This window comes from Lolium rigidum, chromosome 4 (assembly GCF_022539505.1).
Source record: "Lolium rigidum isolate FL_2022 chromosome 4, APGP_CSIRO_Lrig_0.1, whole genome shotgun sequence".
NCBI lineage: Eukaryota > Viridiplantae > Streptophyta > Magnoliopsida > Poales > Poaceae > Lolium > Lolium rigidum.
The window spans coordinates 246,965,361-247,026,308 of NC_061511.1; the positions used below are offsets into that span (position 1 = coordinate 246,965,361).

The 60,948-nt window shown below is 43.2% G+C and overlaps 3 protein-coding genes across 3 annotated transcripts; 2 read left to right on the forward strand and 1 right to left on the reverse strand.

Annotated features, from left to right (window-relative positions):
* Positions 1-33,900: 33,900 nt before the first annotated feature.
* Positions 33,901-37,538, forward strand: LOC124648547. The gene is made up of 5 exons (XM_047188290.1): positions 33,901-34,308; positions 35,335-35,793; positions 35,907-36,284; positions 36,368-36,435; positions 36,841-37,538. Exons 1-5 carry the CDS (start codon positions 33,901-33,903, stop codon positions 37,052-37,054), a joined length of 1,527 nt encoding a protein of 508 aa, XP_047044246.1. The 3' UTR covers positions 37,055-37,538.
* Positions 37,539-42,435: 4,897 nt separating this feature from the next.
* Positions 42,436-49,188, forward strand: LOC124707447 (protein PSK SIMULATOR 1-like). Its single transcript, XM_047239102.1, has 12 exons — positions 42,436-42,801; positions 43,841-44,163; positions 44,564-44,656; positions 44,737-44,830; positions 45,439-45,526; positions 46,314-46,411; positions 46,548-46,617; positions 47,381-47,481; positions 48,002-48,118; positions 48,273-48,349; positions 48,435-48,479; positions 48,564-49,188. Exons 1-12 carry the CDS (start codon positions 42,499-42,501, stop codon positions 49,081-49,083), a joined length of 1,929 nt encoding a protein of 642 aa, XP_047095058.1. The 5' UTR covers positions 42,436-42,498; the 3' UTR covers positions 49,084-49,188.
* A 285-nt stretch (positions 49,189-49,473) lies between these two features.
* Positions 49,474-52,246, reverse strand: LOC124707448 (DAR GTPase 3, chloroplastic). The gene is made up of 9 exons (XM_047239103.1): positions 52,020-52,246; positions 51,702-51,845; positions 51,452-51,568; positions 51,226-51,369; positions 51,049-51,135; positions 50,586-50,701; positions 50,292-50,473; positions 50,051-50,108; positions 49,474-49,959 (listed from the first exon to the last, which is right to left on the reverse strand). The coding sequence occupies exons 1-9, from the start codon at positions 52,164-52,166 to the stop codon at positions 49,836-49,838; spliced, it is 1,119 nt and encodes a 372-aa protein (XP_047095059.1). The 5' UTR covers positions 52,167-52,246; the 3' UTR covers positions 49,474-49,835.
* Between the last annotated feature and the right edge of the window lie 8,702 nt (positions 52,247-60,948).

Genomic DNA, 60,948 nt, shown 5'->3' on the forward strand with positions numbered 1-60,948 from the left:
CCCGTGGACCGCGCATGCCAAACCTCGCCCGTGTAAAGCGATCTAGCAGTAGTCAAGTTGGAGGGAGGGGAGCTGCCGAGCTGAACATGACACCTCGTGACTCGTGTTTTCTCTAGCAAGCTAGTACGTACTGTAGATAACTGGATACCATGGGCGACCTAGGCGAGACATGGACGGGGTTTTTAAAAACAAAAACCACCAAAATATTCATAATCCTCAACAAGAGTACAAGAAAATCCAAAAGTCATAAAAAGGTCTTTGGACCAATTAGCGACAACTAAGCACTTGAATGACCCAAAGGCGCCCTTTGTCCTCACCCCTCTCGCCTTGGCGTCGTGCAAAGCTTATGGCAGTAGAGTGTGTTGTAGTACACGGGCGGGAATTCGTTGTGCTAACCTCTCAAAGGACCAGCGCACGAGAGCAGCAGACGAAAAGAAACGTAGATCAAAAGGAACACAACGAGTCCGGTGAGATTCGCCGGACACAAACCTCCGCACGCCCTCCAACTGTTGTGAAGTGTATATGTGGATTGCCTAGCCCTTTCCATCAGTTCGGAATTTTGGTTCAAGTGGCTAGTGCGTACGGCTTAACATTGTATCGAGCCCGCGTGTCTCGAGTTCAAATCCTAGTTTTCGCAATTAAGCCTAAAAATTGTTGTTGCCCTCTCTTTAGCCACCGCTGTTTCGGTGTGCTCTTCTTCTTTCACGTGTTGACTTTCTCTTCTCCCGTCACACGCGAGTGCGGGTGTTGTGAAGTGTATATGTGGATTGCCTAGCCCTTTCCATCAGTTCGGACTTTTGGTTGAAGTGGCTACTGCATGAAGCTTAACATGACGCATCACCGAAACAGAGGCTGGAAGGGAAGGGCTTTATTCCTTCTTCAGGAAGTCGACACCGTCACGCCTTACTAAATAAGACACGAACCCAAAACAAACTGAGAAAACAAGAAAAAATAGGACCCTTTTACAAACAAGTGCAGTGATCCACCGCGCTTTCACGGCTCCGAAGCAGATCGGTGGCAACACCCACGGGAGAGGAAAACCCTTAGTCGCATCTCGTCTTTATTCGTGGCTTTTTTCTTCTCCGCCGTTCCTTCATCAACCGATGATTGGTTGAAACTCATCCAAACTTAGTTCCGAGTGTACTCAGTCAGCGACACGGAGTGTACCGATGCGCTCGAGCATGGAGGAATCGGTCGTGTCCAACCGTCCAAGTCGTTGTTGCCTGCGGATCGAGCATGCCAAAAGTGCTCGGGGTAAAGCGATCTTAGTCAAGTTGGAGGAAGGGGAGCTGAACACCGCGTTTTTTCTATCGCAAGCTATACACGCCGCTAGTAGATATCATGGGCGATCTTGGCGAGACATGGACGGGTCGGAAGCCGGTGCTTTCTTGGGAGGCCTTGGCGAATGGCGATTCGAGTGGATGGACTGAATCCGACAGCAACGAAATGGATCGGTGTAAAGGGAGTCAGCGGTACGTTGGGAGCACGAGCAGAGGGGAGAAAACGAAATCGGGAGCATGGTGGGCGAAAGCAATGGCGGGCGGGGCAGAGAGTCTTGCGGCTCCAAGTCGCTCCACGCGCGCGCGGTAGGGTGCAGATGCATATGCATGCACGCGCGAGAGGCCTCCCAAGTCGTTGCTTATCTGATCGATCGGCGGCAGCAATCAGAGGGCCAGGATGCTGCTCGTGTGTGTAGCTAACAAAGAAAGGAAGTGCAGAGTTTTCCATGCCATCGAGCTGCAACTTGGCATCTCGATCAGCTCATGGTGCAAGAGACTCATCGACGTGTGGAGAGAACTCCAACGCGATCAGCTTATCCTACGGAGTAGTTTTCTGTCACCCAATGACCCAAAGGCCTCCATCGAGAACTAACTGAACTACTGAAGCACGTGCGCGTAGTAGCAAGCGCAACAAAAACTCATTCCAGGCAGCCGAGTTCAGAGCAACTCTGGCATATACGCTAAAACAAGCTTAAAAAATACTGTAAAAGTTTGGAGGGTTTACAGCTTTGCCTCCATTTGACCCGCCGATAAGATCCTGTATCCACGAATCGGCCCATAAATAGTTTACAGTGCCTCGATAACTCACACTCACCCACGCTATATATAGCGGTCTATGCGGCAGAAACATGCTAAATTCTTATTTCCGCACCGCCGCATCCACTGCTTCGCTGCCACCCTAGGATTCCTTCGGTGAGCAATTCCCGCGCATCCACCGCTCCGCGATGTTTAGGCGCAGAGTATTCGGACAGGTGGGCGACCGGATATTGGAGCCAACAGCGCATCCCCGCGACGCGGCGGAAGCTCCCGCGGCAACCCCACTGAAGAGCACGCATGAAGAAGTGTGTTGTGAAGAAATGGACGAACCGCGGGCTCACACCGCCTCTCCGCGTGTACCCCCACAATGCGTAGGAGGGAACATATTCTTCCTCGTGTCGCCGTCATCGCTCCCCCATCCCCTCCGAAGATGATTGTGACACAATGGTGGAGGACAAAGAAGCACCAGCGCCTATGAAGAATGTCAACGAGGCGGACTACGTCGACAACGACAAAGCCGAGCGCGCGGCATTGGAGAAGCAGCGGCGCCACTCGGAGCGGAGAGGCTGCGACGACACGGCAGCGCAAGGAGGACGAGGAGCACCGGGACATCATCGCCTAGGTGCAGGTGTACGAAGCATTCCAGAAGGAGCTCGCCATTCACCGCGTGAAGAAGGAGGTCATTGACCTCGACTCAGAGTAGCTCACCGCCCCGGTGAGGTATCCCAAGGCCGAATTTTCGTAAATTAGTGTTGCGGTAGGTTTTAATTTGCGTCCGTGCTGATTTTGCGTTTGTATAAAGTATCTCATGAACTTGAATCGCGAAGAATGTAGGGACGAACTGGAATAGTTGGTGTTTAAAACCTCCCGGGAACAATGTTTTTCGAATTCTTCAGTTCCGAGTATGGTGGTCTGGTCTGCGCTTCGTCGGTTTCGGCATGTATATATTCGCGTTGTCGATATTTTAGAGTTCGGAATTTAGCGCCCGTGTTAGAGCAACTCTAATTCTAACACGGGCAGGTGCGACGTGACTTGGTCATGAACTACTGACGTGCCACAGCTTGGAGCAGCACCAAACTAATCGGTTGGCAGTAGGCAGTACTCATCGGCCATCCTCCAATACGCGCCGAATAAATGGCCTCTCTGAACTATCACACATGTGCAAACTGCATCACAGACAGCGAGCCAGACAAGACAGCCGCGAACACACATCCATGGATACATCAGATCGCGTCCGCTGCAAATGTAGGAGGAGAGGAGGTAGGCACACGGGTGGTTTGCGATCATTCTCTACCACCTGTTCAGTTGGTGCCGAGTCAAATGAGAACTCATTAACCGGCCGGCTTAATTAGCCAACGCGAACTGTCTTGGCCGCGATCGGACCAGTATCTAGTAGCTGCATCTAGAGCTAGCTACCCTCCTTGCCCGATGGGTTGGAGCAACGCAAATGCGAGACGTGGCGATGGTGAACCAACCAGGCAGACACTGATCGCCTGATCGGTCGATCGTGGGAGTTAAGGGCACGGTCCAGGACGTGCGTGCGGCAAGTACATCTGTAATCTGTACATGCAGCGTTGATCATCTGGCCAGATCGAATCGGAGGGATGTGCAGGGCTACCAAACCTGCGGTGGTTCACGGTTGCTAGCTAACTAGCCCGACCTCGATTAATGCATGGGCGCTTACCACAAAACAGTATCCCATCAGTCCATCGCTTACCGACCTGCCTCGCCGGGTAGCTGCGTAGCTATCCCGTCATCATAAACTCGATCGATCCGTTATGACACGGGCGCCATCCGCTCCGAATAGAGCCCTCACATCTTGATCTTGCTCGTTTGTTTCGCGAAGCCCCGAGGGAGAATCATCTCTCTGGGCGTGAGGTGTCCCGCTGACCAAATCATGGCACGCAGAGCAGGATAATGTTGTCTATTGCTGTGCAGCATAACCGATTGATCATGGATGGATGAGTGCAGTGGGTTAGCTCCTCGGTTATACACGCTTCCTGACAATTATTCTCCCTGTTTCGAAAATACTAGAGCTGTTTGCTAGTGCTGGTGGTGGTGCTTGTTCCATTCTTTAGCTGCAAGTCTGTCGTTAATTAATCTACTAGTACAACTCCTCAATACGTATGATGATGTCCTTGGTAAGTGCTTCAGGAACCTGAAGAATCAAAAGCGAATGATACGCCTCTCCATCCGGAATGTTTGTTCCAATGAGTGCCCGGTTGTTGCAACAGAATATGTTTAGTTTGCTTGTTCTGGTTGAGCAACCCTGATCAATTCCTCCAATTTGTAGTTCCTAATCATATATTGGACAAAGAAAACGGCGCTTACCTGACGGTTCCATCCACGGTCTCCGTAGGTGGTACTCATGAGATGGATAAACAAAATAACGGCTTCCTCCTTAGGGCATGTACCCGTCGTGGTTATCAGCATATAACCTTCTCCTCTCGAAACTGTAGTGACGATGCCGGTGAAATTAGAAAACTATGTCAGCTGAGTTTTGTAGTATACGCATGTTGAGTACTGTAGTACTTCCTCCGTCCATAAATAGATGCCAAAGATTTATTTAAATTTGGATGTATCTATACACTAAATTGTGTCCAGATACATTTAAATTTAGATAAACTTTTAGCATCTATTTATGGACAGAGGTAGTACTTTTGTTTCTGAACTCATAAATTTGGAGTAAGAGCTCAGGCATAGGAAATTAGGAATGTAAACATTTTCTCCATTGCGCAAAGCCGTTGACAACCGGAATTAATATTACTATCGGATGATAATATCAGTTGATCATGATATCCAGTCCGTTTGATCCAGGTATGAATCATATATTTAAAACCCTTTAATGATTATAAGAATCAGTCCAGATCATCTACGAGGATGTTTGGTTCAAAATTCGTAGTGTATTTCCAATAGTCTTGGAAAATTGAGTACATAGTTACATTGAACCTCTCTCATGCTGTACATTTTCTATGAGAAATTCAACGCACAACTTATATGAAACAAAGTGGCAAACATGTTATGAAAGTAGTTTACCTAAATTGGGCTTTAAAATTCTTTAAAATCGGCCCATTTAGATGGCCACACAAAAATTTGTTATCTTCACGTCGCTTACCATGGGAGTAGGCGAGTAGCTACTTAATATGGGCCTATTATTGGGTTTAGCCCAACCGAAAAAATCATGAATTCTAGTGATGCATATGTTTTTTTCAAAAAAGAAGACATGGATCCCCATGTCGCCGCCTCGCGCCAACAACTGTGCTGGGCCGCCACCCCGACATCCACCAGCCATGACTCATGCCGAGTGCAACGAGATGCCCACAAACTAGCTCTCCAAGATGATGCCCCCATGAGGGAAGCAATAAAGACGCCGTCGTCGCCCACTCTAGGCAACCAGAGTATGAGTTTTCACCCGAAGTGCCCAAGCCAATCACTTTGAGAGGAAGATGAGCTCCCCGATGACGGCTTCAAATGAGACGATGCCGAACGAGCGATTTAGTTGCCGACACCAACCCTAAGTCGAAAATAGGTTTTTGTCCGGCTCATATCCTCAACCATGGGAAAAACTTGAAGATCTGGAGTGCACAACATCCAAACTATATCGTTGTGCACGTCGCGTCACACTCAGCAATTGTAAATAACTAGCACACCAAGGGTCGGGCTTCACACTAGCCGCCATTGTCGCCACCGCACCTCTGCTTCATCCGCACACCAAGGACGGCCAGAAGCAAACAACGGTGAGACCTGGCTAAGGAGCACCAGATGTGCCGCATCCCACCCCTTGCCGACGTCCTACGACCACTGTCGCAATACCGAAAAGGAGGGGTGTCATTGGCTAGAGCCACCACCCTTCCCCTTCATGTCGGCGAGCTACCACTTCAGGCGACCACTGTTCTAGCCGCAACAGATATGCGCGGAAGCTCCTAACACCGAAGCCACCCCACCCTGAGCACGACCTTCGCCCTTATCATCGTGGCGTAGACGCCACGCGAGCTGCCTCCACCATCACCTCGCCCCGACGAGACATCCTTCCACAACGAGAAGCCCCCCTCCTTGGTCACCTTTGGCAGCAGGGCAGCCATCGTACGGAGGAGGGCAGCGGCGGCAGTGGCATGGGAGGTCTAGGCGGGATGAAATCATAGAATTATTACTTAGAAAATATATTTTTAATGTGAAGTTGCCAAATGTATGAATATGTTTGTTTCACCTTAAGACAGACAAACATTGTGCTAAAAGAAAGGAAAGTAATCCGGTGATTTTTTTAATAAGACATTTTTTTTATTTCTAGAGATAATATTCGCTTTTGAGAAAAAAAAAGTCACAAATCATACACTGTCGGGGCGCCGTTTCCCGAGAGGAAGAAATCAAGCTAATGTTTCCCGAGTGGAAGTAATCGGGCTAGTGTTTCCCGAGAGGTCAAGATTCTGTGATCCCGCTGCTGCGTGGAGCAGGCTTAGCTGTAATCGTGGCAGTCCTCCCCGAGTGCAGCCTGTCGGGGAGAGCTATCCCGATTAGTGTCCATCGGGCTATGGGCACCCGATTCTTGTGGTCGGGCTACATGTACCCAAGAATACTTGAAAACCTTAACAGCGGAGTTGTCAATTCAGCTGCACCTGGAAACAGACTTGCTCGCAAGAGTTTATCAGTAGTAACAGTTTTATAGCAGTAGCAGTAGTGAAATAACAAAGCAGCAGTAACAAGAGACAGCGAGTAGTAATTATAGTAAACAACAGGATTAAAATACCGTAGGCACGGGGACGGATAACGGCGTTGCATGGATGAGAGAAACTCATGTAACAATCAAAGCATGGCATTTGCGGATAATAATAAAACGGTGTCCAAGTACAAAGCAATCAATAGGCATGTGTTCCATATATAGTCGTACGTGCTCGCAATGAGAAACTTGCACAACATCTTTTGTCCTACCAGGCCCGGTGGCAGCCGGGCCTCAAGGGAATCTCATCGGATATTAAGGTACTCCTTTTAATAGAGTACCGGAGCAAAGCATTAACACTCCGTGAACACATGTGATCCTCACATCACTACCATCCCCTCCGGTTGTCCCGATTTCTGTCACTTCGGGGCCATTGGTTCCGGACAGTGACATGTGTATACAACTTGCAGGTAAGATCATAAAACAATGAATATCATGATGAAACAATAACATGTTCAGATCTGAGATCATGGCACTCGGGCCCTAGTGACAAGTGATGGCGTGTAACTCACACGTTCGTTGGGAACCCCAAGAGGAAGGTATGATGCGCACAGCATCAAGTTTTCCCTCAGAAAGAAACCAAGGTTTATCGAACCAGGAGGAGCCAAGAAGCACGTTGAAGGTTGATGGCGGCGGGATGTAGTGCGGCGCAACACCAGGGATTCCGCGCCAACGTGGAACCCGCACAACACAACCAAAGTACTTTGCCCCAACGAAACAAAGGAGGTTGTCAATCTCACCGGCTTGCTCGTAACAAAGGATTAACCGTATTGTGTGGAAGATGATTGTTTGCGTAGAAACAAGAAAACAAGTATTGCAAGAGATTGTATGCGATGTAAAGAATAGGACCGGGGTCCACAGCTCACTAGAGGTGTCTCTCCCATAAGATAAAAGCATGTTGGGTGAACAAATTACAGTCGGGCAATTGACAAATAGAGAGGGCATAACAATGCACATACATGTCATGATAAATATAGTGAGATTTAATTGGGCATTACGACAAAGTACATAGACCGCTATCCAACATGCATCTATGCCTAAAAAGTCCACCTTCGAGTTATCATCCGAACCCCTTCCAAGTATTAAGTTGCAAAACAACGGACAATTGCATTAAGTATGGTGCGTAATGTAATCAATAACTACATCCTTAGACATAGCATCAATGTTTTATCCCTAGTAGCAACAAGACATCCACAACCTTAGAACTTTCTCGTCACCGTCCTGCATTCAATGGAGGCATGAACCCACTATCGAGCATAAATACTCCCTCTTGGAGTTAAGAGCAAAAACTTGGCCTGAGCCTCTACTAATAACGGAGAGCATGCAAGATCATAAACAACACATAGGTAATAACTTGATAATTAACATAACATAGTATTCTCTATCCATCGGATCCCGACAAACACAACATATAGTATTACGTATAGATGATCTTGATCATGTTAGGCAGCTCACAAGATCCAACAATGAAGCACAATGAGGAGAAGACAACCATCTAGCTACCGCTATGGACCCATAGTCCAGGGGTGAACTACTCACTCATCACTCCGGAGGCGACCATGGCGGTGAAGAGTCCTCCGGGAGATGAATCCCCTCTCCGGCAGGGTGCCGGAGGAGATCTCCGGAATCCCCCGAGATGGGATTGGCGGCGGCGGCGTCTCAGTAAGGTTTTCCGTATCGTGGCTCTCGGTACTGGGGGTTTCGCGACGAAGGCTATTTGTAGGCGGAAGGGCAGGTCAGGGGGCCACACGAGGGGCCCACACTATAGGTCGGCGCGGCCAAGACTTGGGCCGCGCCGCCCTATAGTCTGGCCACCTCGTGGCCCCACTTCGTCTCCTCTTCGGTCTTCTGGAAGCTTCGTGGCAAAATAGGACCCTGGGCGTTGATTTCGTCCAATTCCGAGAATATTTCGTTACTAGGATTTCTGAAACCAAAAACAGCAGAAAACAACAACTGGCACTTCGGCATCTTGTTAATAGGTTAGTTCCAGAAAATGCACGAATATGACATAAAGTGTGCATAAAACATGTAGATATTATCAATAATGTGGCATGGAACACAAGAAATTATCGATACGTCAGAGACGTATCAGCATCCCCAAGCTTAGTTCTGCTCGTCCCGAGCAGGTAAAACAATAACAAAGATAATTTCTGGAGTGACATGCCATCATAACCTTGATCATACTATTTGTAAACATATGTAATGAATGCAGCGATCAAAACAATGGTAATGACATGAGTAAACAAATGAATCATAAAGCAAAGACTTTTCATGAATAGCACTTCAAGACAAGCATCAATAAGTCTTGCATAAGATTTAACTCATAAAGCAATAATTCATAGTAGAAGCATTGAAGCAACATAAAGGAAGATTAAGTTTCAGCGGTTGCTTTCAACTTATAACATGTATATCTCATGGATATTGTCAACATAGAGTAATATAATAAGTGCAATATGCAAGTATGTAGGAATCAATGCACAGTTCACACAAGTGTTTGCTTCTTGGGGTGGAGAGAAATAGGTGAACTGACTCAACATTAAAAGTAAAAGAAAGTCCCTTCAAAGAGGAAAGCATCGATTGCTATATTTGTGCTAGAGCTTTTATTTTGAAAACATGAAACAATTTTGTCAACGGTAGTAATAAAGCATATGAGTTATGTAAATTATATCTTACAAGTTGCAAGCCTCATGCATAGTATACTAATAATGCCTCGCACCTTGTCCTAATTAGCTTGGACTACCGGATCATCGCAATACACATGTTTTAACCAAGTGTCACAATGGGGTACCTCCATGCCGCTCGTACAAAGGTATAAGGAGAAAGCTCGCATTTTGGATTTCTCGCTTTTGATTATTCTCAACTTAGACATCCATACCGGGACAACATGGACAACAGATAATGGACTCCTCTTTAATGCATAAGCATGTGGCAACAATTATTGTTCTCATATGAGATTGAGGATATATGTCCAAAACTGAAACTTCCACCATGAATCATGGCTTTAGTTAGCGGCCCAATGTTCTTCTCTAACAATATGTATGCTCCAACCATTAAGGTGGTAGATCTCTCTTACTTCGGACAAGACGGACATGCATAGCAACTCACATGATATTCAACAAAGAATAGTTGATGGCGTCCCTGAAACATGGTTATCGCACAACAAGCAACTTAATAAGAGATAAAGTGCATAAGCACATATTCAATACCACAATAGTTTTTAAGCTATTTGTCCCATGAGCTATATATTGCAAAGGTGAAGAGTGGAAATTTAAAGGTAGCACTCAAGCAATTTACTTTGGAATGGCGGAGAAATACCATGTAGTAGGTAGGTATGGTGGACACAAATGGCATAGTGGTTGGCTCAAGGATTTTGGATGCATGAGAAGTATTCCCTCTCGATACAAGGTTTAGGCTAGCAAGGTTATTTGAAACAAACACAAGGATGAAGCGGTGCAGCAAAACTCACATAAAAGACATATTGAAAACATTATAAGACTCTACACCGTCTTCCTTGTTGTTCAAAACTCAATACTAGATATTATCTAGACTTTAGAGAGACCAAATATGCAAACCAAATTAAGCAAGCTCTAGGTGTTTCTTCATTAATGGGTGCAAAGTATATGATGCAAGAGCTTAAACATGAGCACAACAATTGCCAAGTATCACATTATCCAAGACATTTTAGTAATTACTACATGTATCATTTTCCAATTCCAACCATATAACAATTTAACGAAGAAGAAACTTCGCCATGAATACTATGAGTAAAGCCTAACGACATACTTGTCCATATGCAACAGCGGAGCGTGTCTCTCTCCCATACAGTGAATGCTAGGATCCATTTATTCAAACAAAAACAAAAACAAAAACAAACCGACGCTCCAAGCAAAGCACATAAGATGTGACGGAATAAAAATATAGTTTCAGGGGAGGAACCTGATAATGTTGTCGATGAAGAAGGGGATGCCTTGGGCATCCCCAAGCTTAGACGCTTGAGTCTTCTTAGAATATGCAGGGGTGAACCACCGGGGCATCCCCAAGCTTAGAGCTTTCACTCTCCTTGATCATATTGCATCATACTCCTCTCTTGATCCTTGAAAACTTCCTCCACACCAAACTCGAAACAACTCATAAGAGGGTTAGTACACAATAAAAATTAACATGTTCAGAGGTGACACAATCATTCTTAACACTTCTGGACATTGCATAAAGCTACTCGGACATTAATGGATCAAAGAAATTCATCCAACATAGCAAAAGAGGCAATGCGAAATAAAAGGCAGAATCTGTCAAAACAGAACAGTTCGTAAAGACGAATTTTAAAATGGCACCAGACTTGCTCAAATTAAAATGCCCAAATTGAATGAAAGTTGCGTACATATCTGAGGATCACGCACGTAAATTGTCATAATTTTCTGAGTTACCTACAGACAATTAGGCCCAGATTCGTGACAGCAAGAAATCTGTTTCTGCGCAGTAATCCAAATCTAGTATGAACCTTACTATCAAAGACTTTACTTGGCACAACAATGCAACAAAACTAAGATAAGGAGAGGTTGCTACAGTAGTAAACAACTTCCAAGACTCAACAAAACAAAAATTGCTGTCGCAAAATAAACACATGGGTTATCTCCCAAGAAGTTCTTTCTTTATAGCCATTAAGATGGGCTCAGAAATTTTAATGATGCACTCGCAAGAAATAAGAGTTGAAGCAAAAGAGAGCATCAAGAGGCAAATTCAAAACACATTTAAGTCTAACATGCTTCCTATGCATAGGAATCTTGTAAATAAACAAGTTCATGAAGAGCAAAGTAACAAGCATAAGAAGATAAAACAAGTGTAGCTTCAAAAATTTCAGCACATAGAGAGGTGTTTTAGTAACATGAAAATTTCTACAACCATATTTTCCTCTCTCATAATAACTTTCAGTAGCATCATGAGAAAACTCAACAATATAACTATCACATAAAGCATTCTTATCATGAGTCTCATGCATAAAATTATTACTCTCCACATAAGCATAATCAATTTTATTAGTTGTTATGGGAGCAAATTCAACAAATTAGCTATCATTATTATTCTCATCATCAAATATAGGAGGCATATTGTAATCATAATCAAATTTATCCTCCATAACAGGTGGCAACAAAAGACTACTATCATTATAATCATCATAAATAGGAGGCAAAGTATCATCAAAGTAAATTTCCTCCTCAATGCTTGGGGGACTAAAAAGATCATGCTCATCAAAACCAGCTTCCCCAAGCTTAGAATTTTCCATAGCATTAGCAACAATAGTGTTCAAAGCATTCATAGTAATAACATTCCCATTAGCATGCATATAAAGTTCAATGGGTTTTTTAATTCTCTCTTCAAACACATCATGTCCTAATTCAAGATAAAGTTCATAAAGATCTCTCATATTTTTGTTGTTTTCCATTATGCCTAACTAGTGTAAACAAGAAACAAAAAGATGCAATTGCAGGATCTAAAGGAAATAGCTTCGAGCACAAACACAACGGCGCCGTAAAAGTACTTTACCCGGAACCGGAGTATGAGTGCCTTTTACCTTTCCTCCCCGACAACGGCGCCGGAAAAAGAGCTTGATGGCGTGTAACTCACACGTTCGTTGGGAACCCCAAGAGGAAGGTATGATGCGCACAAGCAGCAAGTTTTCCCTCGGAAAGAAACCAAGGTTTATCGAACCAGGAGGAGCCAAGAAGCACGTTGAAGGTTGATGGCGGCGGGATGTAGTGCGGCGCAACACCGTGGATTCCGGCGCCAACGTGGAACCCGCACAACACAACCAAAGTACTTTGCCCCAACGAAACAAAGTGAGGTTGTCAATCTCACCGGCTTGCCGTAACAAAGGATTAACCGTATTGTGTGGAAGATGATTGTTTGCGAGAAAACAAGTAAAACAAGTATTGCGATAGATTGTATGCGATGTAAAGAATAGGACCGGGGTCCACAGCTCACTAGAGGTGTCTCTCCCATAAGATAAAAGCATGTTGGGTGAACAAATTACAGTCGGGCAATTGACAAATAGAGAGGGCATAACAATGCACATACATGTCATGATAAATATAGTGAGATTTAATTGGGCATTACGACAAAGTACATAGACCGCTATCCAAGCATGCATCTATGCCTAAAAAGTCCACCTTCAGGTTATCATCCGAACCCCTTCCAAGCATTAAGTTGCAAAACAACGGACAATTGCATTAAGTATGGTGCGTAATGTAATCAATAACTACATCCTTAGAAATAGCATCAATGTTTTATCCCTAGTAGCAACAAGACATCCACAACCTTAGAACTTTCCGTCACTCGTCCTGCATTCAATGGAGGCATGAACCCACTATCGAGCATAAATACTCCCTCTTGGAGTTAAGAGCAAAAACTTGGCCAGAGCCTCTACTAATAACGGAAAGCATGCAAGATCATAAACAACACATAGGTAATAACTTGATAACTAACATAACATAGTATTCTCTATCCATCGGATCCCGACAAACACAACATATAGTATTACAGATAGATGATCTTGATCATGTTAGGCAGCTCACAAGATCCAACAATGAAGCACAATGAGGAGAAGACAACCATCTAGCTACCGCTATGGACCCATAGTCCAGGGGTGAACTACTCACTCATCACTCCGGAGGCGACCATGGCGGTGAAGAGTCCTCCGGGAGATGAATCCCCTCTCCGGCAGGGTGCCGGAGGAGATCTCCCGTAATCCCCCGAGATGGGATTGGTGGCGGCGGCGTCTCGGTAAGGTTTTCCGTATCGTGGCTCTCGATGCGGGGGTTTCGCGACGAAGGCTATTTGTAGGCGGAAGGGCAGGTCGTGGGGCCACACGAGGGGCCCACACTATAGGTCGGCGCGGCCAAGACTTGGGCCGCGCCGCCCTATAGTCTGGCCACCTCGTGGCCCCACTTCGTCTCCTCTTCGGTCTTCTGGAAGCTTCGTGCCAAAATAGGACCCTGGGCGTTGATTTCGTCCAATTCCGAGAATATTTCGTTACTAGGATTTCTGAAACCAAAAACAGCAGAAAACGAAGAATCGGCACTTCGGCATCTTGTTAATAGGTTAGTTCCAGAAAATGCACGAATATGACATAAAGTGTGCATAAAACATGTAGATATTATCAATAATGTGGCATGGAACACAAGAAATTATCGATACGTCGGAGACGTATCAACAAGCATTAAGCATAACAAGTTGCAACAATATCATCAAAGTACCAATTACGGACACTAGGCACTATGCCCTAACAATCTTATGCTATTACATGACCAATCTCATCCAATCCCTACCATCCCCTTCGGCCTACAGCGGGGGAGTTACTCACACATGGATGGGGGAAACATGGCTGGTCGATGGAGAGGCGTCGGTGGTGATGATGGCGATGATCTCCTCCAATTCCCCGTCCCGGCGGAGTGCCAGAACGGAGTTTCGTGATGTGGCGGCGTTCTGGAGGGTTTCTGGCAACTTCGACTTCTTGGTCGCGATTTTTAGATCGAACCTCTTAAGTAGTCTAGAGGAGGGCGTCGGAGGCCGGCCGAGGGGGCCACACGCTAGGGCCGCGCACCCCCCTCCTGGGCCACGCCGCCCTAGGGTGTGGGGCCCTCGGGCCTCCACCTGACTTGCCCTTCTGGCTCCGTGAGTCTTCTGGAAAAATAGGACCTTTCGCATAAATTCCGAGGATTTTCCCCGAAAGTTGGATTTCTGCACAAAAACGAGACACCGGAATAGTTCCCGCTCGAAAACAGCGTTAGTCCGTGTTAGTTGCATCCAGAATACACAAATTAGAGGCAAAACAATAGCAAAAGTGTTCGGGAAAGTAGATACGTTTTGGATGTATCAACTCCCCCCAAGCTTAGCTTATTGCTTGTCCTCAAGCAATTCAGTTAACAACTGATGCGATAAAAGAACTTTCACGAACACATTTGTTCATATGATGTATATATTCTCATGATATGGCTAACACTTAGGCAGTTCATAATAAGATACATGCAAATAAGATCATCTAACAGCAATGTCAATCATGGAAAGGTACCAACAATTAATAATAAGCATCATGAATCATGTCTATAAGCAGGATTGCAATGTTCATAAAAGAGTATGATAAAGTGGTATCTCGCTTGCCCATATTTGATCAGCAAAACATAAATGCCCAGGCACCTCTGAAGTTCATAGAAAGACTAGTAATAGTGATTGTCAAAGATAAAAGCATCAAAGTTATACCGCAATCAATCATATTTTGGGACAAGCATATTATACTAAGAATGACAAGCTTGTGCTCTCAAGATAGTGCTCAAAGAAAGGAGGGAGACACAACATAAAAGTAAAAGATTGACCCTTCGCAGAGGGAAGCAGGGATTAACATGCGCTAGAGCTTTTCATTTTTAAAACAGGAGTAAAATTATTTTGAGAGATGTTTGTTGTTGTCAACGAATGGTAATGGGTACACCAACTACCTCGCCAACCGGACTTTCAAGAGCGACTCCCATGAAAGACGTTATTTCTACCAGCAAGGTAGATCATCCCTCTTCTCTTTTGTTTACACACGTATTTTAGTTTTTATTATGAGTGACACTCCCCCCAACCTTTGCTTACACAAGCCATGGCTAACCGAATCCTCGGGTGCCTTCCATCAATCTCATACCATGGAGGAGTGTCTATTTGCAAAATTAAGTTGCTTACTGATGAATCGGAGCAAAACATGTGAAGAGAATTATTAATGAAGTTTGATTAATCGGGACTGGGAACCCCATTGCCAGCTCTTTTTGCAAAATTATTGGATAAACGGATGTGCCACTAGTCCATAATGAAAGTCCGTCAAGAGTAAATGATAAGGTTGAAAGTTAAACACCACATACTTCCTCATGAGCTATGAAACATTAACACAAATTGAGAAGCATTTTGAAGGTTTTAAAGGTAGCGCATGAGAATTTACTTGGAATGGTTTGAAATGCCATGCATAGGTATTTATGGTGGACACTTTGGAACAACTTGGTTTTTAGGTGTTTGGAAGCACGAGCAGCGTTCCCGCTCGGTACAAGTGAAGGCTAGCAATAGGCCGGGAGCGACAAATCAAGAGAGCAAGAGCTCGTCATAATCATGCTTGCGGCAAAATAAATTAACGGAGGCATAAAAGTGATACAAGAACTCTGAAGCAATGTAAATCATCGAGGCTTAATTGACTTTTGTTCAGTCATATGCATGCGTGAGCATGTGCCAAGTCGATATAAATGAATTATTCAGAGGAGGATACCACAATGTAATACCTACTTATGAATAAAACAATGCAAGCAAACATCCATGACATGCTACTCATATTAATAAATTGGAGCTAAACATGAGAGATCATGAACTACTAAACTTTCTTAAATGACATATACCTCACATGAACCAACTAAGCATGCTCACATGGATGAGTATATGTACAAAAATGAAAACAAATAGAGTTCATACCAGCCTCTCACCACAATCCAATTGTCGTAGATCGTCATTATTGTTTTTCACTTGTGTAGCTTGGATAATATGAAATGAAAACCACGCTCCAGCCACCGAAGACCATTGAACTCAAAATGAACTTTACAAAACCAAAGAAGAACAGAAAATATTTTTGGTGTTTTCGAATTGGAAACAAGAACAAAAGGAAACAAGCAAACAAAGCAAAATCTTTTTGGATTTTCTTATAGCAAACCAACAATAGCAAATAAAGCAAAATAAATGCAAAAACCAAAACAAACAAATGGTGAAGAGAAACAACAGAAATATTTTTGGTCTTTTTGTGTTTTAGGAAAGAAACAAAGCAAAAACAAGAAATGGCAAACTAGAAAAGACACATAAACACAAAGCAGCAGGAATTCGTCAAACTTGACAGCAGTATAGTACTCGATTTTTAAGAAATTCTTCCACTGCTCAAATCAAAAAGTTTTCAACTAATGAAAGTTAGATAACAGCCTGGGGAACATGCACAAAAATTGGATTCGCAAAATATCGTTCTGGCTATTTTTGGGAATTTTTTTGGTAACAGTCCAGAATCTGTTTTCAGGCAGCACTTCCCCAAATATCATCTCCCTCTCATTAGAAAACCACTCAAAGAAACTAAACAAGTATACACAAGTATCCAGCAACCATAATATGCAAAGAATGAGTGATGCCGGTATACCTCCCCCCAAGCTTAGGCTTTTGGCCTAAGTGAAGTTCAATCCCATGGTGTCGAGGAAGTAGCATCTCCGTAGTACGACGAAGATGGATCATATTCCGGGTATGTGCTAGAGAAAGCACCCGGATACGTGACGGTGTAGTCGTAGGAGGGCTCGGCGTCCTCGGAGTCATGCTGCTGGTGGAATCCTTGTATCTTCAGTTTCTCCTTGATACGTCTCCGACGTATCGATAATTTCTTATGTTCCATGCCACATTATTGATGATATCTACATGTTTTATGCATACTTTACATCATATTCATGCATTTTCTGGAACTAACCTATTAATAAGATGTCGAAGAGTCAGTTGTTGTTTTCTGCTGTTTTTGGTTTCAGAAATCCTAGTAAGGAAATATTCTCGGAATTGGACGAAATCAATGCCCAGGGGCCTATTTTCACACGAAGCTTCCAGAAGACCGAAGAGTCAACGAAGTGGGGCCACGAGGTGGCCAGGAGGTAGGGCGGCGCGGCCCAAGCCCTGGCCGCGCCGGCCTGTCTCCTGGGCCCCTCGCGACGCCCCTTGACCTGCCCTTCCGCCTACAAATAGCCTTCGTCGCGAAACCCCCAGTACCGAGAGCCACGATACGGAAAACCTTCCGGAGACGCCACCGCCGCCAATCCCATCTCGGGGATTCGGGAGATCGCCTCCGGCACCCCGCCGGAGAGGGGATTCATCTACCGGAGGACTCTACGCCGCCATGGTCGCCTCCGGAGTGATGAGTGAGTAGTTCACCCCTGGACTATGGGTCCATAGCGGTAGCTAGATGGTTGTCTTCTCCTCATTGTGCTTAATTGTCGGATCTTGTGAGCTGCCTAACATGATCAAGATCATCTATCCGTAATGCTATATGTTGTGTTTGTTGGGATCCGATGAATAGAGAATACTATGTTATGTTGATTATCAATTTATATCTATGTGTTGTTTATGATCTTGCATGCTCTCCGTTATTAGTAGAGGCTCTGGCCAAGTTTTTGCTAGTAACTCCAAGAGGGGGTATTTATGCTCATGTCTCCGTGAATGCGGGGAGTGACAGAAACCTCTAAGGTTATGGATGTGCTGTTGCCACTAGCGATAAAACATTGATGCTATGTCCGAGGATGCAGTTATTGATTACATTACGCGCAATACTTAATGCAATTGTCTGTTGTTAGCAACTTAATACTGGAAGGGGTTCGGATGATAACCTGAAGGTGGACTTTTTAGGCATAGATGCATGCTTGGATAGCGGTCTATGTACTTTGTCGTAATGCCCAATTAAATCTCACAATACTCATCATAATATGTATGTGCATGGTCATGCCCTCTCTCGTCAATTGCCCAACCGTAATTTGTTCACCCAACATGCTATTTATCTTATGGGAGAGACACCTCTAGTGAACTGTGGACCCCGGTCCAATTCTCTATACTCGAAATACAATCTACTGCAATTGTTCTACTCGTTTTCTCGCAAACAATCATCTTCCACACTATACATCTAATCCTTTGTTACAGCAAGCCGGTGAGATTGACAACCTCGCTGTTTCGTTGGGGCAAAGTACTTGGTTTGTGTTGTGCAGGTTCCACGTTGGCGCCGGAATCCCTGGTGTTGCGCCGCACTACATCTCGCCGCCATCAACCTTCACGTGCTTCTTGACTCCTACTGGTTCGATAAACCTTGGTTTCTTACTGAGAGAAACTTGCCGCTGTGCGCATCACACCTTCCTCTTGGGGTTCCCAACGAACGCGTGTCGAACGGAAAGACAACACGTCAACCACACGCATCAAGCAAATTTCTGGCGCCGTTGCCGGGGAGATCAAGACACGCTACAAGGGGAGTCTCCACATCGCAATCTCTTTACTTTGTTTTTGTCTTGCTTTACTTTATTTACTAGTTTGTTTGCTGCACTAAATCAAAATACAAAAAAATTAGTTGCTAGTTTTACTTTATTTACTGTCTTGCACTCTATATCAAAAACACACAAAAAAATTAGTTACTTGCATTTATTTTATCTAGTTTGCTTTATTTACTACTGCTAAAATGGGTACTCCTGAAAATACTAAGTCGTTGACTTCACAACCACAAATAATAATGATTTCTTATGCACACCTATTGCTCCACCTGCTACTACAGCAAAATTCTTTGAAATTAAACCTGCTTTACTGAATCTTGTTATGCGAGAGCAATTTTCCGGTGTTAGTTCCGATGATGCTGCTGCCCATCTCAATAACTTTGTTAAATTATGTGAAATGCAAAAGTATAAAGATGTAGATGGTGACATTATAAAATTAAAATTGTTCCCTTTCTCATTAAGAGGAAGAGCTAAAGATTGGTTGCTATCTCTGCCTAAGAATAGTATTGATTCATGGACTAAATTCAAGGATGCTTTTATTGGTAGATATTATCCCCCTGCTAAAATTATATCTTTGAGGAGTAGCATAATGAATTTTAAACAATTGGATATTGAGCATGTTGCACAAGCATGGGAAAGAATGAAATCTTTGGTTAACAATTGCCCAACCCATGGACTGACTACTTCGATGATCATCCAAACCTTTTATGCAGGACTGAATTTTTCTTCGCGGAACCTATTGGATTCAGCTGCTGGAGGTACCTTTATGTCCATCACTCTTGGTGAAGCAACAAAGCTTCTTGATAATATGATGATTAATTACTCTGAATGGCACACGGATAGAGCTCCACAAGGTAAGAAGGTAAATTCTGTCGAAGAAACCTCTTCCTTGAGTGATAAGATTGATACTATTATGTCTATGCTTGTGAATGATAGGACTAATGTTGATCCTAATAATGTTCCGTTAGCTTCATTGGTTGCCCAAGAAGAACATGTTGATGTAAACTTCATTAAAAATAATAATTTCAACAACAATGCTTACCGGAACAATTCTAGTAACAACTATAGGCCATATCCTTATAATAATGGCAACGGCTATGGTAATTCTTATGGGAATTCTTACAACAATAATAGGAACACACCCCCTGGACTTGAATCTATGCTTAAAGAATTTATTAGTACACAAACTGCTTTTAACAAATCTGTTGAAGAAAAGCTTGGGAAAATTGATATACTTGCTTCTAAAGTCGATAGTCTTGCTGCTGATGTTGATCTTTTGAAATCGAAAGTTATGCCTCGTGAGAATCATAATAATAAAATTGTTACTACAGCAAATGCCATCCAAGTTAGAATTAATGAGAATATAAGATTGATGGCCGAATTGCGTGCTAGGTGGGAAAGAGAAGAAAATGAAAAAGAAGATAATATAGCTAAAGTTTGGACTATTACCACCACTAGTAATGCTAATGCTATATATGTTGCTGCACCTCCTACTATTAATAATAAAATAATTGGTGTTGGCAATGTTTTACTTCAAATGCAAAGCGCGAAAAACTGCCTGAAACTGCTAAAACTGCTGAAACTGCCTGTGATAAAACTGCTGAAATTTTTTCCAACATTGGGGATGATGATCCCATTGCTTTAGATTATAATGGTTTGGATTTTGATGATTGCCACATCTCTGAAGTTATAAAGTTCTTACAAAAACTTGCTAAGAGTCCTAATGCTAGTGCTATAAATTTGGCTTTCACGAAACATATTACAAATGCTCTCATAAAAGCTAGAGAAGAGAAACTAGAACGCGAAACTTCTATTCCTAGGAAGCTAGAGGATGGTTGGGAGCCCATCATTAAGATGAAGGTCAATGACTTTGATTGTAATGCTTTATGTGATCTTGGTGCAAGTATTCCGTTATGCCTAAGAAAATCTATAATATGCTTAACTTGCCACCATTGAAAAATTGTTATTTGGATGTTAATCTTGCTGATCATTCTACAAAGAAACCTTTGGGGAAAGTTGATAATGTTCGCATTACCGTTAACAATAACCTTGTCCCCGTTGATTTTGTTGTCTTGGATATTGAATGCAATGCATCTTGTCCCATCATATTGGGAAGACCTTTTCTTCGAACTGTTGGTGCTATCATTGATATGAAGGAAGGTAATATTAAATATCAATTTCCTCTCAAGAAAGGTATGGAACACTTCCCTAGAAAGAGAATGAAGTTACCTTTTGATTGTATTATTAGAACAAATTATGATGTTGACACTTTGTCTCTTGATAATACTTGATATACACTTTCTGCGCCTAGCTGAAAGGCGTTAAAGAAAAGCGCTTATGGGAGACAACCCATGTTTTTACTACAGTACTTTGTTTTTATTTTGTGTCTTGGAAGTTGTTTACTACTGTAGCAACCTCTCCTTATCTTAGTTTTGTGCATTGTTGTGCCAAGTAAAGTCGTTGATAGTAAGGTTCATACTAGATTTGGATTACTGCACGTAAACAGATTTCTTTGCTGTCACGAATCTGGGCAAAATTCTCTGTAGGTAACTCAGAAAATTATGCCAATTTACGTGAGTGATCCTCAGATATGTACGCAACTTTCATTCTATTTGAGCATTTTCATTTGAGCAAGTGTGGTGCCTTAATAAAATTCGTCTTTATGAACTGTTCTGTTTTGACAGATTCTGCCTTTTATTTCGCATTGCCTGTTTTGATATGTTCGATGGATTTTTCGATTCCATTGACTTTCAGTAGCTTTGTGCAATGTCCAGAAGTGTTAAGAATGATTATGTCACCTCTGAACATGAATATTTTGATTGTGCACTAACCCTCTAATGAGTTGTTTTGAGTTTGGTGTGGAGGAAGTTTTCAAGGATCAAGAGAGGGAGATGATACAACATGATCAAGGAGAGTGAAAGCTCTAAGCTTGGGGATGCCCCGGTGGTTCACCCCTGCATATATCAAGAAGACTCAAGCGTCTAAGCTTGGGGATGCCCAAGGCATCCCCTTCTTCATCGACAACATTATCGAGTTCCTCCCCGAAACTATATTTTTATTCCATCACATCTTATGTGCTTTGCTTGGAGCGCCGGTTTGTTTTTGTTTTTGTTTTGTTTGAATAAAATGGATCCTAGCATTCTTTGTGTGGGAGAGAGACACGCTCCGCTGTTGCATATGGACAAGTATGTCCTTAGGCTTTACTCATAGTATTCATGGCGAAGTTTCTTCTTCGTTAAATTGTTATATGGTTGGAATTGGAAAATGATACATGTAGTAATTGCTAAAATGTCTTGGATAATGTGATACTTGGCAATTGTTGTGCTCATGTTTAAGCTCTTGCATCATATACTTTGCACCTATTAATGAAGAAATACATAGAGCATGCTAAAATTTGGTTTGCATAATTGATCTCTCTAAGGTCTAGATAATTTCTAGTATTGAGTTTGAACAACAAGGAAGACGGTGTAGAGTCTTATAATGTTTACAATATGTCTTTTATGTGAGTTTTGCTGCACCGCTTCATCCTTGTGTTTGTTTCAAATAGCCTTGCTAGCCTAAGCCTTGTATCGAGAGGGAATACTTCTCATGCATCCAAAATACTTGAGCCAACCACTATGCCATTTGTGTCCACCATACCTACCTACTACATGGTATTTCTCCGCCATTCCAAAGTAAATTGCTTGAGTGCTACCTTTAAAATTTCTATCCTTTACCTTTGCAATATATAGCTCATGGGACAAATAGCCTAAAAACTATTGTGGTATTGAATATGTACTTATGCACTTTATCTCTTATTAAGTTGCTTGTTGTGCGATAACCATGTTCCCGGGGACGCCATCAACTACTCTTTGTTGAATATCATGTGAGTTGCTATGCATGTTCGTCTTGTCTCGAAGTAAGGGAGATTTACCACCAAAATGGTTAGAGCATTGCATAATGTTAGAGAAGAACATTGGGCCGCTAACTAAAGCCATGATCCATGGTGGAAGTTTCAGTTTTGGAAAAATATCCTCAATCTCATATGAGAAAATTAATTGTTGCTACATGCTTATGCATTAAAGAGGAGTCCATTATCTGTTGTCTATGTTGTCCCGGTATGGATGTCTAAGTTGAGAATAATCAATAGCGAGAAATCCGATGCGAGCTTTCTCCTTAGACCTTTGTACAGAGCGGCATAGAGGTACCCCTTTGTGACACTTGGTTAAAACATATGCATTGCGATGATAATTCGAGTAATCCGAGCTAATTAGGACAAGGTGCGGGCACTATTAGTATACTATGCATGAGGCTTGCAACTTGTAGGATATAATTTACATAACACATATGCTTTATTACTACCGTTGACAAAATTGTTTCTTGTTTTCAAAACCAAAGCTCTAGCACAAATATAGCAATCGATGCTTTCCTCTTTGAAGGACCTTTCTTTTACTTTTATTGTTGAGTCAGTTCACCTATCTCTCTCCATCTCAAGAAGCAAACACTTGTGTGAACTGTGCATTGATTCCTACATACTTGCATATTGCACTTGTTATATTACTTTACATTGACAATATCCATGAGATATACATGTTATGAGTTGAAAGCAACCGCTGAAACTTCATCTTCCTTTGTGTTGCTTCAATACCTCTACTTTGAATTATTGCTTTATGAGTTAACTCTTATGCAAGACTTATTGATGCTTGTCTTGAAGTACTATTCATGAAAAGTCTTTGCTATATGATTCAGTTGTTTACTCATGTCATTTACATTGTTTGGATCGCTGCATTCATTACATATGCTTACAATAGTATGATCAAGATTATGATGGCATGTCACTACAGAAATTATCTTTGTTATCGTTTACCTGCTCGGGACGAGCGAAACTAAGCTTGGGGATGCCGATACGTCTCCGACGTATCGATAATTTCTTATGTTCCATGCCACATTATTGATGATATCTACATGTTTTATGCATACTTTACATCATATTTATGCATTTTCTCGGAACTAACCTATTAACAAGATGCCGAAGAGCCGCTTGCTTTTTCTGCTCGTTTTTGGTTTCGGAAATCCTAGTAAGGAAATATTCTCGGAATTGGACGAAATCAACGCCCGGGGGCCTATTTTCACACGAAGCTTCCGGAAGACCGAAGAGTCAACGAAGTGGGGCCACGAGGTGGCCGAGGAGGTAGGGCGGCGCGGCCCAAGCCCTGGCCGCGCCGGCCCGTCTCCGGGCCCCTCGCGACGCCCCTTGACCTGCCCTTCCGCCTACAAATAGCCTTCGTCGCGAAACCCCCGCACCGAGAGCCACGATATGGAAAACCTTCCGGAGACGCCGTCGCCGCCAATCCCATCTCGGGGGATTCGGGAGATCGCCTCCGGCACCCTCGCCGGAGAGGGGATTCATCTCCCGGAGGACTCTACGCCGCCATGGTCGCCTCCGGAGTGATGAGTGAGTAGTTCACCCCTGGACTATGGGTCCATAGCGAGTAGCTAGATGGTTGTCTTCTCCTCATTGTGCTTAATTGTCGGATCTTGTGAGCTGCCTAACATGATCAAGATCATCTATCCGTAATGCTATATGTTGTGTTTGTTGGGATCCGATGAATAGAGAATACTATGTTATGTTGATTATCAATTTATATCTATGTGTTGTTTATGATCTTGCATGCTCTCCGTTATTAGTAGAGGCTCGGCCAAGTTTTTGCTAGTAACTCCAAGAGGGGGTATTTATGCTCGATAGTGGGTTCATGTCTCCGTGAATGTGGGGAGTGACAGAAACCTCTAAGGTTATGGATGTGATGTTGCCACTAGGGATAAAACATTGATGCTATGTCCGAGGATGTAGTTATTGATTACATTACGCGCAATACTTAATGCAATTGTCTGTTGTTAGCAACTTAATACTCGGAAGAGGTTCGGATGATAACTCTGAAGGTGGACTTTTTAGGCATAGATGCATGCTCGGATAGCGGTCTATGTACTTTGTCGTAATGCCCAATTAAATCTCACAATACTCATCATAATATGTATGTGCATGGTCATGCCCTCTCTATTTGTCAATTGCCCAACCGTAATTTGTTCACCCAACATGCTATTTATCTTATGGGAGAGACACCTCTAGTGAACCGTGGACCCCGGTCCAATTGTCTATACTGAAATACAATCTACTCGCAATTGTTCTACCGTTTTCTCGCAAACAATCATCTTCCACACTATACATCTAATCCTTTTGTTACAGCAAGCCGGTGAGATTGACAACCTCGCTGTTTCGTTGGGGCAAAGTACTTGGTTTGTGTTGTGCAGGTTCCACGTTGGCGCCGGAATCCCTGGTGTTGCGCCGCACTACATCTCGCCGCCATCAAACTTCACGTGCTTCTTGACTCCTACTGGTTCGATAAACCTTGGTTTCTTACTGAGGGAAACTTGCCGCTGTGCGCATCACACCTTCCTCTTGGGGTTCCCAACGGACGCGTGTCGAACGGAAAGACAACACGTCAACCATGCGCATCACTCCTCCACCTCCTCCTTAGAGCGCGACCATGGTTTCCTGTCAATACTGAACAAATCTGGCTGGGGCAAAGGGATTTCCTTCTCATCCCCGTCAGCAAACAACATTCTATAGACCAAATTATCTGAAGTGGAATCAGCGGTAACAAAATGATGGCTCTTCATTGCAGCAATATCAAGCCTCCTAGGAGTTAATGGCACATCATTAGAGTCAAGAGGAAGTTGTAAATGTGTTAAAATGCGCAATGCAATAGTTCCTCCAAAAATAGGCCCCTTGTTAGACAAGCGGCGAGCAATAAGAGAACCAAGATGATAAGGTGTATCTCCAGTAAGTGCAGCAATTAAGAAAGCAAGATGGTAGCTAGAAATATTGCTAGTGTTCTCCCTACCAAGAATGCTAGTAGCAATGTAATAGGCAAAATACTTAATGGCGGGGAGTTGGATATTCCTTATCTTGCCACGCTGAATGGTACGACAATCATCATTGGTGATCCCTCGATAGAGCTCCAACAAGACCCTGGGGTTGTCCTCAATCTTCCTCGCTGTACCTATTACCCAATGCAACACAAAAGTCTTCCAATTTCATAGTAATAGCATCACCATAAATCTTGAATGCAACTGTCGGGCCATAGTGCTTGTTGTGGAACTTGAAGCTCTCAACAAAGATTTTGGTGAGCATGTAGTATTGCTCCCTTTCATCTCCCACGTAGGCGGCTAAGCCCGCCCTGTTGACGAGGGTAAAGAAATCATCCAACAACCCTGCATTACTCAGAAAATCATAACATGGGAAAGATGAAGCATTAGGAACTCCATTGTCTTCTTCGGGCTCGAACCTTGGTGCGACGACATCCTCATTGTAGGATCGCCTGAATCGGGTGGCGGTCCTAGAGGGCCTTCCGGTGCTGGTTGTCTGTCTCTCAAACACTTCTCCAAAGTTGAAATTATCCATCTTCCTTTTCTGAAATTTTTCAACAAACATTATAAAATTTGATTTGGTGACATATAGTTGAGGGGAACTACCATAGGAACTTGCTAGAGTACTAATCATGCATCAAAACCAGCTTATACATCTTAGAACAAGCATGCAAGCTCACTAAATATGTTACCTACAGCAGCAAAATATTCAAGATATACTCAACCAAACAAAATTCTACTTGGATAATCGGAGGAGTCACATACCGGAGAGCAAATGTGCCAAATTTCAGACAGAAATCTGGGCTGAGCAAAGAGATCGAGAAATCCTGAGCTCTTGAGCAAAAACGCGAGTGAGAGAAAGCTGGTGTTGATTTTTTCGGGAGAGAGAAGAGTGTGGGAGGAAGAGATGCTGAAGTGGGGCAAAGGGGGACCCACACACCAGGGTGGCGCGCCCCCCTTGCTGGCCGCGCCGGCCTGTGGGGTGCCACCCTGGGGTGCCCCACTGGTCATCCCCAGGTGCTCCCAGGTGCATTTTTGAAAAATAGGACCAACGGTATAATTTTTGTGAATTTTTGAAAACTTTGAAAAATGCACATTTCTGGGTATTAAGTTTATTATTACTGGCCAGGAAATTTTTTGAAATCTCTAATTAACCAAGGAACTTTGCAAAACAAAAGTGCTACAGCAAGTAGAACAAGTGGAGGAAGAAAGAGATGTTGTTTACCTTCTCTATGCATATAAAAAGTATTTGTTAACAAGGTTGATCAAGTCTTGCCACCAAATAAATTTTACATAGCATAAGAAGAAATAAACCTCAAATCAATCATGTTACCTTGAATTGTATTGATATGGATCCAATCATATGGCTTTGATATCCTTCTTTAGGCTCATATATAGGACAATCAATAGTTCCAACTTTGATAGTTCTCACATTAGAAATAGTATTAACTCCACATACTTTATCAATCCTCTTGGGGAAATAGACGGTATGCTCCTTATCATCAACATTGAAAGTAACTTTTCCTTTATTACAATCAATAACAGCCCCTGCGGGGTTAAGAAAAGGTCTCTGATACGTCTCCGATGTATCGATAATTTCTTATGTTCCATGCCACATTATTGATGATATCTACATGTTTTATGCACACTTTATGTCATATTCGTGCATTTTCTGGAACTAACCTACTAACAAGATGCCGAAGTGCCAGTCCTCGTTTTCTGCTGTTTTTGGTTTCGGAAATCCTAGTAACGAAATATTCTCGGAATCGGACGAAATCAACGCCCGGGTTCCTATTTTGCCCGGAAGCATCCAGAACACACGAGAACCGCCGAGAGGGGGCACGGGGCCACCAAACCCTAGGCCGGCGCGGCCAAGGGGGGCCCGCGCCCCCTATAGTGTGGGCCCCCGAAGTCCACCGACCTTGCCCTTCCGCCTATTTAAAGCCTCCGTCGCGAAAACCCTGATACGTTCGACGAAACCAGAGAAAACCTTCCAGAGCCGCCGCCATCGCGAAGCCAAGATCTGGGGGACAGGAGTCTCTGTTCCGGCACGCCACCGGAACGGGGAAGTGCCCCCGGAAGGCTTCTCCATCGACACCGCTGCCATCTCCACCGCCATCTTCATCACCGTCGCTGCTCCCATGAGGAGGGAGTAGTTCTCCATCGAGGCTCGGGGCTGTACCGGTAGCTATGTGGTTCATCTCTCTCCTATGTACTTCAATACAATAATCTCATGAGCTGCCTTACATGATTGAGATTCATATGATGATGCTTGTAATCTAGATGTCGTTATGCTAGTCAAGTGAATTTTACTTATGTGATCTCCGGAGACTCCTTGTCCCACGTGTGTAAAGGTGACAGTGTGTGCACCGTGTGGGTCTCTTAGGCTATATTTCACAGAATACTTATTCACTGTTATGAATGGCATAGTGAAGTGCTTATTTATATCCCTTTATGATTGCAATATGTTTTGTATCACAATTTATCTATGTGCTACTCTAGTGATGTTATTAAAGTAGTTTTATTCCTCCTGCACGGTGTAATGGTGACAGTGTGTGCATCCGTGTTAGTACTTAGCGTAGGCTATGATTATGATCTCTTGTAGATTATGAAGTTAACTATTGCTATGATAGTATTGATGTGTATTATTCCTCCTACATAGCGTGAAGGTGACAGTGTGCATGCTATGTTAGTACTTGGTTTAGTCGAATTGATCTTTCATGCACTCTAAGGTTATTTAAATATGAACATTGAATTGTGGAGCTTGTTAACTCCGGCATTGAGGGTTCGTGTAATCCTACGCAATGTGTTCATCATCCAACAAGAGTGTAGAGTATGCATTTATCTATTCTGTTATGTGATCAATGTTGAGAGTGTCCACTAGTGAAAGTCTAATCCCTAGGCCTTGTTCCTAAATATCGCTATCGTCTGCTTGTTTCTTGTTTCATTGCGTTACTACTGCTGCGTTACTACTGCTTGTTTACTGTCCTGGGCAAAGCACTTTTCTGGTGCCGTTGCTACTATTTATTCATACCACCTGTATTTCACTATCTCTTCGCCGAACTAGTACACCTACTAGGTGTGTTGGGGACACAAGAGACTTCTTGCTTTGTGGTTGCAGGGTTGCATGAGAGGGATATCTTTGACCTCTTCCTCACTGAGTTCGATAAACCTTGGGTGATCCACTTAAGGGAAACTTGCTTGCTGTTCTACAAACCTCTCGCTCTTGGAGGCCCAACACCGTCTACGAGAAAAGGAGGGGGCGTAGACATCGATCTCCCAAGAATAATAGACATATTATCATCTTCGGGCATTTCCAACACAACGAATCAGTTAATATCAAGCGGTTATTAGTAACTTGAACAGGAACATCCTCACATATACCAACAGGAATAGCAGTAGATTTATCAGCCATTTGCAAAGATATATCAGTAGGTATCAACTTATCTAAATAAAGTCTCTTATAAAGAGAAAAAGGCATAACACTAACACCGGCTCCCAAGTCACATAGAGCAGTTTTAACATAATTATTCTTAATAGAACAGGGAATAGTAGGTATACCTGGGTCACCCAACTTCTTTGGAACTTTGCCATTGAAAGAGTAATTAGCAAGCATAGTGGAAATCTCCTCATTGGGGATTTTTCTTTTGTTAGTAACAATATCTTTCATATACTTTGAATAAGGAGGCAATTTAATAGCATCGATCAAAGGGATTTGCAAGAATAAAGGTTTCATCCAATCGCAAAATTTATTATAGTGTTCTTCTTCCTTTGATTTTAGTTTCTTAGCAGGAAAAGGCATTTGCTTTTGCACCCAAGGTTCCCTTTCATTACCATGTTTCTTAGCAATAAAATCTTCTTTAGTATACTTTTTATTTTTATCATGCTTGTCAGGTTCATCTTCAACCTCTTCTTTATCAGAAGCATCATTCTTATCATTATCATTACCATTATCATGTTCATTACCACTTTCAGTTTCAGCATCGGAAATAGAAATACTATTAGGATCATTAACAAGTTCAGAGGATTCTACAACATTTTTATGTTTCTTCTTCTTCTTTTTCTTAGAAGGAGCACTAGGTTCAATTCGTTGAGAATCTTGTTCAATTCTTTTTGGATGCCCTTCAGGATATAGAGGATCCTGGGTAGAGACACCACCTCTAGTTGTTACTTCATAAGCATGTTTCTCTTTAGAATTATTTTTTAACAAGTTATTTTGCACTTTAGTGAGTTGATCAATTTGAGTTTGAACCATTTGAAAATGTTTAACAAGCATCTTAACATCATTGGAGGTTCTCTCCACAATATCATGTAAATTGCTAATAGCTTGAGAATTTTCCATTAGATGATTCTCTACTCTCATATTAAAATTTTCTTGCTTAACAATATAATTATCAAACTCATCTAAGCATTGAGCAGGAGGTTTCGAATACGGAATATCTTCCCTAGTAAAGCGTTGAAGAGAGTTTACCTCAATCATGGATGAAGGGGGAATTATCTCACATGTATCTTCTATGGGAGGTAGATTCTTCACGTCTTCGCATTTAATACCTTTCTCCTTGAGAGACTTCTTGGCTTCCCTCATATCTTCATCATTCAATTTAATTAAACCCCTCTTCTTCAATATTGGCGTTGGAGTTGGTTCAGGTGTAGTCCAATCATCATGATTCCGGCCTATTTTAGCCAATAATTCTTCAGCTTCGTGCGGAGTTCTTTTCCTGAAAACACAACCAGCACAACTATCCAAATATGCTCTAGACTCAATGGTTAGTCCACTATAAAATATATCAAGTAGATCATTTCTTTTCTAAATCATGTCCAGGTCGAGCTCTGATAAGAGAACAAAATCTTGCCCAAGCCTCAGGCAATTTCTCTTCATCTCCCTGGTCAAATCTATAAATTTTCTGTAAAGCAATATGTTGAGCACTAGCAGGAAAGTACTTTCGAAAGAAAACATCACGCAAATCAGTTGGACTTTTAATAGAACCAGGAGGCAAATTATTATACCAAGTTTTAGCATCATCCTTTAATGAGAAAGGAAAAATTTTAGCGACAAAGTAAGTACGCATCTTGACATCATCAGAAAACAAGCTACTCATAGAAGAAAGTTCAATCACGTGTTCTACAGCACTTTATTTTTCAGTACCACAAAAGGGTGCTTTCTCTACAATAACTATATGAGATAGATTAAGAGAAAAATCATAATCTTTATCCTTAATGCATATAGGAGATGTGGCAAATTCAGGATTAGGAGATAGCTTATGTCTAACAGTATATTGTGCGAGAAATTTTTTAATTTTTCTTGCATCAGCAGTAGCATTGCATCTATTAATAAAATCATCATTAAGCTCCACATAATCTTCATCAGGATCATCACTAGAATAATCAAGTTCAGGTGAATTAACAGGTGTAGTAGCATTTTCATTAGGAGTTTCAGCATTTTCAATTTGTCTAGACCTAGCAATTGTAGCATCTAGAAAGGATCCCAATGAACCACTATCATCAAGCACAGCAGAAATATTATTATGAGAATTTTCAGATTCAGCAGAAGTACTAGCAAGTGAAGCTTGCGGCGGTGAAACAAGTTGACTTATCACAGATGGTGAATCAAGAGTAGCAGAGGTACTCAGAGTTGTACCTTTTCTTGTAGTGGATGGTAATATGGCGACTTTAGGATCGCGAGTTTTACCCATGATGGAGAATTTGCAGCGAACAATATCAATCCAAGTGAACTTCCAAATAAAGCTATGCTCCCCGGCAACGGCGCCGAAAACAGATCTTGATGACCCACAAGTATAGGGGATCGCAACGGTCTTCGCGGGTAGTAAAACCCAATTTATTGATTTGACACAAGGGGAGACAAAGAATACTTGAAAGCCTTAACAGCGGAGTTGTCAATTCAGCTGCACTGGAAACGAGACTTGCTCGCAAGAGTTTATCGATAGTAACGGCTTTATAGCGATAGCAGTAGTGAAATAACAAGCAGCAGAGTAACAGAGACAAGCAGTAGTAATTATAGTAAACGGCGAGGATTAAAATACCGTAGGCACGGGGACGGATAACGGGCGTTGCATGGATGAGAGAAACTCATGTAACAATCAAAGCAGGGCATTTGCAGATAATAATAAAACGGTGTCCAAGTACAAAGCAATCAATAGGCATGTGTTCTATATATAGTCGTACGTGCTCGCAATGAGAAACTTGCACAACATCTTTTGTCCTACCAGCCGATGGCAGCCGTGCCTCAAGGGAATCTACTGGATATTAAGGTACTCCTTTTAATAGAGTACCGGAGCAAAGCATTAACACTCCGTGAACACATGTGATCCTCACATCACTATCATCCCCTCCGGTTGTCCCGATTTCTGTCACTTCGGGGCCATTGGTTCCGGACAGCGACATGTGTATACAACTTGCAGGTAAGATCATAAAACAATGAATATCATGATGAAACAATAACATGTTCAGATCTGAGATCATGACACTCGGGCCCTAGTGACAAGCATTAAGCATAATAAGTTGCAACAATATCATCAAAGTACCAATTACGGACACTAGGCACTATGCCCTAACAATCTTATGCTATTACATGACCAATCTCATCCAATCCCTACCATCCCCTTCGGCCTACAGCGGGGGAATTACTCACACATGGATGGGGGAAACATGGCTGGTCGATTGAGAGGTGTCGGTGGTGATGATGGCGATGATCTCCTCCAATTCCCCGTCCCGGCGGAGTGCCAGAACGGAGACTTCTGGCTCCCGAGACGGAGTTTCGCGATGTGGCGGCGTTCTGGAGGGTTTCTGGCGACTCCGACTTCTTGGTCGCGATTTTTAGATCGAACCCCTTAACTAGTCCAGAGGAGGGCGTCGGAGGCCGGCCGAGGGGGCCACACGCTAGGGCCGCGTTCCCCCCTCCTGGGCCTCGCCGCCCTAGGGTGTGGGGCCCTCGGGCCTCCACCTGACTTGCCGTTCTGGCTCCGTGAGTCTTCTGGAAAAATAGGACCTTTCGCATAAATTCCGAGGATTTTCCTGAAAGTTGGATTTCTGCACAAAAACGAGACACCAGAACAGTTCTGCTGAAAACAGCGTTAGTCCGTGTTAGTTGCATCCAAAATACACAAATTAGAGGCAAAACAATAGCAAAAGTGTTCGGGAAAGTAGATACGTTTTGGACGTATCAAACAACTCCGCTAGCGGCCAAACTTCAGTACCTGTACCAGCTCCCACATCAATAGAACCAGCAGCAACACCACCAGTAGCACCAACTAACCCATCTATAGACCAGGTGCTTCTACTGCATTTGGTGATGAAATAACAAAGAAAACGGACATGAAATCACTATTAAATGGGAGAAGATAGCAGCAGAATCGAGAGGAAGCGAGGAGGAGGAAGAAGGAAGCGAGGGCGACGACAGGCCGTCAGTCTGATTTAAAGTGGGTGAGCCACTAATCGGGGACTACTTCCCCGATATGCTACATCGGGATTCCGTCGCCCGACCGCTCTATCGTTGGCCATGCCGACAGCACCCGCGTGCCTTTTCAGGTTAGCGATTCCCGACGCCGACCAGTGGGGGAACAGGAGGCCGACAACTGCTCTTCACCGACCGCGCGCGAAGACGTCCTTGGAATCGCAACCTATCGGGAATCGTTGCCCCCCGACAGTGTATTATTTGTGAAACTCGCCAAAAACGAGTATCATTTCTGGAAATAAAGGAAAAACATTATTGCTAAAAAGAATTCACAGTAATCCGCACATAGTTTAGATGAATAAAGAAAGTAGTAGTGAAATACTATTTGAAAGCTGAGATGCACGTAGGTAGAGGTGCACGGCAAAGCAGCAAGCGTGACAAATTATCCGGCTGGAAAAGGCAGTGTCCCAAAGTGCGCATACACCGGTTCCAGCGACACGCTCTCCGAAACCGGCAGCGACACGAGCCCATTTTCCGCGCGTAAACAATTGGGGCGCCCGTGCTGCCCCATTCCCCGTGGTCCGCAGCAGGACCCACCCGGCAGCATCCCGTGAACCCCTCCCCGGTCAGGTCAGGTCCACCCGAGACCGCTACCTCGGCCTCCTCCCTTCCCGCTTCCCGACGACACACCTCACCACAGGGATAACTCCCATCCAAAAACCCTCCCCAAACCCTAGCCCCCACCCCGCCCATTCATGACCGCCGCCGCCGCCGCCGTAGATGCACAGGCTCCCCCTCCCCCTCCTCCCCGCCGCGTCCACCTTCATTGACGCCACGGCGCCCTTCCTGCTCCCGACCTCCTCCATGCCCGCCCTCCGCCTCGGCTCCCCGGCGCTCCTCGCCGCGCGCCGGGGCCCGCTCCCCTGGCTGCGCTGCGTCGGCGCGCCCAGGCGGGGCATGTGCTGCTCCCTCGACGCCTCCAGCCGCGCCGGGGACGGCGGCTCGGAGGAGGAGGACGACGACGAGAAGCGGCGCGGGGCCCGCGCGGCCGCCGAAAGGAGGCTCAGGGGCGGCACCGGCAGCGGCGAGCTCCTCGCCATCCCCGGCGTCGGGCCCCGCAACCTCAGGAAGCTCGTCGACAACGGCTTCGAGGGCGTCGCGCACCTCAAGCAGCTCTACAGGGATAAGGTGCGTGTTCGGTGTTCCCCTGCTTCGGTTGGATTAATTAATTTGTGGAGGAAATGCTCCCCGAAACGTGCATTCATTTCCGTTACGCCCCCAAGGCAGCCATACCATTTCTCGCCCGTCGACATTGGAATCCGTTAAACATGCACACCTGAGCCTAATCGTTTCGGTTTAAAACTCGTTGCATCTATGTTATAGGGTGATTATCTGCCGCATCGGGCTCATGCTGTGCATGCACCCACATGTAGTCTGTTCCAAGTGTTGATACATGTTATGGTGAAAGACTGAAAGTTAAAGCATGCCATCAGGAGTGAAAAAATATCCGAGCGGCCCATTCGATGTTACAGAGAGGCTCACTTCTCATTTGCTAATTCGTAAAGCATAGATGAAACACAAAAAGACGCTCCGAGGAGCACTGTATGTAAATATTCTTATATGCGACTTTGGTATGTTGAGCTTCTCAAATCTCTTACAGGGTCGTTGTAGGCTTGTGGTTGTACAATCTTGAAATGGGATATTATCCAAATTAAAGTAAAATAATGAATACACTTTTGAAGAAAGAATGAAACGCTTTAAGTGGATTATTGAGCATGCAAGTGTGTTCTCACACAACATATTCTTCTGTTCTCCTTGCATAACTACTAGCAGCATTTTTTTGTACACCTACATGCATGGGAAACCCAGCTCTTCTGTTCTGAAACTACACAGGTCGACTCCATGTTCCATCATCTTCCTTTCGATTTATGCTAACTCTAGTTAATCTCATTATATAAATCATAACCGAAGATTGGTTATGTCACATAATCTTGTGTGTTCTGATAAGCAAATTACTGTTTCGTTCCAGAATAGACTTTTCAATACTAAGTCGTGTGAGAGTTTCACAAATGCTATTAGTATATGATGGCTTCTCGCTACTCTGTTCTTTTGTCTGCTGTGGTTGGTTATATTATCCTGTAATTTTGCGGACTTATCTTGAAGGCTGTTCTCTGAGCCCACGCTGACATTTTGTTAACTTACATGCATGTGCAGTTCTTTGGGAAGTCTAGTGAGAAGATGGTTGAGTTCTTACAGAGTTCGGTCGGCATCATACATAAGAACCACGCTGAGAGTATAACTTCATTCATTAAAGAGAGTGTTGTTGAGGAGCAAGAAGATACCAACTCGTCTAAGCCCCCTCAGAAGAAGAGGCTAACCTTTTGCGTGGAAGGAAACATTAGTGTTGGCAAAAGCACCTTCCTTCAGAGGATAGCTAATGAGACTATTGAACTACGTGATCTTGTGGAAATCGTACCTGAACCTGTTGCCAAGTGGCAGGATGTTGGCCCTGATCACTTCAATATACTGGATGCCTTCTATGCTGAGCCAGAACGATATGCTTACACGTTCCAAAACTATGTCTTTGTGACAAGGGTTATGCAAGAAAGGGAATCTTCAGGTGGAATAAAACCTCTCAGACTGATGGAAAGAAGTGTTTTCAGTGACAGGATGGTAGGTCTATCTTATTTTCTAATGCGCATGATTGCATCAACAAAGTATTTCTTTTCCCTTTCTGAGTCAGTAGACTAGTATGTACCATGAAACTAAATTACAATATGCACCAGGTATTTGTCCGTGCTGTTCACGAAGCTAAATGGATGAATGAGATGGAGATCAGCATCTATGATTCCTGGTTTGATCCAGTGGTGTCCTCTCTCCCAGGTCTTATCCCAGATGGATTTATCTATTTAAGAGCCAGCCCAGATACTTGCCATAAAAGGATGATGCTCCGGAAAAGATCAGAAGAAGGCGGTGTTAGTCTTGACTACTTGCAAGGTCTGCATGAGAAACATGAGAGTTGGCTATTTCCTTCGAAAGGAGGAGGCCGTGGTGTTTTATCAGTCAGTCAGCTGCCAATGCATATGGAGGGCTCCTTGCCTCCAGGAATACGGGATCGCGTTTTCTACCTGGAAGGAGATCACATGCATTCTAGTATCCAGAAGGTACATGCTATCTTTATTTGCTTCTCTGGTACTAAGGCTTCTCATTATTTATGTTTACGAGTTGTTGCTAACTTGCTATGCAGGTTCCTGCTCTGGTCTTGGACTGTGAACCTGACATTGACTTCAACAAAGACATACAGGCTAAACGACAGTGAGTTTGCAAACCTTCATTGCGCAGAGTGCATTGTTTCTAACATCAGTTTTATTTGTGAATTAACCAACTTAATAAACCCTATTTGTCTTTTATTTTTGTGTCCATGTGTTAGTTTACTTTTGATTGGGCTATTTCTTTGCTATGCTGTGCTATTTGTTAGTTATTACATCCGTTCCGAAATGTAACTTTTTAAAAAGGCTTACATTTCGGAACCGAGGTAGTACTGGATATCCACAGCAGAAAGTATCAGTTGAAGTTTATGTTCGATAAGGCTACTGCTATGCTTTGCTAGTTACTTGTTACTGGATGTCCACATCGGCAAGTAGTAGTGGAGGGCCTGACTCCTATATACTTCTGAAATTCTGTATTCCCATTTAATATTTCTACCTTTTTCCCCTGCAGATATGCTCAGCAAGTTGCCGAGTTCTTTGAATTCGTGAATAGCAAAAAGGAAGCTCCATCTGAACAAACAAGCACCGAGAAGGACCGTATGAATCCACAGATCATGTTCCCTAACAAAGGCGGCTTGTGGGTCCCTGGAGGTGTACCCCCTTTCACAGGCTCGGCAATGAATCTGGATTTCAGGAGAGCCATGTCTTCATATCTCCCAACCTAAGACTTCAGATTCACAAGTACTTGGGCCTGTTTGGTTGAACTCTTGGGAAGTCGTAATGTTAACTTTTTACCTAAACTGGCTTATGGAAGATCCACTGGTGTGGCAAGCTTAGCTAACAAGATGAGCCTATGACACATGGCCATGTGGCTAAGAAAGTGGTGAACCATGTTTGTGGTAGTGAGCCAAGCAAAGACACTCCTCACTGACCTTTGTAGAAATCGCTGATGCTTTTCTCTAGACCTAGCTTGCCTAATGCTAGCCGACGATGTAAGATAGTATGTCCGTCTCCATCTTGTAAATTGATCTCACTGGTAGTTTCATGTTTAGTGGTAGCGTTAGCTTCTGTTTTATCTGAACTACGGTGATAAGCCATGTCTGTACCGCATGTTTTGTTGCTGGTTGCTGGCTGCGTTCTGTTGAGAGGATTCAGATTTCAGAACTACTACATCGTTGTTGGTTAAAGGCTCTGCCTACCCTTTTTTTACTGTGATTTTGTCATCTGGAAGGTTACCTCGTGGGTTAAAATGGTACCGGCCGTGGTTACCAATGATTAACTTTCCAGAAAGGAACAATTACTCTTCAAAAAAAGAAGAACGGAACAGTTCTACAAGATTGTGATTTGTTGATGTGGCTTCTTACTGTAAAGCTAGCATCAGTTAAGAACTTAATATGGTTGTTTCGGCAAGCAAATCTGTTTGTTTATTACTATGGTGATGAGAGATAATTATAGGTGATTTTGGTGATGTGGAGAAAAGAGAATGAGGAGAGAGAAGGAGGCTGTCTGTAAAGTTACAGACAGTCATAGTCTGTAGGCTTCTTAGAGCATCCCCACTCGTTGGCGCTTCCCACGCCCAAATCCGGCGAAATTTTCGTCCGGATTGGAGGAAGATTTGGCGTGGGGAGCGCCGAAGTTTGAGCCGTCCCCCCGGCAGGAAACCCCCAACCTCGACCATTTGACATATTTCAAACAAATTCAACATAAAATTTAACAAGTTCGGCGAACAAGAGTACGAAAATTGCTGAAACAAATTCGGCGATAATCAGTACAATGTTTAACAAGTGCTGAAACAAATGAAGCACACAATTTCACAATTTTTCAAACAAATTAAGACAGACTAGTTGGCGTTGGCGTTGCCTCGGAGCCTCCATATGTGTTCCACCAGATCATCTTGCGACGAGTCGATGCATTGTAGAGTCTCGAATCTCCCGGCGCATAGCAATGAAGGCGGCCAATGATGGAGGCACCTGGTGATTAGGGCTGTGCAAGAGGACCCTCTCTCTCATATGGTGCTTCTTGCTCGGCCGGAGGAACCGGATGCTTTCGCTCATTTTCAATAATCATATTGTGTAGGCACACACAACGAGTTCATCACCTCCCACATCTGATCTTTGGACCAAGTCATAGCGGGGAACCGGACGACAGCAAATCTCTGCTGGAGGACACCAAATGCACGCTCGACGTCTTTTCGGCAAGCTTCTTGATTCTTGACAAACTCGCAAAGTTTGGGAGTGCTAGGGTTGGAGATAGTCTTCACAAATGTTGCCCACTTTGGATAGATACCGTCTGCAAGGTAGTATCCTTTGTTGTAGTGCCGACCATTGATCACATAGTCCACCGGGGGAGCATGACCCTCAACAAGCTTGGAAAAGACCGGGGAGCGAGTTTAGGACGTTGATGTCATTGTTGGATCCGGGCATACCAAAGAAAGAGTGCCAAATCCGGAGATCATGGGTAGCCACTTGCTTCAAGTATCACGGTGCAGCCTTTTTTGTGACCCTTGTACATTCCCTGCCACGCAAACGGACGGTTCTTCCATTGCCAATGCATGCGATCAATGCTTCCAAGCATCCCCGGAAAACCCCTAGCTTCATTTGTTGCAAGGATCCTCCGAGTGTCTTCGACGGTGGGTGATCTCAAGTAATAGTCCCCGAACAACTGCTATGACGGCCCTGCGGAACCGGTAGAAACAATCAAGGGCGGTGGACTCCGCCATCCGAAGATAGTCATCTGCACTATCACCGGGAGCTCCATACGCCGACATCCTCATAGCCACTCGTGCACTTCGCGGTGACGAAAATCCAACCAAACCGAGTGCAATCCGCCTTGCATCCGAAGTAGGGATCAAAGTCTCGGATGGCATACACAATTTGCGAGAAATAGCTTTCTGCTCATCCTGAAATGACGCCGGAAAACACTCTCACCGTGCAATGGATTGTCGGCGAAGTAGTCGGCGTACAACATGCGGTAGCCCTCCATTCGCTGTCTCGGCTTGCACTTCCGGCGACCCGGTGCCGACCCACCACGTCGACCAGTTGCCAGTCCGGCGTACATGCTTGCCAAGCAACCGAGGATCATCATGTGCTCGTCGTCTTGGGCGGCTGCTGCCATCTCTTCTTGCATAAGCTCGACGAACATCTGCTCCTCCTCTTCGTCCGAGTCCATGGCCGGCGAGGCAAATGGACGAACACCGACGGGCGTGGTCGAGGCAACCCGAGCCGCGAGCGACGAGGAGCAGGCCAAAGTCGAAAAACATGCCGGCGGAAGAGCAGCCAGATAGGCCGTCGTCCAAAGACGGCGGAATATAGGCAGGTGGGGAAGGAGGGGCGGCGGAATCGGGGCAACAAGCCGGCGGGGTGGTGCCGACGGCGAGAGAGATACGAGGGGTGGGGGAGATTTTGAGCGACGTGGCGGTGGGGTTCGTGCGTCGAGTCACCGACAGATCGGGCCCTTCCCCGCTTTTCACTTGTCCGGAGTCCCCGATAGGTCCCCGGGGGGGCGGGGATGGCGTGGGCTCGCCGGATGGATGAAGGGCCAAATCCGGACGAAAACGAGAAACCGGGGGCGCGACTGGGCCGAATTTCACCGTCCGGATGGGAAAAACGTCGCTCGGGGGCCTCGTCGGGGGGACGAGTGGAGATGCTCTTACAGACAGCTTACAAACACTATTTTTGCTGTTGCATGAAGGGTGTCTATAACTTATACTCACATATAGTACCTCCGATTCAAGGAATAAGGCGCCCTCGTTTTACGTACTTTTCATTTGACTACGTATTACTTCAAATATATAAAGATTGTTTGTATAAAATTAACATCATTAGAAAGTATTTTTCAATACGAATCCAACGATACTAATTACATATAATATAACCAAGATTTTGTTGCTAAATTTTTATGGTCAAAGTTCATCTTGGAATACGTGTGCGCCTTATTCCTTGGGACGGAGGTAGTAGCTATGACTAAAAATAGATAATTTACAGACAGACTATTGTATACACTCTCTATATTATTATCTATAGATGACATGGAATAGTATTACAGACAACATCTGGTACATGCCTTCAGGGTGGCCACATTTCATAGTGGTAGCCTTAACTGCTCTCCAACTGCCTTCTACTATTTCCTTTATGTAAAAAGGTAGGCACGTGCTAATCACGTTTTTGGGAAGGAGCCACCGTGCAACACACGTGTAATCGCTTATAGCAATAGTTTAAACAGGTTCGTTGAGGACTAATGCCGCTATTTCTCAACAGTCAACACACATGGAAGCGAATGTGTTAAACGCATGTTGACCTGAAAGACCTTTCCACCCAAAAAGTGCACACGTAGAAAAAATTGAGACTACATACTTAACATTCACTATAGCTCGTTCAGAGTTTTTGTACGGAGTACTACGCATATCCCCGTTTGCCGGTGTATAGGACGAGGTGTCGTGGCTCATTTAGCACAAGAACATGGTGCCGGTGTGTGGACATGAAGATGAATTAACTTCATAATCACGTCATTCTTAAATGCATTACGAAAAATCTATGAGATATATCTTATTTAGATTTTAGAACCCGGTGAGACTTAATGTTGTTTAACTCTATATTAAAAAAATACGTATATGTCTTCTTTCAGGAAAAGAGGGAGTGGTAGCTCCGGTTGCGAACAAGCAATCAAAAAAGTTTACAAGGTGGTACCTAGGCCAGTCCTCCGGGCTATAAGAGGTCATGATTTCAACCACCTAGGCCAGTCGATGAGCAGTGTACATAGGTTTCAACCACATTTGTAAGAGATCGTGATTTCAAGGCGGGATTTAACCTGGAATTCAGCTTTGCACTACAATGCAGCCTTTGATTTCATTGGCACAATCGATACAATAGGTGCCTTAGTCACAACAATTTCAAGCTCAGTATCCGACCATTTGATCGTCTTTTTGAAGTATTCATATGGTTGGGATCTTCTCATCGCCGAGAAGTGCAACAACGACATGCATAGCGTGCCTAAACATCCAAGAGCCACATGAGACGCATAGACCTTCGGCATATGAGTTGTTCTAAAAAGAACCTTCGAACGTATGACAACATCATCCCTACGCATTGTGCAACATGAGAATATAGACGCTCAACTTGAGAACATCGAAAGCACATAGCCCGCACTCCCACAAGAACACGAGGTTGGGATTGACCTTGATATCAGATAAAAAGGTAGGAGTCAGCACTCGGTGGTGGCGCAAGTACCCGGAAGGAGAGCCAATATGGGAACAATAATTCTATGAGAACTTGTCCATAGATCCACTGGCGTGGATCAACTTCAGCAATTGACATGTGGCATGTATAACAGTTTAGATCTAAAAGCATACATCTACTGTAGATTTTTCACTCTGTCCACCATGTAAGGGCGCGAAATGCGTGAATGAAATTATTTTCCCAAAATGGGCAGGTAGTACTTGGGTTGTATTCGTCTTCTGCTCTTTCTTATGCTAGTCCACCGAAGTCTGCTGTTGACCGGCTCCTTCGGAAAGAGATTTTGTGCGATTCGGTTGTGTGTACATGTCACTGCGTCACTGCGTGGCAGTAGCATTTTCCGAGCATGTCCCACTGCGCTGTTTGGTAGAGTGGACTCGGCTACTCTGGCTTCCCGCAACAGCGCCAGAAGCCTCCTCTCTCTCCTCTCCCCTGTCCCCTCCCTCGTTCTCTTCCCCGAATTCCGTCGGAATCCCGCCGCGAAATCACAACCTCCGCGCCTCGCGGATCGCCGCGAGCTCCCCACCGCCCCTCACCAGGTTCGTCGCTGCCGCTTTTTCCGCGGAAAAGTTCCATGCTTTTTCTCCCGGACAAAAATTATCGGGCGTCGTTTTGAGCTGTGCCGTTGGTTTGGTTCCCGGCAGGCCGCTCGTTACATGGACTGGAGTTGCTGGGATCACGCTGCGCGTAAACCCTCGTGCTGAGCTGCTGGTTTGGTCCAGTTTTGGTGGATTGAGTTGAGTGGCCTTGTATAGTTGGTTCCTCGAGGGTAGGTCATTGCCTGACTGGGGAATTCTGGAAGCTGGTAGAATTGGAGTGGCTAGGACTGCGTTAACTCCGTGGAAGGTTAGAAAAATATGCATGGTGTTATGGTGAATGGGAGGTGAGCAGTTGGGTTAGCATAAGTTGGGGATCAGGAATTCTGTGTAGGAAGGGAAATGGGAGGCCTCTGCTCGAAGGTCTCGGCGGTGGACAAGTCGCCGAGCGACACCGCGCTTGGCCGGGACCAGATATTCGATCACCAGCCGGTGACCTTGAAGCAGGAGAAGTCATCGTTGTTGGCCGATGAGGCCGCGGCAAAGCGGGCGGAAGATCAGCAGCAGCAGCAGTCTTTCTCCTTCTTCGAGAGCGTAGTGCCCGGCCTTGCTGTTTACAATGGTGCAGATGCAGGACACACCGGGTCCAGGACGCCGCGGTTGGCTCGGACGCTGTCGCAGAAGGCTGGTTTGGGCAAGACAAAGGTGCCGTGCTGTTTATTACTCCCTCCGTTCACAGTTACTTTGCGTTCTAGGTTTAGACAAGTTTGACCAAATATCTACGATATAAAACCTATATTACTAGAATCGTCGCAGTGTATTTTTTTATATTATCATGCGCATTTGGATGTTAATATTTTTTTCCTATATTTTTGGTCAAGCTTGACGTTAACTAAATCTAGAATGATAAGCAAATAAAAATTGAGGGAGTATAATCTAAATTGATGAATTAGGCCGCGACGTACTGTATTCTGTTACGGTTAGCTTCTCAAAGTAATTCTCCGGTCCTTGGTTTGTTAGACTGTACAATTGTAGTGACATGTGGTGCTCCTGTTTTGTTTATATGCAGACACTATGGTTTTCTCCTTGTTCTAGTTGGTGCGTATAGTTTGATTATGATGAACACATTGTAGCATATTCAACTGTATTGAGTTGGGGCTGCTGACTTCAGTTCGTTATATTTATATAGTTCTATGCTTTACTTTGTAGCCTGGATAATTTGTGATCTTTTTGTGGCGTTGATATGCTAAAGCTGTGAATATAGTTCACAACTTCCAAGCAGCCGCATCGATGGGTACATAGCACATACCCCTGTTCTACGAGAGTTAAACAAGATGAACAAGATTCTGTAGTTACTAATTTTAATTAGTCCAAAGCTGAGATACAACTCATATCATCTTATAGAATAAACCGAACAGACAGACGCATCACTTCCAACAAAATGAGCTCATTCTTCCTGGCTGCTCCTATCCCATGCAAGGTTGTTTGGTGCAAGCAAAAAAAAAAAAAAATCCTTAAGTTTTGGGCTTCTCGGACTTACAAAGCAATCACAATTATGATATGATAATTACTATGTACCTGTAATAGCACATTTTGGGAGCTTTTCCTAATATAAGGAGCACTTTGTTTTCTGCATCTAAATGAGATGTACTCTTGTCTTTGCTCTTTTCCAGTGTCCAGACTGTTGATTCTGTGAGAGATGTTATGCTGATTAATGGTTGCTTTATGTTGACTATTGAAACAGGTTTCGGAAATGAGCATGATTTTTGGTAGAGCTAGCACTGCTGGTCTCGGGAAGGCAGTGGAGGTTCTAGACACACTCGGAAGTAGCATGGCAAGTTTAAATGCTAGCAGTGCTTTCGTGTCAAGTTCAGCAAAGGGAAACAAAATATCTATTTTGGCTTTTGAGGTGGCAAATACCGTAGTTAAGGGTTCCAATTTAATGCGTTCTCTGTCCAAGTCTAACATAAAGCATATAAAAGAAGTTGTGCTCCATTCAGAAGGTGTCCAACACCTTATATCCAAAGATATGGATGAACTACTTGAGATTGCAGCTGCTGACAAAAGGTTAATGTTGAATCTACACTGCTTCACACTGCCTCCATTTCAAAATAATTGTCACTAGCCTCACGAGTGCCCTTTTCAAAATATCTGACCATTGAAGTAATCAAGGGTGCAGTTAATGCATTTTCCCACATTTTGTCCTTAATCTAATAGTTTTGAAGTGGTTTACCCATTTCTAAGAATATGATTGTAGCCCATTTTTAGAAGATTGTATGGTCATATCACATTAAATCTATCATATATTTAGAGCTATCTTGGTCTGTGGGTTGATGACAGATATAATGAAAAAGAGGGAGTAGGTTCATAGCATTTAACCTGAACTTTTACTCCAGCAGAAATTTACTCAGAGAGCTGTACCACAACCTTTCCTCTTGTCATTTCTTTAATTGTTTCATTCCAACAGGGAAGAGTTAGAAGTATTCTCAAAGGAGGTTATTCGTTTTGGTAATCGTTGCAAGGATCCTCAGTGGCACAACTTGGACCGCTACTTTGAAAAGTACAGTTTATTTAATGCCCTTGTCTTTGGTAACGGTGATTATGTTAGGGTACTAACTTGTGTCTTTGTTGAATTCTTAGGTTGGCGTCAGAAAGAAGAACTTCCCAGCAATACCTGAAACGAGATGCGGAGGCAGTGATGCAGCAACTGATAATTTGTGTTCAGTATACAGCTGTAAGGATCACGAGAATAGCTTAGCTTGGTTTATAGATTTAGAATGGTTTTTTTTTTCAGTAAGTTATCTGCACTGTATGCTATTTTGGTTGCCTCAATTTTGCACCTAATTTAGCACTGAAGTTAGCTACATGATTAATACACTGTAGCAACCTCTATGGGCCATTCCAGTTGTTAATGCTTTGTTTGAGTGGTTTGTGGCCAAATTTCCTTGGTCGCTTAAATTTTCTACTAAGTTTCACGTTTAGTGCCATTCCAAATGGTCATACAATGTACTTCTGTTTGGAAGTGTAACAATCCCAGATTGTGTGCAGTCAAACATTTTTAGTTTTTACCACAAATTCTCCAGAATTCTATCGCCCACATGATTTCAGTACGAACAGATTCGTTTTGAAAGTAACAATGTATTGTGATCGAAAGTAGAAATCAAGCAGGTATCTTGGAGACCATGTAAATGCCAACATGACCTATACTTATATGGCTTTTGCTAAATGCACATCTTTTTAACCTTTCATACTATTCTAGTTAGTTTTTTTATAAGATGAATTATTCCGCTTATTCATGTCACGTAATTGACTTCGCTTCACTTGTTTACCTTTCCCCCTCAGGAATTATATCATGAATTGCACGCATTGGATAGATTTGAACAAGACTATCGCCGTAAACATCAAGACCATGATGGCTTTGGTTCAACAGGTTTATTTTGTTTGTGATCTGTAAAACCGTATGATTTGTCTGACCTGGTTGCATACTTTTGCGTGTCTTTTGGTGGGGCTCCTCCTGTTTTCCAGCCACTTAAGAAGTACTACTAGATTATAAGTATTCCAACTCTTGTGAATAATCATATATCTATGTTCCTCTGTGTAGTTCTTCTGTTGTCATTTGTTCTCTTAAAAGTAAAAACCTATCCCCACAGTATGCCCTTATTTTTTGCATGGAAGTACCGAATAAAATCTATGGTGCATCTCAAAGATTCGTGGGTAGGATCTATTTCATTAGAAAAAAGTTTGTAAGTAGTTTATGTATAACTTTTTCGAAAAAATCTATAATCTAGAACAACACAAAAATTACAACTTAAGTATGATCCAGTCAATCCAGACCATCCAAACAGGATTGATCCAATGGATGAGAAAATAAGTTGGAGCATTGCACTCTTGATCAATCACACAATAATCATGCTCTTAGTTGTTCAACACTCTCGTAATTTTCACAAAATAATCACCCTTTACATATCCTCGATGTTTCAAATTCTATCATATTCATCACCCTGTCCCATTTGCACGTTGTGCTGTTGCGCAGGGTGCTCCCACTGGTCCCTTCTCTCGGTTACATACTTGCATATGTCAGTACATACATACGATATATATAACTTCTCCTCTAGGTTGTCTATGTCAGTATTTATTCATGCTAATATATACTCGGTAGAATGTGCATTACACCTACACAGGGTGACAGACTGAACTTTTTTTTGATTCATTTGCAGGTGAAAGTCTGCATATACTAAAGCAAGAAGTGAAGAGCCAAAATAAGCACGTTAAAAATTTAAAAAGAAAGTCACTTTGGTCCAAGAACTTGGAAGAGGTCAGTAGTATGTGGTTTTGCTATAAATTTATTACATTAAGAATTCCTGGTTCAGTGAAGGCATTGATTATGTTATAGGTTACTACTAGATGTTTCCATTTTCCAGATTTGAAGAATACTATTGTTCTATTCACAGGTGATTGAAAAGCTTGTAGACGTCGTCCACTTCTTAGATCTGGAGATTTATGATGCCTTTGGTTATGCTGGTATTAGTCCTTATGTCTGCTGTCTTACAAGAGTTCATGTTGTTGCTAGTGCAGTTTGATTATGGTTATTTGTAGAGTCATATGTGCTTGACTGCTTGCCATGATAGACTTGACCCGCATATATTTTATGAATGTATTCTGATGTCTTTGGTTTACATACATCTGTCAGTTTTTTTACTCACATTAATCCCCTAAAAATTCTGGATCATTCTGTTACCTGGATAGATGGCCCTCAGTTTCCTTGTGCCTATCACAGGAACTGAACATTAACACAGCTGTGACTCATTTTAAAATTATTATCAGTCACCAACTCTGCATCGAACACAAAGTCCACACCGAACACAGTTTTTATTGAAGCCAACTAGTTTACCCCCTTTAGTCAAGCGAAGTTAATATATGTCTATTCAAGTCATGCTCTGAACATATGTGCCATGTTGCAGTGCGACTTTGTTTGGATTTATCTGATGTTGAGATTGCAGCTTCAAAAAATGTGGTCTGCACAGCATATACAATGTGATCTGCACAGCATATACAATGCCCATTTTCATTTCTAATACTTACTATGTGGCGTGCAATGTTTTCGTGTGACAAGATGACTTTTTGTGCATGCATGAACACACTTTAATCCTTCAATATGGTAGTCTAAATTGTGAACCTCAATAGGTAATGTATGTGTAGGCTGATTCTTCTCAAAGACTGATCTTATTACGAATCATCATTTATTGTAACAATGATTTAGAATTCCTTCCCATATTAACTGTAGAGAGTGAAGAACCACAAGAACCCGTGAGACACCATAAGAGACTGGGACCAGCAGGCCTTGCGCTGCATTATGCAAATATCATCAATCAGATTGATACACTTGTAAGTTGACACTCTACTGGAGATAGTACTCCGTATTACATAACTATTTTGTGATCGCGGTAATAATCACAGATTCTGACCTATTACCAATACAAATATGTCTGTTTGAAGTCCCCTTGCATTGTCCAAGACTCTTACAAAATGACTCAGCAGGCTACATACGTTATGCAGTCACCCTTTGTTGTGAACTCATGCATCATCTTTGGTTTTAGGCACCAAATTAGCTTTTTATACATTATGAGTTTGAAGTTAATATACTAAAGGGTTATAGGACATTCTACATACCGCGTCATCATATTTTTGAGAACTTTTTATATCTTGAGTTCTTGATCATGTGCCTGAAACAGTGAGGTGATTGCATGAATACCTCAAAGGGTGATTGCATCGCGTATCTTGCCCTATTTATAAGAAGTATGCACAATTGTGCTATCAGATATTAGGTTATTAGCACAGTAACATGTCTGTGTAGAGATACATCCTTCGACTTCAACTACTTTTAAAAAAGGAATTCTTTTGGCAGGTTTCTCGATCAAGTTCGATCTCTCCAAACACTAGGGATAATTTATACCAAGGTTTGCCACCTACCATCAAATCTGCTCTCCGGTCTAGACTACAATCTTTTGAAATAAAAGAAGAGGTATGGTACACTCTAGTCTAATGTTTGCAACTACTATGAGTAGACAGTCATGGACATTGATGCCATATGCCATGCTGTGGAATCGTGAATCATAATTCCTTGCTATGGTGGCTATCTTTTAATACTGAAATATGGTTGTGCTAAATGTATGCAGCTTATGGTTTCCCAAATTAAAGCCGAAATGGAGAAAACTTTGCGATGGCTTGTCCCTATTGCAGATAACACGACTAGGTACTCTATTATCACCTGTGACTTCTTTTTTAATTACAAAAGCTGTCCACATCTGACTGAGAATTTGATTATCTGTTCATATCAGGGCGCACCACGGCTTTGGTTGGGTTGGAGAGTGGGCAAATACAGGGTTAGCTTATGATTACAGTGATTTTGTACAAAACTGACTAAAATAGAGTTTCTGAAGAATGTCAAACCTTCTTAACCTATGCAGGTCTGAACTGAACTGCAAACTATCAGGACAGATGGATTTAACCCGAATTGAGACACTGTATCATGCTGAGAAGGACAAGACTGAAGCACATATCCTTGAGCTTGTTGTGTGGCTTCATCATCTCATCAGTAAATCCAGAGCTGCTAATGGAGATGTAAGGTCGCCTATCAAATCTCCTGTTCGCTCACCAACACAGAGGGGTCACACTATCAGGTTGCAGCAGCCGGACCAAGTGCACAGTTCGCCGATTCTCACACCAGAGGATCAGGATATGCTAAGCTGTGTCAAGTACAGGAAATTTGTCCCTGGGATAAGCAAAAGTCAAGAATTTGATACAAGGTCAAGGCATAACAAACATAGTAGATTGTGCAAGAGCAGTAGTCATTCTCCAGCCAGTGGCAGCAGGAAAGATTTGCTCTCAGTTAGGAGGTTCTCCCTGCTTCCTGTCATAGACTTTGAGATTGATAGGACAAAAGCTTTGGATTTAATTGACAGGCTTGATGATCTCAAAACACAGTGAGGAACCAACCAAAAAGAACCTAGAAATTATGGGGTCATCTTTTATTCTGAAATCCCTGAATGGATGTAAAAAACGGTGTTTACCTACAGAAAGGCCACTCAGAGTCTCAGACTGTGGGGAGAACTAGCAGTATAAAAGCAGTATGCCAATGTGATGGTACCGAGAGTATTGGTATTTGGTGGTAGCCAACATTGTATCACCTATCATGGTCTGAACAGAAAGGGAAATTATTGTGTTAATATATATCTGTTGTTTTAGTTGCTTGTATAAGAATACAAGTTTTGACACAGAAAATCGCAGAGATGAGATCTCTATGTCGTACATATTCATGAGCGGATAATTTCAGTATCAGATGATTCGTGTAATAGTGTAACAGTTTGAATGTAGATGTAAGCCAGAACAAATTTCACTTTAGTACCCATCATTCAGAAAATGTGATGGATCATCTAATTGTGCAAAATCGGAACCAATATTCATTTTTTTCCATGCTTATTATGTAAAATGTTACAAAGATAATAATTAATCCAACTCTCACACGCTTACATAGCCCAGTTCAGGCCTCTAGACAGCCAAGCAACTACATGGGCAATTCTGATGTTTTGTCGACTTTTCCTCTGGTATACATAGCCGCCCTATCCCCAACTGACTCATCATTGCTCGCACAGGTTAGGGTTTATTATGGTGCTACGGAGGACTTCTGAAGTGTGTCGCACAGCGAGTCTGAAGCTCTGATAGTGAGTTGTCTCCATTGTTCATGTTGGGGGTCTCTCCAGGGCCACCCAGCCAAATCTGCCTTTCCGGAAGTCAGACAAGATGCGAAAAGCTGCTTGGGTGGTATCTCCATTGAACAAGTGGACTGAGAGCTTTGTGACAAACCTGCAAATTGTCAACTACGGTATCAGAACAGTGGCTTAACTTCTTAAGTTCTAGTACCATTTCAAAAGAATTGCAGAGGATTGAAGTATACAGTTTGCCGCAGTCGCTGTCTACATCGATCTTGTATCTTTTTCGAAATGCTTCAGAGCCTGTTTCACACAAATCCGTCAGCCACGGTTTTCATTCTCATAGACATACACAGGATAAAAGCATCAATACTTGATGGAATGGAAGGGAAAAATCTTGTTTTCTATTTTGCAAGTAAACGGAATATGCATGATGCACCGTGGTCAAAACATAATATTTCATCATTAGATTGTCGAACCACTCACCCACATCCGGATGTCTTAACAATATCTGCACAAGAATCGCTGCCACATCAGCAAAATCATATGACCTTTCTCCGATATCATCACAGATAGCAAGCTTTAGTGCTGCTGTCTGATCGCTAATTCTCATTGGCAAAATTCCAGGTGAGTCTAACAGCTCTAGATCCTTCCCAAAACGAACCCACCTGTTTGGGATACCAAATGTTAGATTCTGCATAGAGATAACATCACATTATTTCCTACTAAGAGAAACTCAAATATGTCTATACAATAACCTATGCAGCTTGAGTAACTCACTTCAGCTCTCTGGTGACACCTGGTCTAGGTGCTGCTGGACACATTCTTCGTTTTAGCAAGCGATTAACCAAGGAAGATTTGCCAACATTTGGGTATCCAACAATTCCTGCTCGAACCTTCAAAAAAGGTACAACAGAAATAATGGATAAGGTAAGCAAGTCGTCATTGTGTAGTTGATTATTTAAATTGTAAAGGATTACAAAAATTGTTGACTTCAAACAGTCCACTAAGAAAATCTAATGTAACTAAAGATACCATTAGTGCGTTGCCAACAAGTATAAAACTGAAATCATTCAGAGTTCACAACGGTTGCATGCAACCATTACTTCTATGATGTCGTAAGCAAGTTGCACAATGTACCTCTTCTTATGGAAAATTTCCAGAGTATACTAATTTTCATGAATGAAGAAAAAAAATGAAAGGAAATAACAGAGGGCAGCCAACAACAAATCAATGTGATTACCGGACGAGGAAGCAATCCCTTTTCTCTTCTCCTTGTGTTCACAGTAGATGCAGCTGATTTTGCCATTCTACCTAGTTTCATTGTACCCTGACCACGAACGGAGAAGTGAAACATTAGGGCACATACCAGAGTATACATGACCCTTTGGCAACAGAGATTACATAACGGTTATCTTACCATGCCCAGCTGGCCATTTGAGTAAACAACCTTGATACCCTGACTAGAGAAGTAAGTTGCCCATGCATTTCGGTCTTCAGCTGACACCATGTCCTCCCGGTTCATCACTATGATCCTTCTCCGGTTACCTAGCCACAAATCCATCTGATCATTGAAAGCATGTGTTAGCACTATCCAAAGCCACTGCTTCTAGACGTAAATGTTGAGAATGCGCCACCACTATTACCTTAGGATGGGTTGTGGCCAAGGGGATTCTAGCATCCCGGACCTCTATGACAACGTCCATGAGCTTTAGCTGTCCTTTCAGTTCCTTCTCTGTTTTCGCAATATGACCAGGGTACCACTGCAAGGTGCAGATAGAAATGAGAAAATGAACACCATGAACATTAGCTAAGCTATATTATAATCAAGATGTACTACGAAGTTGAGTGTATAGGTATGACTCTTGATTCCATTAAAGCACACCTTATATATACCTGCACCGGACGCAGGCCTCTGGTCCAGTACTGCAAATCAGCATCCAAGGTTTCCCAGAACATGTCTTCGTTGGACTCCTCATCGGCATATCGTGAGAGGCCTAACCTCTCTTTCTCGTACAAACCCAGCAGCGTCTCACCAAGCTAATAATTTTATTCGATTAGCAAAGCAATTCAACATCAGGGTAAAGCGATTTCCCCATTCCAGCTGCAAAAGTTACAGTACTTGCTAGTCCGTATCATCATTTCTAATTCGACTACCTAAATCTCTGCTTGATTATCAGCACGCAGAGAATGCACAAGTCAGGAGCCGCGTACCACGGGAGGTGTCGTCGACGTTGCCCTCGCCATAGTCGCTCGACCATGTTGTCGCCGGAGACGGAGAGAGGGCGCAGCGAGGGAGATGTGTGGATGGACGGCTGGGCGGGAAGGGGTAGCCGGGAGGCGGCGCGTCGGGAGGAGCATTAGGGCGGCGAGGAGAACGCCGGCGAGGTAGGGCAGGGAGGGGTCGACCGGAGCCGAGCTCGGGATGTTGGTGGCTTTGGTGCCCGGTGTGGGCAGCGAGGGGGAGAGATTGTGGATGGTGAGTTGCCTAAACCTTATCTTTCTCGCTTTTCTTTTTTGGACTTTGGAGACCCAATGTATAAATCACATTAATTTGGGACACAGTATATCGAGTAATTATATTTTGAAATAAATCCTTAGTAATTCCATCTTGTCAGATCCGTGCTGCTAAACTCAACACAACGAATTCGAAGACTCATAGAATTTGTGCCGCGTAAAAACATGAGCATTTATTTTGTCCTTTTGAGGGATCACCAATATCTTGTGCAAATGTAAAATGTACATATCATACTCATACACAAGATTAGTCCGTTAAAAGTGTTGTCATCAATTAAATTTATAATAACTTATCCATATATGGAGTATGGTCATAATTTGAACAAGTCATTACTTTCATTTGACCGGAGTAAAATAACAATTATTTAGTTCTTTATAATAAATTATTCATGTATACGCCTAACTTAAAATACTGTTGCTTGACTGAAAAATGTTTTAGTCCTACCAATAATGAGTCCTACTAAAATTATGCTTTCTTATATATATAGCTGTTTTTTTTCTCATATTGCTTAAAGTTAGAGAATTTTCTTTTGGAAATGAATACACGGGCACCATCTGGTGCCGCCACTGCTTCAATGGTGAACATCAACATGTTGATCACATCATCCGTCTGACTCATGTTCGATCTTTCGGTTTCCTATGTTCCGATGCTATGTTTGTATATGCTAGGCTCGTCAAGCAAATCCAATTATTTCCGTGTGTGCAACATGGCTTACACCTGTTATATGTGAACGTAGAGTTTATCACATCCGATCATCACGAGATGCTTCAAAATGACAACCTTTTGGAACGGTGCATACGAGGGAAGAACACTTTACTATCTTGATATTAATGTGTGGGGTCATCTTATAATGCTACCATCGCGATCTAAGCAAAACAAGATGCATAAAAAGATAAACATCACATGCATGAATAATGTGATATGATATGGCTTTTTCTTCTTATGCCTTTGATCTCCATCTTCAAAACACATCACATGCATTGCGCCAAGGTCCATAGCGCGGCTTCATGGTTGTCCATCATCCATAGCAACTATTACAACTACTAACTCATAGTAATGAAATAAAGCTATTACATGGTGATTGACACACAAGTCTTAACAGAATTTAAAAACAAACATTAGGCTCCTGCGGGTTGCCATAATACAATAAGGATCATCGCATACATCAAATATAATCTCAATCACATCACGGCCATATCACATAACATGCTCCTGCAAAAATAAGTTAGATGCCTTTAATTTTGTTTGCATATTTTACGTGGTTTGGGGCTTTCGAGTAAGATCCGATCTACCTACGAACAAGAACCACAACGCTGATACAAGTGTTGTCAAGTGCAGATTGTAAATTGGATCTTAACTATGGTGAGAGAGAGACACCCGCAAAGCCACTTATGCAATACAAGTTGCATGTCAAGCGTGGAACAAGTATCATGTATGCGGACATGTAAGGTTAGCCCGGACCCCTTCATCTCACAATCCCGCAATATGCGAAGTACACGAAAAATAAATGACAAAAAAAGCATCAACGCTCACAAAAACATTGTGTTATACTCGTGCAACAGATTTATGCATAGACACGGCTCATATACCACTGTAGGGGTTCGTAGCATAGAAACAAAAAAAATTTACCGCAAGAACAAACAACAAGCCAAGATCTAACCTATTAGATGGTAGCAACGAGATGGGATAAACATACCATCGAAGATCGTAAGCGTTTAATGAGATGTATCTCGTTGATGATGTAGTCGATCACTTGCCGCTCTCAGGAACGAGTAGAAGACCCCGACGGTGCCGCAATCGGGCAGCACCTCCGCACTCGGTCACACATACAGTGTTGATAAAGACGTCATTCTCCCTATTTCAGCAGGCAGCGGAAGTAGTAGATTCTCATCGGAATCCCGGCAGCATGACAGCGTGGTAGCGGTGATGGTGGAGAAATCCTGCAGGGCTTCGCCATAGCCGTGCAAGAGGGAGGAGGAGGAAGGGGGCGGCTAGGGAGAGGGGAGAGGGGACTTGGGATGCAACTTGTGCTGCCCTTGGAGCTCCCCTTTCCCTCCTTTTATAGGTGGAAAAGGTCCTTGGGTCGACCAAGACCTTCCCCCAAAATTTGAGGGAGTTCCGGTAGGTTTCTGTCAGCCGGAACATACTAGAACTAGGACTCTTTTGCAAAATCTGAATTTTCCTTTGGGGAAACTACTTAATCCTTAAGGAAAATGTGGATGCACCTATTATGGAACCCTCCGGACTTCCTTAGATAGCCCGGGTTGTTCCGGACACATCTGAAACCTTCCATAATATTCCAAACCCTTCCAATCTTTCTAGAACCTTCTAGAAGCTCCAGTCAAAACACCGAACTTATTCCGAACCCCATAAAATGACTTCCTATATATGAATCTTATTCTCCGGACCATTCTTAACCTCCTCGTGATGTCCTGGATCCCATTCGAGACTCTGAACAATATTTGGTCTCCATCTCATATTCCTTATCTACTTAAACAACATCGAATCTTAAGTGTGTCATGATGGGATTCGTAGCATAGAAAACAAAAAATTCCTACCGCAAGAACGAATAACAAGCCAAGATCCAATATAGAAGATGGTAGCAACGAGAAGATCATGAGCCTAACCCTCGAAGATTTCCAAAGCCTACGAGATTAGATCTCGTTGTTGCTGTAGTCGATCACTTGCCGCTTTCAAAAGCGCGTAGAAGATCTTGACGGTGCCACAGTCGGGCAGCACCTCCGTACTCGGTCACACGTTCGGTGTTGATGACGACGTCCTTCTCCCCGTTCCAGCGGGCAGCGGAAGTAGTAGATCCTCCTCGGAATCCCGCCAGCACGACGGCGTGGTGGCGGTGGTGGTGGAGAAATCCTGCAGGGCTTCGCCGTAGCCGTGCTAAGAGGGAGGAGGAGGAAGGGGCGGCTAGGGTTTGGGGAGAGGGGGCAAGGGCTGCGACTTGTGGTGCTCTTGGGGCTCCCCTTGCCCTCCTTTTATAGGTGGAAAAGGTCCTTGGGTCGTCCAAGACCTGCCCCCAAAGTTTGGGAGATTTTCATTAGGTTTCTGTCAGCCGAAACCTACTAGAACAAGGACTCTTTTGCCAAATCCGAATCTGCCTTAGGGAAACTTCTTAACTCTTAAGGAAAACATGGATACACCTATTATGGAACCCTCCGGACTTCCTTAGACAGTCCGGGTCGTTCCAGACACTTCCGGAACCTTCCACAATATTCCGGACTATTCCGGTCCTTCCAAAACCTTCTAGAAGCTCCGGTCAAAACACCGGACTTTTTCCGAACCCCGGAAAATGACTTCCATATATGAATCTTATTCTCCGGACCATTCCGGAACTCCTCGTGATGTCCTGGATCCCATCCGAGACTCCGAACAACATTCGAACTCCATTCCATATTCCATATCTACTTAAAATGACATCAAACCTTAAGTGTGTCACCCTACGGTTCGTGAACTATGCAGACATGGTTGAGACTTCTCTCCGACCAATAACCAATAGCGGGATCTGGAGATCTATAATGGCTCCCACACATTCAACGATAACTTAGTGATCAATTGAACCATTTACATACGATACCGATTCCCTTTGTCACGCGATACTTTACTTGTCCGAGATCGGTATCTCCATACCTTGTTCAACCTCGTTACCGACAAGTACTCTTTACTCGTACCGTGGTATGTCATCTCTTGTGACCAAGTCACTTGCTTGCAACCTAATCAGACGACATTCCACCGAGAGTGCCCAGAGTATATCTATCCGTCATCGGGATGGACAAATCCCACTCTTGATCCATATGCCTCAACTCACACTTTTTGAATACTTAATCCCATCTTTATAACCACCCATTTACGCAGTGGCGTTTGATGTAATCAAAGTACCCTTCCGGTATAAGTGATTTACATGATCTCATGGTCGAAGGACTAGGTAACTATGTATCGAAAGCTTATAGCAAGTTGAACTTAAATGACTTGATCTTATGCTACGCTTATTTGGGTGTGTGTCCATTATATCATTCATCTAATGACATAACCTTGTTATTAATAACATCCAATGTTCATGATCACGAAACCATGATCATCTATTAATCAACAAGCTAGTTATACAAGAGACTTACTAGGGACTCCTTGTTGTTTAATAACACACATGTATCAATGTTTCGGTTAATACAATTATAGCATGGTATGCAAACATTTATCATAAACTCAAAGATACGGTTCGTGAACTATGCAGACATGATCGAGACACTTCTCCGATCAATAACCAATAGCGGGACGTGGAGATCCATAATGGCTCCCACATATTCAATGATGACTTCGTGATCGAAAGAACCATTAACATACGATACTGATTTCCTTTGTCGCGTGATACTTTACTTGTCCGAGGTTCGATCATCGGTATCTCTATACCTAGTTCAACCTCGTTACCGATAAGTAATCTTTACTCGTACCGTGAAATGACATCCCTAGTGACCTAGTCACATGCTTGCAAGCTAATTGGATGATATTCCACCGAGAGGGCCCATAGTATATCTATCTATCATTTGGATGGACAAATCTCACTCTTGATCCATGCGCTTCAACCCATACTTTCCGAATACTTAATTCCACCTTTATAACCACCAATTTCCGAAGTAGCGTTTGATGTCATCAAAGCATCCATCCGGTGTAGGTGATTAACATGATCTCATGGTCGAAGGATTATGTTACTATGTATCTTGAAGCTTGTAGCAAAACAAACTTAATGACTTGATCATATGATATGCTTACTATGGGTGTGTGTCCATCATATCATCTCCTAATGACATGATCTTGTTATTAATAACATCCAATGTTCATGATCAGGAAACTATGATCATCTAATAAACAACAAGCTAGGCTTACTAGGGACTCTTTTATGTTTACAAAACACACAAGTATTAATGTTTTCGGTTAATACAATTATAGCATGGGATGTAAACATTTATCATGAACACTAAGATATAACAATAACCACTTTATTGTTGCCTCTTGGCATATCTCCAACAATGTGCTACTTTGTTTGGTTGCCTCACCTATTTTTCACATGGTGACCTTACCTCTCACTTCCCACCTACCACAATATGCTCCACGGAGTCGTCCTTGAAGTCAGCCACCATGTCGGGGCGCGAAAAGACCACCATGCTGCCATCGCCGAGGATGACCAAGGCTGGTACGCTGCCTATGTGCATGACACCTCTCAATACCACAACTAGCACCACACCGTCATCCACGAATCTGGGCCAAGGCCTATCACGATGGCATGCGAAAATAGTACCATGCCATCGCCACCGACGGTGGTCATGGTGGTTACACTGCATACGTGGAAGACAATGTTACGATGTCGATAGTGGCCACAACGTGGCACAACAAGGTCGATGGAGATGCAAGCTAGACCAACATGGTGCACTTTTATGAGGCTCCTTCTTATTCTAGGGAGAATGATGTCATGGTCTAGATCCTTCATGAACTAGATGATCAAAAGATAAGTAAGATGTTGAACAACACAATGATGAAATGATGGACGGATGAACTAGATGATCAAAAGGGAAAGTATGCAACACGTGACACTAGACTCAATGAACTCACACATGTGCACAATTTATAGTATACTGCGTACATCCATCGGAAAAATTACAACACAAGCATTGTTCGAACAACAAGGTGAATCTACTCTTCAAAGGAAGTTTCAAACGGCATAACATGTGCGATAAAATTGACAAAATTCGGTAAAAACGCTTCAAACATGAACGCGAAATTGAAGGTTTACAACAAGCAAAACTCAAAACCGTTAGTCATAATGGAATCACCTCATCGACACACATATTTTCTATGTACAACTTATTTTGATTCGAAGTATGGTTTTATTGATTAGCAGCAAGTAGGTGAAGAAGATTAAGGAGAGTGAGCGGAAGAAATGCCACGTAAAAGTTGCATTGCTAGAGAGCACGGAAATAGCTAACATGCTCGTCCTGGGGAAATGGTTGACTCTAGCATTCCTCTTTGACCTAGTTGTGGAGTGCTTTGACGCGCGCTAGTCGCAAGGCGGAGGTAGCCCACCCATCAAATCAGCAAGGCACGTGGCCTACCAATCACGCCCTTAGTCCATGATGTATTGTGTAGCTCTGGTTCGTTTTTCCAGGTTCATATATGGTCCGGTAAATGTTTTGACAGTGGACATTCTTGTAGATGCCATATGACATTTATTTGTAGCCAAGCACGAGTGGAGTTCATACTTGCTTAAGTTTGGATACACATATTTTATTTTCGATCGAGCCGTCCAATTCCCTCTCGACGCCGCGACATATGTCTCTGTAGGACGAGAAAAGATACCGGGCTGTCGCGGAAGAATGGAGCCTCGCTGCGCCGGTGACCATCGGTCGTGCGGGTGAGTGGTGGGGAGAGGGCACCGCCATTGGTGGTTCTACATTTTTCTCAACTTTCCTGGAACAACCGAAATGGTTCGTATTGGGACCAAAACCGAAAGTTAGAATAGTGTCGGATTTGGTCCCAATACGAACCATTTTCGGAACCCCGCCCGCTTGGAAGCTTGGCTTTGTTTTCCTGCGAGCCCTTAAGTGTGGTTGCATAGATACTAGTGATTTTTTTTTCAAAATGAAATTTCAGATCTAAGACGATTTCAATAAATATAATTTACACTAAATTTTTATTCTATTTTAGAATTTGTTTTATTATACTACAGTCCAAATAATTATACATATGTCATTACACAGTTAGCATAATTAAACAATAATAAAATTTTACTAATATTAATTGATCGTTCTTTTTATTAAAATATACATTAATTTTTGTACTAAATATATGTATTTTGTCTGAAAATTTTGTTATTGTGCAATGTATAGACGTCGAAAAATTAAATTGTACCCATCCTTATTTTTTTTGCATCTACATTAATGTTTATATAAATATGTTTAATATTTTGGTACTATATATATTGTGTATGTCCTAACAAATATCTTAATAGGAAGATTTCTAGTGCACAATTATGCAAGAAAAATTATATAAACTTTTGGATTATAATTGAACCATTTGCTTGTCTGTTCACCAGTTTTTTTGTGGTCTAATAGCGTGCTAAGTAATAATCATGCTAAGTAATAATCAGACAATGCATGCATTACATATACTATTGAAATTTACTAATCACAAATTATCAGAAAAATATTATGAATTTTCAAAATTTCTCTTACACACGACTTGAATGCTAGGCTCATCAACATGCCTTTGGATTCTTTTTTAAACATAAGACACAAGTGCCTAGCTTTAAATTAATAAAGCCCCAAACTGCCAAGTTTTTGATACAGAGTGCTAACCAGCTTACAACACAACGAAGACCAAAAGCACAAGATGAACACAAAGCACGACTTGTCGATATCGAAGCCTCCTCACGAAGCCACCAAGGAGGAAGCCGCACAGGTTCGAGAAATCCACCTGTTGCCTTGAGGGGTATCATCGTCTACATCACAAGTTGGGAGAGGCTACATCACCAGCCAATTCCAACACCGAAGAGGGTTCCCTTCTATCTCGTCCTGGCTCGAAGGACGTCAAACCGTCGAAAGTTGGATGCGCTCCCCTGAGCTATGGAGGATACACACCCCAGGACAACCTGGTCAAAACCAGTGACACCTCGCGGGAGCTACTGGAATCACCGAAGATGAGCTGCCCCCTAATCAGTTGTCGAAATCTTCCTCCTCGTTGGGGGTGTCCTCTGAAGCGGTACTTAAGAGGTGGTTCAGCCACCGTTCATCATTAGGTGACCATGTCGATGCCTCTCCTTTGGCGTACCACACTTCATATTCGGCCCTCCTTTGTCGCTTTCCCGCCCTTCTCTCTCCTCACCGACTGATGCGTCCAAAACGTATCTACTTTCCAAAACATTTTTGCTATTGCCCTCTATCTTGTGTGTTTGGATACAACTAACGCGGACTAACGCTGTTTTAAGCAGAATTGCTCTGGTGTCTTGTTTTTGTGCAGAAATCCAACTTTCGGGACAAATCCCGGAAAATATAGAAAAACCCATATTTCACCTGAAAACTCCCGGAGCCAGAAGACGAGATGGAGGGGGGGCACAAGGGGACCACACCTGCCCTAGGCGCAGGTCAGGGCTTGGCCGCGCCTAGGGGTGGTCTGGCCGCCTCGGCCACCCCTTCGACCTCTCCTTCGCACTATAAGAAGCCCCTGGACCTAAAAACCGAGGGGGTTCAACGTTTTTTCAGAAAGGGTTCCGCTGCTCCGCCGCCACCAGAAACCCCAATCCGTGGACCAAAAATTCCGTTCTGGCACCCTGCCGGGACGGGGATTTGGAGGAGATCATCGCCATCGCCATCACCGATGCCTCTCCATCAAACCGTACATGTTTCCCCCATCCATGTGTGAGTAATTCCCGACTGTAGGCTGTAGGGGATGGTAGGGATTGGATGAGATTGGTCATGTAATAGCTATAAGATTGTTATGGGCATAGTGCCTAGTATCCGTTGTTATTATTTTTGACATTGTTGCAACTTGCTATGCGTAATGCTTGTCACTTTGGGCCCGAGTGCCATGATCACAGATTTGAACATGTTATTGATTCATGAGGAT

Bases quoted from the DNA above. Each gene is read 5' to 3' on its own strand.
- LOC124648547 (XM_047188290.1), top strand. From the start codon at position 33,901: ATGCACAGGCTCCCCCTCCCCCTCCTCCCCGCCGCGTCCACCTTCATT. The intron at 36,285-36,367 runs GTACATGCTATC...CTTGCTATGCAG, and splicing joins TGCATTCTAGTATCCAGAAG to GTTCCTGCTCTGGTCTTGGA. The intron at 36,436-36,840 runs GTGAGTTTGCAA...TTTCCCCTGCAG, and splicing joins GACATACAGGCTAAACGACA to ATATGCTCAGCAAGTTGCCG.
- LOC124707447 (XM_047239102.1), top strand. From the start codon at position 42,499: ATGGGAGGCCTCTGCTCGAAGGTCTCGGCGGTGGACAAGTCGCCGAGC. The intron at 44,831-45,438 runs GTAAGGATCACG...TTTCCCCCTCAG, and splicing joins TTTGTGTTCAGTATACAGCT to GAATTATATCATGAATTGCA. The intron at 48,480-48,563 runs GTTAGCTTATGA...TAACCTATGCAG, and splicing joins GGAGAGTGGGCAAATACAGG to GTCTGAACTGAACTGCAAAC.
- LOC124707448 (XM_047239103.1), bottom strand. From the start codon at position 52,166: ATGCTCCTCCCGACGCGCCGCCTCCCGGCTACCCCTTCCCGCCCAGCC. The intron at 51,370-51,451 runs GTAATAGTGGTG...TTCAATGATCAG, and splicing joins TGGCCACAACCCATCCTAAG to ATGGATTTGTGGCTAGGTAA. The intron at 51,136-51,225 runs GTAAGATAACCG...GTTCGTGGTCAG, and splicing joins CAAATGGCCAGCTGGGCATG to GGTACAATGAAACTAGGTAG.